This window comes from Anomalospiza imberbis, chromosome Z, assembly GCF_031753505.1.
Source record: "Anomalospiza imberbis isolate Cuckoo-Finch-1a 21T00152 chromosome Z, ASM3175350v1, whole genome shotgun sequence".
Taxonomy (NCBI): domain Eukaryota; kingdom Metazoa; phylum Chordata; class Aves; order Passeriformes; family Viduidae; genus Anomalospiza; species Anomalospiza imberbis.
In genome coordinates, this window is record NC_089721.1 from 24,608,541 (window position 1) to 24,669,488 (window position 60,948).

The window sequence follows — 60,948 nt, forward strand, 5'->3', positions numbered from 1 at the left end:
ACCCCATGCTGCTCTGCTCCCCTGAATCCCTTTCTTTGTCCCCCTGAGGAAGCTGCAGCCACATGGCTAGGGCCTCTATCTTCCGAAGATGGAGGACGGCCATGTGGAAGGGCTTCTTCTTCCCATAATCCCTTTACCTCCTTTGTTCCCTGTATCCCCACCTTTGACCTAACCCCCACCTGCCTCCCTGTGGGCATGGGCGCCGCCCCCTTGGGAGATCAGGTCACTTCCTCACCCATTGTTCCCCCTCATGTGGGCGTTCCCTCCAATCCTTTACATGTTATCCCAGTTGAGTCATCGACCCTGCCCTCTACCTCCGGGGAGAGCTCTGCCGTCTTCGTCCCGCTCCCTCAGGAAGGCGGCAGCGCCTGTCCTGTTCCCCGAACCCTGTCCCCATCTTCCCATGGGCCCTGGAAATCCGGGCGAGGGAGAAGAGGGGGGAGGGAGGAGTGGGGACCCCTATCCCCATCTTCCCATGGGCCTTGGAAATCCAGGCAGGAGGGAAGAGGGGGGAGGGAGGAGCAGGAACCTCTACCTTCATCTTCCCATGGGTCCTGGGGATCCAGGTGGGGGGGAAGAGGAGCGAGGGGGGAGCAAGAGCCCCCATTTCTGCATTCCCATGGTTCCCAGAGAGCCGAGAGGGAGGGAAGCAGTGGGAAAGGGGGGCAGGAGCTGGTTTCTGAGCATTTTGCAGATTCCACAGATCGGGTCAAAAGGATAATTGAGAGACATGTAGAGGGATCAGAGGTCCAGGACAATTTCGTACCAGAAACAACATCCATGAACGCTGACACACAGCTTGAGATGCCTGAAAAGCCCAGAAACCACGTGGTTGCTGTGAAAGCCGTGCCTCCCAAGAACGCTGTTCCGAGGCAACCTCCATCAAAACGACAATGCTTCCACTGTGATCAGAAAGGACATTTTGTAATCCAGTGTCTATTTTTGGGGAGGGCACCCCCAGGGACAGTGGGAGGGGGGAGGGGGAGGGACACCCCACTTTCCCAAAAAACTGAAACAGGAACGCGTATCTGCCTCACGTGAGGACAGAAATAAGGCAGGTCACAGCACCTCAAGGGGGGCTGTGATTTATCAAGTTGTGTAGGTGGTGAGTTACAACATCGAGGTGCCTGTGGGAGCAGCAGATGATCCCACCAATCGAGGGGTGGCATCAAACTGCAGGCGATGCAAGGAGAAGAGGGAAAAAGCTGCATCCCTCTAAAAAGAAAAATTTCTTCCCCCAAAGCTGCAGAAAAACCCTTCCAATTACCCCAGTCCGTGTGTGTCCCCAGTCCATGTTTTGTAATAAATTCTTCCCAGTTCCCCTACACCCAAACACCCAGAGAAAAACCACGCCCAGCATCATCGCCTCTGGCCCTCTCCATCTGCAAAAGGCAGCTGTTGCTGCAGCAGGAACTGAGTGAAGAAGAAGCAAGCATACGAGCAGAGAAGACCAAGCCACCGTTCTTTATATATTGAAAAAGAGTGATATGTTGCATTGCGGTTTGGGGTTTAGGTTAGGGGTTCTGATCTGTTAGCTAGCCGTGTTCTGTGTACCCCCACGCACCCCCTGTGTTTGTTCCCTTCCACCCCCGCCCCCTGCAGCTGTTCACTCCGGGTCCCTGGCTGTTAGAGCTTCCGCTGTGACCACTCCCCATCCTGCCCAGAGGGTTCGGTGCCCCTCACTCTGAATTCCCATCACCCGTTCGCCCCAGCGCCCGGGGTCCCCCCTGGTCGCGTCCCCGTTGGGTGCCATGGTCCACGTCATCGCCACGGCGCCTGCCCCCATTGGGCGGGAGGGCCCCTGCTCTCCTTGCTCTCTCCCCGATATAATCCCGCGCCTTGTAGTGCCCGAGGCCATGTTTCCTCACACACAAACTGGGAGCGGGTAGCGGCGCCTCTGCACAGCTCCCCGCGGCAAAAAAGGACTTTCAGTCTTGCATGCGTGGCAAATACAGACATTCCTTCACTCTTTACTGGTGTCTCTCACGCGCAGTGGCGAGAATCCGCTGGCACCCCCGCCCGGACTGTGGCACAGAGCCGAGTCCAGAAACGCGGCGATCCCGGGTCACGGATGGAGGCAGCACTACTCTAGGTGCTGGAGCTGCCCGGGGGCCAGGAAAACACAGAGTGATGCCACAATTACTGTCCTTGCTGGACAGTAAACGGAATAAAAATATTTTAAATGCCTCTTAGTTGCCCCATCTCTGACTCAGGAAAAGGGTATTGCCCTTGCTGATCGGAAGAATCACTCCATGATGCTATTCAAGCGTACCTCCAGGATATTGTGATATATAGGGAACAATGAAAGGCAGATGTAAAGGTAGAAGCCTCTTATAACAGAATCACAAAATAGTTTGAGTTGGAAGACACTTTTAAGATCATCCAGTTCGGCCCCCTGCCATTGGTAGGGAACCTTCTTCTGCACGAGGCTATTCCAAGCTCCATTCAGCCTGACTTTGAACACTATCAGGGACAGGGAGTTCACAACTTCTCTGGGGTACTTCTCTCACCATCCTTATAGAGACAAATCAGTCTTATCTACAAGACAGTACATATTTTTACTCCTTTGTAATTGCAACAACAGTTTAAAAACAACTGATTCTTAGCTGGTGTTTGGCATGATGTTTTTCCCTGGAATTGTAAACACTAATTTATTTTTACTGATAAGTAATAACCTTGTTTTCTCTAGATAAACAATATTAGATTAACAAGAACAAATATCCTTGTGTTAAATAAACAGTACATCGTGTAGTAAATTGATAATAACATGTTGCTTTACAAATAAACGGTAAATGTACTTTAGGCAGTGCATTTATTGTATTGATACAGGCCACATCTCTCTTGTCAAATATTTTGTGCAGCTGCAGTATACAAAGGAATTAAGGTTGCATAATTACAGCGTGTATTTTGTGTCACTAGTCAATACAGAACAAACAAATTAACCACCATCTTCGTGTAATTATTATTTTCCCTCTTGAAATGGTAGGAATTTGAATTTTTTATCCACAGTACTAAGTAACCCAACTCTTGATAAATTAAATATTTGCTAAGTTTCTCTCTACAACTGTAAATTGCACTTCAATGAAAACAGTGACTTGCATCCTGAATCAAAATTTATAATGTAAATGCACTGCTTGATTCTCCTTAGGACAATGAAAAATACATCACTGAAAAATGTGTTTTTTTAAGTTATCCACATTTTATATTTGTGAGAAAATAGGGGAAGGGAAAGAAAAGGAAATTTCCCTATTCATAGCACACAATGAAGAACTATATGGTTTTAGTAGACTGCACACTTAGGCTTTTAGTACTGTCCAGCAGATATGGATTCTTTCTTCCCATCTAAGTAAAACTTACTTTTGTTAAGCATGTATTAATGAAAGGTTTTAAGCTTCAGCTTTCAAAACATGACTGCTAATTTTGAGTGTTTCCTCTTTCAGAGAACATGTTAGAGTACATCTGCCTTCGCTTCTGTTCTTGCTCTATAAAAGTGGGGGTGATGACAGCAATTTGTATTTGTATTCTCACAACACTTAAGATTCTCTACCAGAAGTTAGAAACATACTGCTTGAGGGGCTTTAGAGAATGCTTTGGCAAATACACTCAGAAGAAAGTTGCTGTTCCTCACTTGTATACTGTTGAAACCAGTTGTTAAGGATGTGCTTCTTCAGCTAGTTTAAGAAGGCCAAATTACATAAAGCAAAGTCTGCAGGCAGTCTTCATTGGCCTAGTAGGAATGATTACCACCTCTCCCAGACAGGCAGAGTGCCTCTCTTGGGCTCCTCAGAAGATTTCATTTCAAATCAAGAAAGAGCAAGCCTTCTGAGTGTACAAGGTCAGCTATGTGCAGACTGACCTGGGGAAGTGTCCTCTGAGCTTGTCACACCACAATGCCCAATTCTCTTCATCAGCAGTCTCATCCTGATGTGTGCTCCCTCTCAGAGGCTGAGGCAGGAGATCCTCAACAGTGATATGACTGCCTCTTCTGATTTCCATCTGCAGTGGCAAAGGCCCTGGTTTAAGCTCTACTGGTGATCAAGTCCTGAGCTGTGCCCCAGAGTCCTGCCCACCACTTACCAGTTTTACTGCAGGCATAACACAACAAGATTATGGCCTATCCACTTCAGCTTCAAGATGAAGACCAAAGCTTGTCAAAAACTGTCAGTTCTCCACCTTGCTATGTCCTGCAGTAGTCAAGGGTAGGCAGCACATTATCATCAGTACTGCTGAGAGAGCTGCAAGGGTGCTGCGCACAGTGCACAGTTTGGTTTATGAACTGCCAGTGGAAGAAATGTGTTGCATCCCGGGTGGGTTCAGTTAGGGAATTTAATAAATGTTAGTTAGATCAGTTCTATGTACCCCTATTTCCCCCTCATAATGGTTCGCTCCTAGCTGTCTTGCCACAGGAGCTTTCACCTGTCAATCTTGTAACCACTCCCTTCTTCCCCTCGGTAAGTTCTGTGTCAATCACCCCACCTCTGTAATCCCATTTGTCCCAGAACTCTTTACACACCCCTACTATGTTCCCATAGGTTGCCATGTTCCGCGTCACTCCCCTGTCATCCGTCCCCATTGGGCGAGGGGGTCTTCCGCCCCTGTCGGCTCGCCCCCTATTTAATCCCTCATTCCCTCTGCCCCGGCACCATTTTGCCCAGGCATTCTTGAGAATAGCTGCATTGTCCACCGCTGCAGCCACATGGGGAATAAAGAGTTCTCAGCCACGTGGGTGAACTGCGCCTTCTCTCACCCTTTGTCTCTCCTCAGCGTCTGGCTAAGGCGCGGCACACCCACATGGAGGCTCAGCCCTACAGCTCCACACACACATGGTGACCCCGGTCTTGCCGAGAAGCAGCGCGCTAGCCGGACACCCCTGCTGCCCGGGACTGGGGCAAAGAAAAACCGAACGCCGCAGCCATGACCTGAGCTGCTGTCCTCCGTGTGGAAAAGAGCACCTGACGCTGGAATGAAAACTGGAGCAGGTGGTGCTCCACGAAGTAGGTCAGTGAAATCTCCACCACCCTTGAAGAAGCACACAGACTTTTGTCCTGCCGTGTCCACAAGGGATGGAAGAGTAACTCATTACGGTCACGGACGACACCGAGGAGCCATTTCCGAGACCGAGAACCGCAGCTGCAGTTTTGTTTGCAAAGACGCCAGTTTGGTAAGTGTTTTTAGCAGCAGGGACAGACCAGGCTAAAAACCAGCATCGCTGGGGTGGGTTGTTCACGATCCCAGGGTCAGGGGATGCGCGGTGCACAGCGCGAGTGAAGGCTGCCGGTGGACTCCCCTTGTTTTCTTTTTTTCCCGCTTTTTCTGCAGCTGAGGGTGGGTTCAAGTGGGTTGTTAATATGGGAGCTGTGTTGACCACCCACCAGAGAGAATTTTATTCCCAAGTTCAGCAAATCCTAAAGGTGAAGGGTAGCTTCCCCAAAAGTTTGGTTAAAAATTTTGTTCGATAGCTGTTTTTCACTTTCACGGGTGTCTCCGCGGAAGACGTTAGGAAAAAGGATTTTTGGGAGCATGTGGAGGTGAAATTGACCGAGGGAATTGAGCGCAAGGATTCCTCTGTCAAAAATAGCTTTATTAGGCAGTTTTTGTTAATTCGGGAAGTGATTAGAATGGAAGGTGCGTGAGACACAGACCGGGAAGGAGAAAAGAGGCTGCCGAACAAAAACCCAGTTAGCCCTGAAGCCCTTCTCCTACCCACCTTTCCTTCTCCCTTTTCCCCGAGTCTGGGTGGGCAAGGGGGAGTACTCCGCCACTCAGAGGCACAGGACAGCTCCTGCAGCGCGGACCGTGTCCCAGGCTTCCCCGAATCTCCCCGGCACCCCCATCTTAGCGGAACTGATCACACTGCTGAGATTCTGACCCCAAAACCTCATTTCAATCCCCTTTTCCCTGTTGAAAATCCCAGTTTTGGCACAACTACATGCAGTTTTGTCTCCCCAAGCCCTTTCCTTTGTTCCCCTGAGGAAGCCCTGCCGGCCACATGGCGGGGAACAGCATCTTTGTTCTCACAAAATGGTGGACAAATGCCTGTGGGGGGTTCTCCTTCCCACAACCCCTTTCTTCCCTTTGTTCCCCCAAACCCCTCCTACTTCCCTCTGGGCGTGGGTGCCGCCCCTCCAAGTGACTGGGTTGCCCCCCTCCCCCTGTTCCACCCCATGTGGGCGTTCCCTCCAGTCCTTTACATGTTCTCACGGCTGTCATCGGCATTGCCCTCTCCCACCAGGGAGGGCTCTGTTGTCTCCGCCCCACTGTCTCAGGAGTGGGACAGCCCCTGTCCTGTCCCCCGCGCCCTGCCTCCGTGTTCCCACGGTCCCCGGGGATCCAGGGTGGTGGGGGGGGGAGTGAGGTGGGGGGGAGCGGGAACTGGTTTTTGAGCCTTTTGCAGATTTCACAGATCGGGTCAGGGCAACAGTGGAGAGGCATGCGGAGGGATCAGAACTCCAGGACAAGTTTGTCCCAGAAGCAGCATCCATGAAAGCTAAAACACAGCTTGAGACAGAGGAAGTCCCAGAAAAACCTGGGGACAACGTGGGTGTCTCAGCTGTGCCTCCAAAGAACGCTGTTCCAAGGCAGCCTCCATCTAAGTGCCACTGTTTCCACTGCGATCAAAAAGGACATTTTCTAATTTGATGTCCATTTTTGGGGAGGGCACCGCCAGGGGCAGCGGGAGGATGGGGGGTGGAGAGAAAACCCTATACACCAGGGGCAGCGGGAGGAGGGGGGAAGGAAGAAAAGCCCTCTGCACCAGGGGCAGCAGGAGGAGGAGAGGAGGGGGGAAGCCCTATACACCAGGGGCAGTAGGAGGAGGGGAGAGGAAGGGGGACACCACCTCTCAAAAAAACTGAGAGAAGAGTGCAAATCTGCCTCGCGTGGGGATAAAAATAAGGCAGATACCAGCACTTCAAGGGGGGCCGAGATTCATCACCTAGTGCAAGCAGTGAATCAAAATAATCAAGTGCCCAGAGATGCAGCAAGTGACCCCACTAACCAGGGAGTTGCCTCCAATTGCCGACACCACAAAGAAGGAAGGGATTCTACATCTCTTTAAAATTTTTTTTCCCAGAGCCAGAGAAAAAATCCAATCAGTTACGTCAGTCTGTTTGTGTTCCCCATTTGGTTGTTTACAATAAAGTTGTTTTCCCAGTCCCCATACACCCAAACACTCAGGAAAGGATCAGCCCTGGCACCATGTCAAAGCCATCTCCATCAGCAGCAGAAGCAGTCGCAGCAGGAGAGACTGAGTGGGGAAGCGACCGCACAAAAAGTAAAGAAGTTCAAACAGCTGCTTTTTTTTTTCTTTTTTATTTAATCAAAAACAGCATGATATTGCATCCCGGGTGGGTTCAGTTAGGGAATTTAATAAATGTTAGTTAGATCAGTTCTATGTACCCCTATTTCCCCCTCATAATGGTTCGCTCCTAGCTGTCTTGCCACAGGAGCTTTCACCTGTCAATCTTGTAACCACTCCCTTCTTCCCCTCGGTAAGTTCTGTGTCAATCACCCCACCTCTGTAATCCCATTTGTCCCAGAACTCTTTACACACCCCTACTATGTTCCCATAGGTTGCCATGTTCCGCGTCACTCCCCTGTCATCCGTCCCCATTGGGCGAGGGGGTCTTCCGCCCCTGTCGGCTCGCCCCCTATTTAATCCCTCATTCCCTCTGCCCCGGCACCATTTTGCCCAGGCATTCTTGAGAATAGCTGCATTGTCCACCGCTGCAGCCACATGGGGAATAAAGAGTTCTCAGCCACGTGGGTGAACTGCGCCTTCTCTCACCCTTTGTCTCTCCTCAGCGTCTGGCTATGGCGCGGCAGACCCACGCAGAGGCTCAGCCCTACAGCTCCACACACACATGGCGACCCTGGTCTTGCTGAGAAGCAGCGCGCTAGCCGGACACCCCTGCTGCCCGGGTCCAGGGCAAAGGAAAACCGAACGCCGCAGAAATATGTTGGACAGCATACTGATAACTGAACACGGAAACCTGACAAAAACAACTGCTCATATTCTATCAGAATCATAGAATCATTCATGTTGGAAAATACCTTTAAAATCATTGGGTCCAACTGCATCGAGGAGAATTATATATTTCACAATTTTCTGAAGTTCTTTCCTAATTTTAATTCATCGCCTTTTAAATCAAAGTCCTTATGAGGACATATTGAAATGCAAGATTTAACCTGTTCTATGTGCTCAGTCCTGGTAATATAAAAGCAGTGGCTTAACCCAAAGCACAGGGGATGGAAGTTTGAATCACATTAAGAATCACATTAACATGTAGACTCTGGGAGTGTCTGCCAAGAGAAACTTTGGAATGAATATAATCAGACAGTTTCACACAGCATAATAAATTCTGGAGATCTCCTCAGTCCTATTCTCTCTGATATTTCTTTTTCCTCTGCCTGATAAGAAAAGTACCCTCATTCTCGTTGGCTTTCAGCTTAAACAACAATCTAAAAGACTACAATACTCTTCAACCACCTAGTGTTCTTATTATAAGAACTGTTCACTCACTTCTTCGTGCACTTGAGCATCTTCTGCTATTCAGCTGTCAAGACACGGTGAAGCTCTGCTTTTGCATGAACAGGGACGCCGGGTTTGGTATGGTTTTTGTCTAATACAGCAGCTCGACTGCGACGTTGACACTCGACAGCTCCTGAGGAACAGTTCTCTGTCTCGCTTACGGCCCTCTGCAGGGCTGCGGCCTCCCGCAAAAAGCACGCCGACCTCGAGGGCCGTACGACCCCGTCACTGCTCCTGCTTGCACACCATTCCTGGGAAGCTGCGGGTGACTCTCCTGTGTTTCCCGGGCACAAACTGCACCCCGGCTCTGGCTGACGGACGCGCAGCGGTTTTGGCCGCAGGTTGCTCGCTCTCTCCATCCGAAACCCCTAGCTCCTCCCGGGCCACAGCGCGGCTGCCCGAGGTCTCTCCCACGGCAGGGAACGAACCGCTCCGCTCCATCCCGGCCCCGTCGCTTCCTCGCCGTCGCACAACGCCCCGCGCCTTTCCGCCCCAGCTCCGCCTTTCCGCGCTGCCATGGCCGGGCCGCCGGCGCCCCCGGTCACGCAGCAGGTCAGGCGGGCGCGGGGCTGCGGCCGGTGGCCGGAGCAGGAGCAGCTGCAGGAGGCTGCCCGCTGCCTGGTGCTGGACGCGGACGGGAGAAGCGTCCCCTTCCAGGCCCTGTACGCAGAGCAGAAAGCGATCGTGCTGTTCGTGCGGGTGAGGAGGGGCCGTCGCGGGGCCCAACCCGGCTCCCGGTGGGGCTGTGGGAAGGCGGGGTTGCGGGGGCTTAGCACGGGCTGGGCTGGAGCGGAGGGGAAGAAACACAGAGGAGAGCAGTGCTGCTCCTGCGACCCCCTGTTCTTTGGTAAAGTGAAACACGATTTACCAGAAAGGAAATACTTCTTCAGCCGGATGTTTAGGGAAACAAGTATCGTGTTCCTTGATTTCCCAGTTGTCGAGCCAGCTATCACATTCCTAAAATATGCAGAGATAAAAATATCTTCAAGGCTGCAGGCCCAGTGTCCTTGTTCAGGCTTGAGTTAAACCAGGATTTTGGCTAATCCAAATTTGGTGCCTGGAATCTTTACCATTCCTTGTTCCTGTTCACCTCCAAAGTGGTGTGTGCCCAAAGTCTGCTGCTTCATATCTATGCAGTTGTATCTGTTTCTGACACATTCAATTGGGTACGTTGCAGAACTTTTTGTGTTACACCTGTAAGGAGTATGTTGAAGATCTGGCAAAGGTCCCCAGGGCATTTTTACAAGTAAGTACTCTGCTCTTAATGTGTTTGTGGCCGCAATCAAGCAGATCTGTTATGTCCAGCTACACGCTTATGTAAGGCTTCGAGGAATAAAACAAAAAAAACAAAAAAACAAACAAACAAAAAAAAAAGTCTCAGAAGAAACACTTTCATTGTTTGCTACAATAGCAATAATGAATCTGTCTAGGAGACACAGGAAAGGATTTATGGCACTCTGTTGCAACAGCATTATTTCTTCCAGCCCTATTACCTTGGTGCTCTTTTTACTGTTGTGCTCAGAACAGTTAGAAAGCATCTGACAGGCATTTCTTTCAGTATTAGTAGTGCCCTGGACAGCTATCTTCTGACTGGTAACTACTGCCCTTTCCATTATGCTAGTAGGGCCGACTGAGTGCACGGAACAAGATCAGAAAATTGGTCTGGATTAAAAATAGTATCTTTTTCTATGGTGATTTGTAAACTGCATTAGTAGTGTGTCACGCTCTCCAGGGCATCTGCACAAACAGGAATGACAGTGACAGGGGCAATTTCTTTGTCAGCTTCCCTTTTCAGGACAGATACTTCTAAACAGTTTGATCAGTGTTACTCAAAAGGACATTTTCTTAATTTGGCTCCTCAAATAAATGTATCTAGAGAGTCAAAAATGTCCACACTTTTCTTAGTGCAAGTATTTTGGTTTTAGGAGGGCTTCTTGTCATAAAAAGCAAAATGATATTATGTGGGAAATTATTCGATATGGGAAAGGTGAATATATAATAAACCAACCTTATATTTATGAAATGTTTTTAGTGATATCTAAATGAACTTCAGTTTTGGGCTTTGTTTTACAGGCCTAAGGCTGCACCTGCAAAAAACACCAGTGCATATAAATGCAAGTTATATCTATCAATGCGTCCATATATGTAAATCCCAAATGTTTGGGCACCATCATTTGTGTGCTTCTTCTTTAGATGTAGGTGCACCTGAGTGGAAATTTTCAGTTTCCAAAATCATAGCATGTTGCAATTAATTGAAAAGACAATCCTACCAATGCTACAGGAAACTCAAAGTTTACACAACTGAAATTTAAAAGTTATCTTTAAAAATATTTTTTCACTTAAAGAATTAATGTAGCTGCTAACTGCAGGTGATATACAAAAGTACAGTCCCCAAACATGGAAGTTATGTTAACATCAAGTAATTTTAAGTCACTGCACTGTGATCACTAACTTGGGACACCAGATTCTGTTAATGTTTTTAAGTTATATAGGAACACCCAGTACCTCTTTACAGCTTCAATACCCATGTTCTGTTCTAGGAATCAAATGTGAGGCTTATAGTTATTGGACAGTCATCATACCATCACATCAAGGTAAATAAAGTAGTCAATAAATACAGCGTGTCCTCTGTTACGTCTTAATGGTCTGTATTGAGGGATTTGGTTTGCATGAAAAGGTGGTCTTTTGCAACAGCAATAAAAAAGGATAGTATTCATGAGGCAATCTAATAGTAATACGTGACTAAAGCAAATAATTAAAACTTGCAGTTTAAAAACCACCAGGGGTTGCTAAGGAAACATCTTTTCTTGATTTCACTGGAAGCTTTGTTTTAATAGAAGCTTTGAGGCCAAAAATTTTCCACTTTAATATAACTAACAAATATACAGTTTTCAAATAAGAGGGAGGAGCATGGAGCTGGCAGGTTGTCAGTATTTTTGCTGTTGTCAGTAGACCCTAACTAGTTACTGCCTTGACCTTACAAATATTACTTTATTTTTCTGTGTCTGTCTGTGTCTATGCCTATATTTTACAGTCCTTTTGCAGTTTAACTGGGTATACACATGAAATGTATGTAGATCCACTAAGGGAAATTTATAAAATACTTGGGATGAAAAGAGGTGAAGGTAATAAAGCATCAGGTAAGAAAATTTTCTTACCTTATTTAGACTTTCACAAACAAAACAAAAATGCTACTATAAAATAGCATGATCGCAATGTAAAGAGAAAGTGACTGTCTCTCGTAGGCTATATTTTGTGAAAACACTGGTAATCAGGAATCTCAAAATTATTCATAGCAGCTGTTAAATGTTGTTGTTCTTATATTCTTTCATATTTCTAGATAACAAGTGTTTTGTGGTTTTGTTTAGTTTGGAGCCCTCATGTGAAATCAAACACTCTTCTGGGAAGTATTAGGAGTATATGGAGAGCAATGACTGGCCCAGCTTTTGATTTTCAAGGAGACCCTGCTCAGCAGGGAGGAGCTTTGATTATAGGCCCAGGTGAGCTGCTTTGTTTTGTGTGAAAGTTACGACTGTCTCCTTCAGCTATTTGCTGCCATTTTGTCTGCTGTCCCTGTGGGTCCCAAGGAGACAGTCTGGTGTTGAACTATGTGATTTCTGTCACATGAAGTAATCCGCAGAGTGTCATTGTGTAGTCTCATCTCCCACAGAGGTGGCGTAAACCTGATCACAGTCCTGCAGAAATTGGTTGGATTGCTGATGGAACGACTGCCTCAAAGTTTGGAGGGTTTTCTTGATAACGTGGTATTTACCTACATTCTGCTTTTACATTTGATTTGAGGCATTTAATGTGGTTTTATTACAGGGGTAGAGCATGAACAGGGAATTGCAACATGACAGTATTAACATTATTAGGAAACATCATGCTACAGCAGATTTAAACTAGTTAAATGCCTCAATGTTCCTTGCTTCTTTAATATAATTAAAAATATTTTGTCATTGTTAAAAATACAGAATATTGTGCAGTCTACAGAACTAGTACACATTTGTACAATAACTGGTAGGTAGTCAGAATGCTGCTTCAATTCACTTACATCTTTGAATAAATAAATACGGTATTCAATAATTTACATGTTATTTTCATTCCAGGCAACGAAGTTCATTTTTTGCATCTTGATAAAAACAGGCTGGATCACGTTCCCATTAATACAGTCTTGCAGCTGGCAGGAGTTAAAACAGTGAATTTCTCAAACAAACCTCAGATTATTGACATATGACACTGATGTAATATATACTTTTTTTTTTAAATGTGTGCTCTACAAGAACAGTTCTCCAGTGAATTACAACAAGCATTGGTTCTGTTGCTTCTTTGTGGGACATCTGAAACCTTATGTAGAAAATCAGAGCACTAGTTTAAACTACCTGACTAGAGATGGATACAAAATTGCTATTTCCATTGAGTACAAGATAATAAAAACTAAAACACAACTGAGACTGCAACAAAATCCTGGAGCTTGTTATTGTCTCATCAGACAAACTTGCTAATGTTTTCTAAGCATCATTGTTTAAGGTGCACTAAAGTAAGAAATCAGATTTTGCTCAGGAAGAACTTGGGATTCTTGCCTTCAGCAGATCAACACTGGCTTTCAATCCAAGACTTTTCAGCACTGTTTTAAAGCTTCCAGCACTGTATGACAATTTTATATTGAAATGCACCTTGAAAAGTCACAATTTTGAACAGCTGGACTTCATTTGCCTCTGGCAGTGGCAGAAGTTATGAAACACATTTCACAAATTCAAATAAATATTTTAAATACATCATCATGTATTTTCTGCAGTTCTTTTGTGTGATATAAAATCATGGGTCTGTAAGACCAGAGAGAGGTGTGTCTTAAATTTGTATCTGATCAGATTATTGGTTTTGGAGTTAGCCATATTATTTGTGTTCCTATGAAGATCTGCAGCAGAATGTTCTTCCTTTGTGTGTGTGTGTATTTTCTCTCAGAGCAGGAGGTCTCAAAATAAATTTTTATTAGTTATTTCTGTCTTAGACAACTGAAGCATAACATAAGCATAACAGCATTCTTTCTGGTTTGCAGTTCTGGCATATTTCATATTATTAATTTATCCACAGATGTTTATGTTCAACATCTATTGGTTTCATTAAAGTAGACATGACCTCTTTCATCTAGGATATAGCTCTTTTTAGCAATTTGAAAAAAAAATTGTCCAAGATTTATGTAGGAGCGTATCCTTCTCTGCAGTCTTTGACCTTCACTGTAAAATGCTACCATACATACATGTCTCAGCTGCAGATTTTCTCCCCTTTTAAGCTTTAACGCAATTGTGAAATGGCATTTTGTGAAGATGTTTGTTCCTGCATCCATTAAGGTCACTGGCAGGCCCAGAGCAAGGCCTAGAAAGCTTTACATCATTAAGAGCATGTGAAATTAAGTGCACTGTTCCCTGATGAAAAATAAAAGGCTTGTGTAAGAAACACAACAATACTGAACAAAGTAATTCTATTAAAGATACTATGCCTTAGCAACTTATTCATTACACCCCTATTTTGATATTATATGTTTAGCAGAAGGGTTTTATTAATGGAAAAATACAATTGTCAGTTCCCTGATTTGACTAAACAGCACTTGGCACAGGGCTAAAGGTAGTCACATGCAGACTCTGAATCCCTGTGATTTCAGGGCTGGCCAGAGGATTCCTCAGACTTGGCATAACAGACTGGGACAAGCAGCTCAGTCTCACAGGGGAGTGAAGTTTGCTTTTCATGAACCACTGTTCCTACAGTCTCAAATAAGGAGCTGCCTCCTCCCTCCAGCACTCCCCCAGGTCAATGTTATTTTTCAGCATGCCAGGAACTCTGGAATGTATCTGCCTCTCTGCCTTATGTTACTTAAATAGCAGACAAGAGCAGGCTGGAAAACTGGTCATATGTTTGTAAAACAAAGACAATAAACAAATAAAAATTATTTTCAAAGACAATGAATGATGAATACTCAGTTTATTTGTGGTGCTTCCACTCTGCTTCATTCACCTGATAATCACAGCTAATGACACTGATTTTCATTCCACTTCTATTTTGCAGTTGTTCTTGGTGCTTTTGATTTTAAAGGAAATATTCTAGCTGCCTTCCTGATTCTTTTGCTTGCAGCAGAATTAAAACAATATACAATGGTATTAGTTCTCTTGGTCCTAATAAGCACATTTAAAAAAAATAACTACAACTAAAAGAACTATGGACTATTAAAATATATTGGAATTAATTAAACTGTAGTTTTACACCTCTTTAGGCTGAAGTCATCCACCTTCACTATTTTAATACTGACAGGAACCATACCACAACCTCTGTGTTATCCCAGCAAAATCACTTCTTAAGAAAGACTCACAAACTGCAGACAAACAAAAGGAGACAGGAAGAGAGAGGAGGATTCAGCAGAAGAGCCGAGGTGTCCTAATCAGGGCATTGGCCCTGCCTTTTGCATCTGGCCACAGCGAGACGACTCCCACATTCATAATGAATTGGAACAACTATGGCCACAGTCATGCTTGGGAGAAATTGGTTCCGAAGCATCAGAAGAATTTTAGGTCTCTGGTGTTATTTAGAAAGGATATTTTTTAAAAAGGCACGCAGTGAAAAGTGGCAACGAGTATGTTTCCAACAAACCTGTTGGTTTCCTCCACAAATATGCACATTCAGCAGATGGTAGAATACTTCCTCAGGGGCTTTCATCATGGCCTTTAGACGGAGGTGGGAAGGGAGTGGTTCTTAGAAGCTGTTTTACCTACTACCTATGTTTAGTGCTAGGGCTATTTAAAATAACTGTGTGTTTTAAGGGATCACTGTGTCTAAGAGGCAGATTCAAACACAGTTATTTAAACTTTTCGGCTAAGTCCATTTAACGTTCAGACCAGAAGCCTGCACGTACTGGCCTGTTTTAAGTTGGCCTTACGAAGTACCAAGTCCTCGGGCTCCTCTTTCGGTACGTGTCAGGAGGGGCACCTGGAGGGCTGCGAGGCCCCAGGAGAAGGCGAGCCGAGCGCGGAGTGCCCGGGGCGGCGGCAGCGCAGCCCCCGCGGCCCGGGCCGCGCGCCCCACCCCGGGGGCCGCCGGCGCTACGTCAGCACCGCGGGCCGGGCGCGCGCCCAGACAGGCGGCGCCCCAGGGGCGTGGAGGGGGGGGCCCGTGCCCCGGCCCACCTGTTACCGCGGCCGCCATGACGTCACCCCCCCGCCGCTCCGCGCCGGTGACGCCACACCGCGCGCCCCAATCAGGGGCGGCCGTTGGGGGTGCGGCGGGCGCTCCGCCGGGACGGGGCGGTGTCCGCGGGGACGCGTCAGCTGCCGCCGCCCTCGCCACCGCGGGGGCCCTCCCCTCCCTCCGGCCGCCCGGTCCCCGCGGGATGAGGGGATCGTAGCGCCGCGGCCGCCTCCGCCATGAAGCGGAAGAGCTGGGCCGAGGCGCGGCGCCGAGCAGCCCCGCCGCCGCCCGCGCTGAAGAGGACGCGGGGCGCGGCGCCGCGGGCGGCGGGGGGCGAGGCGGAGCGGCGGCGGCAGCCGCCCCCCGCCGTTCTGGAGACCTGCCTGAGGATCGCGGGTGAGGGGGGTGTGCCGGGGGCGCGGGGGGCGGGGGTGTCCCGGTGTCCCGTCCCGCTGGCGGTAGGCGCCGCGCCGGCTCCGGGTGGGCAGGAAAACTTCCTGTCGGCGCGATTCCCGGCGGGACCTCGAGGCGCTCGGCAGCCGCTGCTGTCCGGGCGGTGGGCCGGTCAGTCCCCGTGCCCGGAGCTCTGGCGTGTCGCCCAGCCAAGTATTGTAGAGAACTGCGCCGCTCGTGCAGCGGGATAACTCATCCTGCCGGTGTCCCGGTAGCCCGAGCCGTAACCAGCACCGATTGCCTCTTGCTGGCATTTTCTGCCTGCCAGAGAGAGTGAACGGAAAACAACGTTAAACTCGTTTCTGTCCGTTCAACACGTTGTGGGGTGGAAAAAAAGTAGCATATTTCTCCATGTATTGGGGGCATATGTATGTACACACACGCACGCACAAATACATCTATATCTAATCTATCTGTATCTATATGGATAGATAGATGTATAGCTAGATGTAGATATTTGATTCTCCTGATGCCATAATATCGTGCTTGCTGGCTAATGAGTAAAATAATGGGCAAACGTCGCACCTCTCCTTGACATGCAAGTGCCAACAGCTTGTGCAGGCAGGATTGCTTAGTGTCGTCCCTCCTTTTCGTGACTCCAGGCTCCGAGCCGCGCTTTGTTTTGGCACGAGTCTGCCTCTTTTAAGAAGTCTGTTGGGTCACAGCCAGAAAATTCTGTGTTTAGGTTTCAGCTCCCCAGCTAAAAGATGGCTTTGAGTTTAGTTTGCCTAAAGGCAAAAACAACAACAAAAATTACTTTTTAAGTCATATGTCATAATCTCAGAATTTTAGTGTATTTACAACTTCTCATAAAAAGCAAGAAATATACTTCCCATCGCATCTCTGTGAAGGGCATGGAAAATATCTGTAGACAGAGCAACCAGAAATATAAAGAGCAAACACACAGAAAAGGCCCCGATGTACCTTTTATTTCTGTATGAAAAGCATGGTTCATTATATTAACTAGTGTGTTTCCTACATAACAGTATGTTTAGAAAATGGTAAGATTTTGTTTTGAGAATTTGGCATAGAAACGTGGAAAGAATGAAAACTCCCAAAGCTTTCCAGATTCGTCTTTTTAAAAAGCTTTAATACTGTCAGAGAGTAAAATCTTAAATATTCCAGCCAAAAATTCAGAATTTTAGGCCTAATCTACACTGAGAAACATAATGGTGTACTTATCTACAGAACTCTAAGGCTCCAGTTACTCCATATGTGTTTTGTTTCTATAGCAGCAACTGTTCATATAGGACATTATGTTAGTATGATTTTAAGGTCAGTTGTGGAAACCCCTCATGTAACAGATAATGACTTTTTACTATCAAAGTGATTTTACTACCAGTATTACCATGCATCCCTGTCCAGCTCACATCTCCAGCAAACAGATCTGTCTAACCATTCTCATGAAGCAGTTGCTTTGACCTGGTACTGTGTGTCTGGCATCAACAAGCCCATTAAATTACTGCATTTTCTCCTTCAAGAAAGTGTTCACGCATTTAAATTCAGTAAAGCACCTAGTCTTTGACCTGTGTTTTTTCAGTGGGATTTCACCATATGCAGCAGTACCTAGTGTATTAAATTTTATTAAAGTGCACTTTAATTAACTTTACTTAGATTAAAGTAACTTTGATTATTATATTTAGCAATATTTCATTTTGTCTTGATCTTGCTGTGCACAGTGGCTGCTGTTTATTGTCCAATTTTTAGTTCTGATTCAAATTATAGTCTAATGTTTAGTTTGCTGCTATGTCATACTTGTTTTTTTAAAGACAAATCTTAAAAGAATAAGCTAACAGGTTTACCTTTTTGTTCAGCTGTTTTAAAGTTCTTTCAAGGTTTGAATTGTCAGTTCTGCCTTCTCATAATGCAGTTTTGAGAAGTTAATTAATAGTTGGGTACTGGAGACAAAGCATAAGTCTTATTCCAAAAAAATGGACGTACTGGTAAATATTTGAACCACTGTAAAGACTGAGAGGTGTGTGTTAGCTTATCTGCTTACAAAAACAGTGCCAAACTTATTAAGAACATTGCAGGCTACCCTTATTTTCATCTTTGCAAATGACAGAAGCAGAACAAAAACTGAAATTGCTGTAAAGATTTATGGATCGTTTGTTGTGTGATGTTACATTCATAAACAGCAAAGTTTCAAATCCATTCTAGGAATTTTATACCCACAATACTTATAGTAATCATTGTATTTCTTTATTCTGTAATTAATTGTATGCATCAGCTATATGTCAAAATAACTATTAATTAGAACTGTCTAAGTATTCTTGGTTACTAGTAAGACTAGTTCAGGAAAGCTGTCCTTTTAAAAAGTTGTTCATTTTGGTCTGTTAAGCTGCATGGTAAGCTTTATCATTTTCTCTTTGTCAACTAGTGCATGAGGCTTGCTGGTAGGAATCCAAATTGCTGGAACTGAATGCATTTTGTCTGTTTATTAGAAGCATATTCCCATATCCTTCTGATCTCTGAGAGAAGTAATTTATATGATCTAAATAAAATGTAGCAATGCTCTGTGAGATGCTTGGAAGCTGTTCATTTCCTTTCCTTGGCTGCTTTTCTTTCTCATTGCTCTTATTTTATAAAAACATTTTAAAGAGGAGGTGGAATTATAATGCATAAACTTCAGGCAAAAGGTGTGGGTTTCTCTCACACCTTTTCTGTGTGGTTAATTAATTCTAAAATGAAATAACTACAATAACTATACAGGGAATTAAATTTTATGTGATACAGTGTCATGGGTAATTTCTTGATGTTTGTTCTTCCTGCTGAATGTATATCCAGTTTGTTTCCAGAATTGAACTAACATCTTAAAGGATGCTGTAAGCTACAGTGTACATACCTATTTTGTTTTTCTTCATTGAGCATAATTTTGCTTATATTGTCAGTTGGAGTTGATAATTTATTTCAATGTATTCATTGATATGTGGGTTGTTTTTTTGTTTTATATTGCAGTTTGTTGTTTTTTTTCAAACCATTAAGTTGTCATTTTCCAGGAGTGCTGGTTTGTCATTATTAACTTTGTGTACCCAATAGAAAACTATTTTTCTAGAATGCTAAGGACACTTCTAATAAGTATCATTAAGCTTCCAAAATTTTGACTCTCAACATTTTCAATTAGTTTTTATTATGCAGCGGTCTCAGTTCAAGAACTGTGTTTACTCGTTTATCAATATGACCTCACTTACTTGTGAGTCTTCTCCAAAGTTAAGATTTTAAATACGTGTTTCAGGCTTTTAGTGTCTAATCCAGCACTGAAAGTGCATGAACATATGCAGTCTCATGTATCAGTCGAGCAGCAGAGTGGAAGCACTCTATGTAAGTGAAGTAACAGTGTTGATCAGTCATGACATAGCACTGAAAAGAAGGCTTCCATAGTTTTTTGTTTAAAAAAAAAGTTCCTCTATCTTTTTAGTGTACTTTTATTTTCCTTTTCAGAGTCCAGGCTGTTATTCCAATTGGCAACGCTATCATTAGCTGAATTTGAAATATCATAGTGATGATGCCTGAATGATTTTTTTTTAAGTATAGGGAGATTAAAAAGAAAATCTTCAACAAATATGTTCAAGTTTTTAAGTTGAACACAACAAAATTCTGTATACTAACTCTGAATTCAGAAATACACTCCTCTTAAAATAGTAAAAACTCTTTGGCTACATTCCTGGTGATTCAAAACAGACTAACACTGAGTTTTGTTGTACTGTCAATCACTGAATTTCTCATCTAGGTCGTCTATTTAACAATAGAACTGTAGAATTTCTGTTTTTATTAAATAATGTTTACTGATTATATGCAAACTTGTCCTGCCACTAATGCCTATTTAAAATTTAGTTGTCACTTAAAGTCATAGAATCACTTAGGTTGGAAGAAGCCTCTAAGATCATCAAATCCAACTGTAATTCTTGAATTAATGAAATTTCTTTCCTGAAGGCCTGTACAGCACAACCTGAGAAGCATCAGGCTTGTTGAGAGTAAAGGAAGAAGATTCTTTTTTCATCTCTAAATTCACATTAGTGTGATTTTGAAGTGGTAGCTCTCAATTTTCTACACATCTATTTCCACAGAACACTATGGCTCTGATAAACAAGCAGAATGGTTTTCCTTCTGTAACACTCTGCAATCAGCTTGGATAGTCATGCTTGTGCTAGCTTTAGTCTCACTAGCTGAGGTACCAGCAGTAACACAGCTATGGTAAGCTATGCCTCAGTTAGGGGTACGTAGGCTCATTTTGGTTGTACTTTGGATACTTACTCAAATGCCTGAAGTGACATCCATGCTTATGTATTTTAACTGTTCTGTTATATAAGGCTGACAAAATTAAGTGTATTTTAAGTATATCTAAAATGCTGCAGCTATATCTCCTAATTGCAGAGCAGAGGCAGCCTGTAAGGCAGTGAGCCCTACTCTGTCATTCTTCTGAGAGATGATTAGAAAGGTCTGCTCTAGTTTGATAGTTTTCGGATGATTTTTTATCAGAAATTTGCAGGAATTAGGAAGTGCTCAAGTGCACTATATATAAATGAAATACTAAAGAGCTAAAATTAGCTAAGGCAACATGAAGATAATGAAAGGGAAGCCTTGCTCCTGACAGTCCAAACCTTTGTGGAATCCTGGTGAAATCAAATCATCAGTGCTTGAGTGCATTTTATGTATAAACTCTCAATCCTGCAATCAGATCCTTAATGAAGGAATTCTCCTTTCTCTTAATTTCTGTTTAAAAAACCAACACACCAATCCTTGATTAAATAGAACTTGGAATATGTTTGTAAAAAACAGGTAAAAACAGACATGGTGAGTAATACAGCATTTGTCAGATGCTGGACTGGTAAATCAGTAGAAGGGTAAATACACTTACAGGAAATTTCTTCATTCTAAAATCTTCCCATAGGAAACATGTTAAAAAGATGGAGCCTGTTGTTTACATAATAGGGAGTAATTGTTAGCAGTGCACAGGAATGGACAGCTTGTCAGGATATTGGCATTTGACACAGTCTGCTCTTATTGTGAGGTACTTCTGGAAGCTCATTAAACTCAAGTTTCTTTCAGGTGTTTTAAGAATAGCAACAATGAACACAGTTCAGAGATACCATTGCCAATAGCAATTCTGAAGGCCATGTACACACTGCTTGCTCAAGATAGAAATTTTTTTTTTTGCTGGATATTTTTGCAAGCTGCAGAAGCATTTTAGTAACAGTATGAGCACTGAGGATGCCAGTGATTCTTTTATTTTAAGTCATGTTTTGGGGGAAAAAGCTAAATTATTTTAGGTCTTTGACCTGTGCAAATTATATTTTTTTTCATTTTTGTCCTCCTTTTGTATTTGAAGATTTTAGATTGCTCTTTGCAAAGTACTTTTATATTTTCAGAAGTATTATAAAGTTTCTCTGAAGAAGCTGAAGTGCAAAAAGGTAGCATTTGAGTACCCAAGGAACTCACTTTGAGTACTTCTGCCATTCTTTGCAGATTTTGATGTGGTTATTGTTTGTGTAAAATGAAGAGGGAGAGCTCAGTCTAGTTTATAATTAGACTGGCACTTAAAGACATGCCATGGAGGGAAAAATTTTGACTGCATATTTCTGCTCTTAACCCCCAGCAGGCTGGTTCAGTGAGCTAACTCAGAAGATTTTTCCTTCTAAGGAACCTGGTGGCAGCTAGCCATTAAATCAGTTTAGAAGTGGTGTGAAATTATAGCTTGGGGTTGCAGTGACATGTGTTTAATGTAGCAATGCCAGTTTAAATACAATCCCTAGATATCATGTCCTCTCAGTTCTCCTTTCTACTTCCTCCCTTGCCCTCGGTTCTCCTGCACACATTAGTTCTCATTCTCAGAGCAGAGGGAAGTAAGTCAACAAAGCAGCTTTTTACCTTCTTTTCCACTTTTCTTTTTTTCCTTTCCTTTTTCTTTTTTGTTCTTGCCTTCTTTTTCCTTTTTTCTCCCTTTATTTTTTCCCTGTTTTTTTTTCTTCATTTTTTTTAGTATTGCCCAAGGATACCTGTTACAGTTTCTAATTCAGTCAAATCACCTTGACAGAGCTCAGTGATTAACACAGTGGTGGGGAACTACCCCCAAAAGTCCACCCCCAGGACTGCCTCTCTATGAAGCAGTTTTCACCATAGCATGTTTTGCACCCAGCTGAAGTATCAGTGCACTTGCTTCTCCACACTTTGTGGGCCAGTTTAGTCACTTCTTAAAAATGCACACATTACTTTAAATTTTATCCTTTGTCTTGTTTATAGGGAATGATTTGGTAAGTGCTGGGAAGTACAGAAGCAGGTAATGCACTTCATATCTAGTACTTGAAGCTGCTTTGCTTACAGAATGAGACTATTAGAAATTAAATAAGCAAGTTGAGTGCCTTGCTTCTGCTAGAGAGTTAGGAGGTAGATGCCTGAGTAGCTTAGGAGGTAATGTACATCCCACTGTTGCTCTTGGCCTGTACACGTTTAAGCCAAACCATTCACATCAGGCTGCTGTTCTACTGAAAAAAGCATTAAGAAAATGTACTCTTTTTGGTGGACTTTTCTGCCTTCACCCTTGAGATACTAGTGTATGTAGGTGAGCACTGAGCATGTGACTGTTGAAATATAGATATGGTAACTCCTTTCAGGGTATACCTGGATATGTATTTTCAAGATACAGATGATGATTTCTAAGTGGTGGTCATGGATGATGATGTTTTGAAGCTTGAAATTATATTTTCCCCCCCTGCTGTCTAAAAACTGACATTCAGTTTTTCCTCATTGCAGATCATGTTTTGAAATAATACATACACGTGATCTGTTTTGATACTTACATAATGTTTGTTCTAGGGAATTAATTTGCAAAGAAAAAAAAAGCTTTCCTTTTAGGTCTGAATTTTAATTCAAATACTTTATGATGATATTTTCTCAGCAGGAGGAAGACAAGTATTGCAGTGGTGCTGCAAGCCTCAATTTTTATTGACCAATTACCCCAAGCACAGCAATTTATAGCAGGAGCACAGTCAGTGTTTAAAGTTCACTGGGGCTTCAGCTTCCCTGGCCATAAAAGTAATTTATATCTATGTGAATACCACTGGTATTTTTCCCCCCTCAGCTTAATGAAGGAAACCAGGACAAGTACAAGATACCTCCTGCCTGCAGGCACACAGGCTTTGAATGGGCAGCTGGGGTGGGGATGAGAATTCAGTTGAAGATGTCCAGGTGGGGCTTAGCTGGTGCTCCCATGGGCAGCATAGGCTACCTGGCTGGATACCTTCCGAGTCTGTTACCTGCAGGCTTTAATTGCATGGCACTACTGTCAAAATCATGGCTTTACTGAAAGGAGTGCCTGTGTTTGGTGTGAGTGTGCTTCATCATTTAGTTTAACGTAGAGAGAGAGAAGTGCAGAGGGATTTGTACTTTAGTTTGCAGGGGTGGTGTGTGTGCACTGGTATTTGGAGTGCAACCGAACCTGCCAAAGGAGGTGTCTGCTGTGTGTGTGGGTGCAAGTCAGGCTCCTGCTATTTTGCAAAGTCATCAAACTGAACACTTTGGGAAACAACACTAAAGAGCTGTGGATTATGGGAATGCTGCTGAGAAAAAAGCCTCAATCTTTGTGTGCCTTGTTTGTTTAACACTGGAGAAATAATAATACCTAATTTAATACTTAAAAGAAGATTTTCTTCATTCTAAACCATTTTATGTTGTCCCATTGAAAAGTAATACTTCAGAGTTTCAGCAGAAAATCATGATGTTTATAAAAGCTTCCAATTTTCTTGCATTTCAGATCGCCTTTATTTTGCAATTCTCTACCAAAAACCAAAGAGTGGAGCTGCAAATACCCATTATTTCTGCATAGATGATGAACTTGTGTATGAGAAGTAAGTACCAAGTTAGTTTTTTAGGTTTTTTTTTCCCTTTTTTACAGAAATAAATTAATCAGAACAACAGCAGTGAGGAAGTAGTCTCATTTGAGAATTAATTACATGAGTTTGGTCTTCTAAGACTTACATGCCATGATGATTTATAGGCTTTTGAAGAATTTTCTGCTTTCCCATCAGGATTTCTTAAAAACATTTCCAAAGCAGAAGCTTTCATTGTACCAATTCTTGTTAGAAGACACAGAAATGTGATACAGCCATATAAATTTAGAAGTGCACATTTTACTGCCAGACTAAAAGGGGCGTCTTTGGTGCCTCATGTATTAAGTGGAATGTCTGAACTTCCTAGAATCAGAGAAGAAAATGGCAAAGTCAATTCAAGCCTTTATGAGCTGACAATGGATATATTATTTCCACTGTAGTGAGCAGTGTCTGTCTTTTACATGATGTGGAATGTTGCTAATTCTTTAAATAGTTTTGATCAAGAGCCTGCTTGTTGTTTTTTAATATACTAATAAATCTTTATTCTCTCTGTTCCCTTTTCTCTAGCACAAGTTGCCTTCTTTTAAAGTAAAGCTTATGAGTTCTTCTTAAAATAGCGTTTAAAAATTTTTGTCACAAAGCGATACAGTAGAGAGAAATAGTTCTTAAAGTCTGGGGTATTGGTTTTGAATGATGCTATGTGGAAAACAAAATAATTTTAGTCCATGTTTAAGATGACAAAACATTTCCTGCAACAAAACAGTATGTATTTCTGTAAGAAAGCATGCTTGTTTTTAGAATGAGGTACGTATATTACATGTATATTATTACTCCTTGCTTTGTGCATCTTGTTAAAAAAAAAGCATTTACAGAGGTCATGTACAATTTTTCTCCTTTCTTCTTACAGTTTCTATGCAGACTTTGGACCACTCAATCTGGCAATGGTCTACAGATACTGCAGCAAGCTAAATAGGAAATTAAAGGTAATGCTTGGGTTTTTGATTCGAAAGCCAATATTACTGGCCTTTTAAAAAACAAAAACAAGTGGGCCAACATTTCTTTTGTTGTTATTGTTCAGGTGCTTTCCTGTTTTCCTAATCCAGCTGAATTCTGAATATGAATGCTCTATTTTAGTGACGTGAATTTAGGGAGGAGGAGGATCAGGGTGGAAAACTCACTCACTCACTGGAGATACACAACTGTGGCAATAACTATCATTAAGCTTCTAGAAGATCAGTTGCTGAATGAATAAAGCCTCTGATATGGGAAAAGCTTTTTTCCTGGAATTCTGTCCTATTGGCAACGTGCCAATATTGTGTGAGCTCGAAGATGTAGTGCTAGGTTTTATTTGAAATTATTTTTGTTTGACTTGGTCTTCTCTTCTGATGCTGACATTCTTCAATAATGAACAACATTGGATCTTTAATAGCATTGATAGCATTAGCCTGAAGGAGGCTGCTCTGCTTGTACTGCAGATTTTTCCTCTTACAGGAGCTGAGTGATTTTTGGGATTGGGCTCTTGATAAAGTATAGTGTGTTTAAAATGGATTTCTTAAATTAATTAACACAACTTACTACAAGTTATTTGACCTTTAGAAGATGTTGGAGTATAAAACCTGTTTGGCAGATAAAAAAATGCTCATTTTTGTTAATGTCAGTCGTGGTTTGCCTCTTAAAATCTACTTAGATTTTTAAACTGCCACTGAACTGTGAAAAGTGCAAAATATACAGCACATTATAGAATAAGAGGATATTTTTTTCGTTCCTTGATGTCTGTCACAGATAATAGTTTGCAGAATTCAGACTTGTTTTATTATTCTTTAGGTTGTAGAAGCAATTGGCACCTATGGGTGTGATGTTGCTGCTCAGTTCTTACTAGAGCACTTGCAGAATTGTCTCTGACTAAGCCAGAGATAAGCCTGTTTAGTGGTCCCGGCTGGGAGGTGATAATCTCCCACTTGGGTAACTGTGTTGGTCAGAGTTGAGATTCTCTGATTTTTGTATATTGGATGCTCTGAAGCAACACAATTCTATGTTACAGTTTCTCTCCATGTCTCGTGTCTGATATATTAGGATTTCTGAGAACATATTTCTGCTACTAATCTGCTGATCCGGGTTTTTTTTTTCTTGAATGCATTGAATCTGGTATCTTGAACAAGTATCATTGCTATTTAAATGAATAAAATGACATGATAGCTTAGCAGTTGATCAAATTGCACAATTTCAAGCACATCAGAATTTATTTCAAAGGCCAGTTAGGGGATAACTGCCACCACACGTGTGTGTCCTTTCTATTGAAAATGCCATTCCACCCACATTCTAAGATAAATGGAGAAACTGTATGCCAAGCCAAGATGACACTTATTAGTTATGATAAAGTTTAGAAATAATTTCAAAATATTTTAATCTAAGCATGGTTCTGATCCTTGGAAACAAATACTAGTGGATTTATCTACATTTGAGTTCGAAAAATGAATGAAAAGGTGTAAACTCTGTTTTTAAAATTTTTGCAACTTTAATATACCTGTGATGCTTTTGAGAATGCCACTTTCTATTCTCATAAATGGCTGTTACATAAGGCTTGAAGTAAAAAATGCCAACTAAAAATACAAATGCATTTAAGAAGAAAAAGAAAGTATTTCAGTAATTTCTATCTAAAATTATTTGGGCTGGATACTGGGAAAAATACTGGGAAAATCTAGGTAGGGATGCAATACAGTTTTCCAAAGCTTCTGAGGGACTACTCCACAGTATTTTTGGTTTTCTTACTACAGCTGGATGAAAGGAGGTAAACAAACTCTTGCATTCCTCTGGTTTTATAAAAGAAGGTATAAAAGGTCTAAAATGCAAAATCATAATCTTGTTCATTTCTTGATACAGTCATTTTCATTGATAAGGAAGAAAATAATTCATTATACTGGCTTTGATCAGAAAAAGCAAGCAAATGCTGCATTCCTCATAGGCTCCTACGCAGTAAGTATTTAAATTTTTACATCAGCTGCTGACTGTGTTCATTTTTTATACTCAGTTTTTAGAACAGCAAGATAAAACCAATTCTTTTCTTTTGAATAGTCATCCTACTAATGTAATTATAGTAATGAACCACATAATACGAGAGTTTCTAAGGTCCAGAAGGTATGTGAGTGAAGTTGTATGATTTCAGGTTTTTTACTTCCTACTGCCACTTCTGTTCTTAAGAAATAAGAGTATCACTGAAAAAAAAAATCAGTGTTAATATTTTCATTTAGAAAAAAAATCATTACTCCTTGAAGTTTTGCCTTTCCCCAACCACACAACCTCTTTTTTGTAATAGAAACATAGTATCTTGCATGAAGTATAATGTATCATTTGCCAGTGTGTGTTTGAATAAACCTTTCCTTCCCCAGCTGCTTCGTTTATATCACAAGGTAATCTCTTCAATTAAAATGGGAAAAGCAGTGAGAATGTGTGATGAGTTTAGAGCCTGTTTAAAACCTGGGAAGATAGAATGTGGCTGGAAAGGTACTAAGCCAAGTCTGTGGCTGCAGAGGGGAAAAGGACTGCAATCACAACTGTATTTGGTACACAAAAATGTAGTCAAGAAATAAAATACTTCAGGATGAAAGCTGTGATGCACCATGTTCAGTTTCTGTTTTGACTTGTAACACACCTTGGTTGTAACCATTTCTCTTGTTTACTGAGTAATAAAATGAAATAAGAAGCTATGCACTTTTTGATGTTGGAGATTTGAGAGGCTGAAGTTCATGTAGACTTAGGATATTCCTATTTATTGGCTGCAGAGGCTACACAGTACTGTCTATGATTCAGGCAGTCTCCTTGCTGCCTCTCCACATCATGCAGGATGTCCATGTTCTGTTCCCTGGGCTTTCTGCCTTGTCTATATTCTATAGCACTTTTTACAAATTGAGAACTAAATTTCAAAATGTATCACTCTTGGTATTTGAATGAGGAATGTTGTTGTAGTCCTGTGCAATCTTAAACCACGTGGAGACTGGAAATATGAGTAACTAAGCTTGTTTGCCATTAAGGGATTATGTTGACAAAACAGCTGCAGCTTTTAGGAAAACTGCTTCTTCCTAATTACTTGATCATAATGGAGGTCCAGAGAGTGAGAGGGGCCTAGCTTCAGTTATCAGCCATTATTTGGAAAAAAGTGGGTTTTGTTTTTTCCTACACTCTTCTAAATATGTGTAGTAGTAGCATTGTGTGGCACAGCAGCTGACATTCTGAGCAGAAGATTAATTAATGTCAAAACAATCCAATAGGAAAATACTGTGGTTGGCTATGCAAAAGTATGCAGAAAACCGGAAATAAATCTTATTTTTGATCATGTGGTAGCCCTGCCATGTTGCAATAATAACATGCAAGTGAAGGTGAGTGCTTCAGCAGTCTTGAAGAAAGCTGTAAGATTAATATGCATGGCTTATGACAATCCAAAGCACAGTAATTAGAAATGGAGGCTGTTGTACAGATGAGTAGACAGTTTTTGCTTTAGAGAGCTGCAGTGAAGGAAGTAGGAGTTGCAGAGTAAAGAAAGGATGCTCAAGGCCTAGGGGAAAGTGAAGCACAGTACGAGTATCAGTCATCTCCTTGCATGTAGGCATGTCTATCTTGCAAATTTGCAAGTCTAAGATAGTGAGCTAGCTCTAGCTAGATGCTGATTCTCTTTCCAGTGCAATACACTTAGGCTTTGGTACTGCTTTTTCTTTACAGTTGTGTAGAGTTTCTTCCCAGCTTTGTGTAGGAGGGATTCCACTGAAGAAAGATCACAGAAGAAAAACTAGGCCCCTGAGGCATTTTTTTTTCCTATGGCATGCTTTGATGATCTTTCATGAAGAGGCAAGCTTAATTACAGAGCTCATTGCTCAAGTGTGCACACATATTTGTCCCATATTTCTGCTTTCTGCAGGAAGAATTGGATTGTTGTCTGTGGAGCAAGCAATGATACAGGATCTGTTCAGAATGCCTGATAAACATGTTTATAAGCACATTTCCTGACTGAAAGGAAATATTGATGACTTCTTTATTTAAAACATATGTAGGCTTAAGTTACCTACCTTACCTTCTTTAGTTGCAGAATGCTTTGCCTTTTGTTGAAGAAAGATCCATCCAGATACTGGTCAAATATTTTAAGGAGTTTTTCTATAATTTTAGTTAATCAGACTGTGTCATGTTAGTAATACTCTTTGTTACTTGAGCTGATTGTCATAATTTATTTTCTGATCTTACAGTGTAAGTTGAAGGTTGATACTATATTTTACTTTCTCTGGATTGAATGTGTTTTCTTACTTGATTCTATTTTTTTAGCTTCATGATAGGTTTCCATTTCAACAGTTTAACTTAGGGTTGAGGAGCTCTGTGAGTAAGCAGTGCCTTACTTTGGGGGTGTTCTGGTGTGTTCAAGGAAGAGCAAAGAAATAGAAAGGGAATGTGGCATTTGCAGATTTAGTCACAAAAATAGTGCTTGTCTACTTGGGTTGAAAGTTGTTTGATAACTTAAGCACTGTTTTGGGGTGCAAGTTGCTCTGTAGGTGTGGGTGCTACAAGTTACTTGTTTGGAGTAACAAGGAATAACAACAAGGTTTTCAAGAATAGCAAGGCACATTGAGTCTGTGTAATTTCTGGTTTTGTTATTTTCTGATTTTTTAAAACACGGTTACATTTAAGCTACAAAACTGTAGTTAACTTCATATGACTAGTTCTCCTCTGGGACTTCTGTGTCCTCATAAACGTTCAACTTCTGAGTATGTCTTTTCAAAGGCTTGTTGACCTCAAATTTGTATTCTTAAACAGAATATTATAACTTCTGCTTAAAGGAATTATATTAGCATGATTTATCATTTGTCATCTTTCGTTCAAATGTATATGTGTGTGTACATATCATGTGGGGATATGCTCTGACTAGTAAGGCAATTATGAAAGTCTTCATTAACTGTGGTGTGGTAAGGGCAGCTGTTAGTGTTCTTGTTTTCAAGTCTGTTCTCAGTCTTTTCTTCACAGCCGATGTGTTTTAATGTGTCTCCCATTCCCATTCATCTAACTTGTCTTTCTTTCCTCTTCAGTGGAGGTAGTTTATGAACTCTCCAGACTACATACTTCTTTCTCCCCACTCCTGCATCTCCTGCTTCCTTCCAGGTGTAATTTGATGTGACAGCACAGCCTTTCTCAAGCTCTTCAGTATAACACGGCCTTAAGAGTGAAGAACTAAGTTTACAAATACATTGTTGTATATGTAGTTTTAGAATAAAATATTAATTTTTTAGAGTAAATCTTAACAATTTAGACCTTAATCCCTTTACTGTTCATCTTTCATCTATTTTAATTCTGTATTTATTATTTTCTACATTTTTGCAGACATAATGGGAATAATATTCTTCTGTGCACATTAACAAAAATTTGGCACATTCAGCCACACAAAGGGTAGCCAGAATTCAGTGTGTTTGGGTTGAATGTTTACACTTCATTTGGGTGGAGGGGGAAAAGGGAAAGAAGTGGGGTTGGGGGGGGAAGCTTTGTTCTTCACCTTTTAAAGAAAAATATTTTCCTTGAAAGCTATCTGCACTGTTCAGGCCTTACCACACTACCAAAGCAGCAGTGGTCTTCTGAGTTGATATCTACAGTGGCTTCTCTTGATTTTCACCAGGACTTGGCTGTGGGTGAGGAAAGTCTGCTTCTTCCATCATTGCTCCTTCTATGTTACGAAAGAAAATGTACCCTCTGTGCCCTGTCCACCCAATTCCCAAGCTCCCCCCTCTCCCCTTGGCTACATTAACTTAGTAACAGTGTTTTTTTTCTCAGGCCTGGCACTAATTATGTACTTGGAGGGTGACCCTTCCAGGGTACCGCCCCATGAACTGCTGTAATTCAGGTCACCTTCTCCAGGACTCATCTCTGTACTTTGTCTATTTTCTCATCTTCTTTCTTCAGGGTAAGCAGCGTTTCCTTCATCCATTCTAATCCATAGTATTGGTTTTTTGCCTTTTCAATTTGTTAGTATCCTTCCTAGTTGTGGGCCTAATGCTGGGTAGAAGCTGGAGGTTGGAGAATCAATTTGCACCCACTGGTGTGATGTTGAACTGCTCTGTTCTTAGTGTGACATTTGCAGAATTATCTCTGGCTAAGCCTGAGATAAACCTATTGAGTGATCCAGGCTGGGTGGTGGTGAATGGGTAACTGTGGCAGCGCTCAAATTTAGAGTGGGTAAACCATGTTTACCCTCAGCTATGTTTTGGTGAGAGGTGCTTGATGAGCAAGTGGCAGAGACAAGATGGACAAAGTACTGACCTTTCATTTAAGAAGAAGTTACCTGGAGTCTTGGCTGTCTCTGAGTTTGTGTCCTCTAAAACGCTACCTTCTCTGAGTTGTATTTGGGAAATTATTAATCTTCACAGCGGCAGCTTTTCCTGCTTTTGCTACTAGGTTCTATTCCAGCATGTTTCTACAAAACTGCTTGTCTCTATAGGAGAAGAAGGGTTGTTCCTTTGGAGATCCCTCACTCTATAGCCTTAGGTTGCTTTCTTATCTGGCATAAAATAGTGATGCACTCAGTCCAGGGTTTTTTATACTTTCCCTCTACTGTTTAAAAGGTAATTGGAGGTTTCTTGCTTTTGTTTATGATGGATAAAGAGAGTTGCCAGAAACAGGCAGTTATTCACTCTCTTGTCGCTTTTATCCACTTAATGACTGTGTTTCTGCCAGTGATGAAGTGGTTGGCCACATGCATTTCTTCACTGCAACACAAATCCATACATGTAGCTTTTTGTTCTAATAAACTTCTATTTTAATTTTGCAACATCTAACATTATCTCCTGAGGAAATTGCTAGAAATTTAATCTACTAACTGAGTAGTATATCCAATTGAGGTTTTAATGAAATAAAATATTTAACACTTTAAAGTTATAACAACTGTATGAGCTTGTGTTTGAGTCTGGTCACACACAGCAGTTACTTTCATTTGTTCAGAGTGGGTGGGTTTAATTATTTGCTGGTTTTGAGCAGTTTTCAGGCTGTCTTGGATGAGTGACATTTTTGGAACTTAGTTGTATCACATAGAATTTGCTTGTTAGCAGTTTAAAAATAATTATCTCATTATTTTCTGGCTTCTAAGTGAGCATAGTTGGTAAAATGTACCATTTAGGTAGCAGCCTTAAGCAGATTTTTCAGTTGAGGGTGAACAGGTTTGTATTGAGCAGATAATAGATATGAATTTAAAGTGCTGTTTACAGACTTGAGTTGATAAAGTTTCTAACAGTAAAGCTTATTTCAATAGCCTATTTAATTTTCCTGAAAAAGCAACAAGTTATGTCATAGATTATTATTACTACACATGTTTTGTCTTATATGCAGCATTACTATTTTACTTGGCAGTGCCATGCATTGAAAGTTAAGATGCCTTTTTTAACCAGAGACTCACTTCCTTTTCCACCAGGGATACTTTGCATCCTATTGTGAATATCATTGCAATGATTATAACTCCAATCTAGGAAATGGTTGCTTGAAAAATAAGGATGGATTGAAAACACTAATAAATCAGATGAAAACATGGCTTGCTAAAAGCTCTCATTCTCTGGTTGATTTTAAATGCTCATAAATAAAGACTAGGTCACCTAATCCTGCAAACCCTTGTATTTCATTGAGTGAACTTGAAAACAGCTGTTTGACTGCACATCACTGTTGTCAGGAGGAGTGCTTAAGTACACCTTTCCCAGTGTTCAGTGCTTGGATGGTTCTTGACCATTCACAGAGGTGCCTGTAGTTCCTTAATTAGAAACAGATGTCCTAAATGAAAAGGATGATTAGAGCTTTGTTAGTGGTTCAACTGCTAATATTGAAGTTCAGTAGGATATTTTTGTATGCATAAAAAAAAGCAAATTTCTAAATTGTCTGTATACAAATGATTGCAGATTGTGATAAAATTATATATTTTACTTGAAAGATATCAATTCCTTATAGTGACAATTTTCCTGAAAGGTACTTAAGTAGAAGATTTCTAAAATATCTTAAGAGTTTTTCTGTTTGTGTAGATATGTGTGTATACTCCTATCTGCACTTGAATATGACTGTAGGAAAATTCTAAAAGCTCAACTTGTAGATGCATGCTGCATTGACTAAGTTTTTTTGAAAGAAGACCTTTTTTCTAATATTTCCCTAACCACAGGAAGGGATCCTCTTGGGAAATAATTTTAAAATTCTAATTATCTTTTCTTCATTTGTGTATACCCAGAAGGATAAAAATTATCCCAGAGAGTGAATGCTTCTGTTAACTAACAGCTAATATCATTGCTTTAAACTTATTTTAATATTTTTAGTAGTCATTTTTGTTGGTTGCTTTATTGGCACTAACCTAAGAAAACAACTTTATTTCTGAAAGTTTTCATCCTCTTAGAAAGCACAGTAGAAACATAAATTGTAATCAGCATCTGGAAAATGAGTTTCAGGTGTTGTATATTTTGTTTTCTAGAGTTTGTCTTCTCATTTCCTCTCCTTCTCCCAGTACATAACTCATTAATTTGCAAATATATCTTTGTTTTGTTATTCATCAGATCAACATTTCCATTCTCTTCTTTTCTAAAACTTCAGTTCTGCTTGAAAGTCCTTCTTTCTTTCAACACTTCTGTCTGCTACAGGTATTTGATCACTTCTACTTTCTCTTTCCCATTTATTTCCTTTCTTTAGTCGTTTGTTTACTCACATCATTCCAATGAAATTGTTCATCTTTAAGGCTTCCCTGGCCTTCTCCAGGTCAGAAACAGTATTATATTCAGTTTTATATAGATATAGATATAGATATAGATGTGTCAGAAATATTTTTTTAATTGAATCTTTCCTTAAACGCTAACTACTGCATTCTGGTTCACGTCATGGAGCAGTGTCGGAGCAGTCCCAACAGATAATGGACATTCAGTCCACAGGACCAGACTAAACCCAGCTATTAAGCTTAAAAGCTGCTGGAAGTATATAGTAAAGATGTCAGATCTTCAATGCTGGCTCTGTCTATTGATGGAATTCTTTTGGTGCAATTCCTAATGTAGATGTGTGGCCTCTGCTGCCGTGACATCTGTTGCTTCTCTGAGCTTTGCTGCTTCAGTCTTACCTGTTACCATACATGGAATTTGGTTCACCCCAACCTAAAAGCGGGCCCCAGCCATGTTCAGCCTTCATCCAGCCTTGGTTGCATCCAGTATTTCTAGCTGTGTACTCCCTTAACCTGTGAGATAAACTGCTCATGTCTCCACTTTGACTATCACAGCTTCTTGTGTTGTATTACTGCCAAGATACTTTCCTTGTGAAGTAATTATCTGTTTATGGTCTTTCCCATTATGTGCAAGTGTCATTCTTCCCTTTTGAAGCACTCTATACCATTGCACTCATCCAGCTATTCTCATACTAACCTAATTTTTTTGCAAGCACTTTTCACTGAGTACACCATTTGACCATTTCATCAACTGCTGTCTCTGCAGCTGCTCACTTGTTGTGTCTTCTGTGTGTGTGGTAGTGTCACAGCTGAGTGTAGCAGGATTTCTCTTTGTATCAGAATAAGTTTTCTTCTTCAGTAAATATGCTGTATTTTGCTTCAGTTGAACAATACAAGTTGTATTTTTGCTTTGCAAAATCAGATTGCATTTTTTAAATGTCCTTGTATGGAGGAAGTGTTCTTATGTAGCTGTGTTAAGAAAAGTCCATACACATGTGCGTTTTTTGTTAGAAAGGTGTTTCTAGCAGTTTCACTGGTAATATAATTTCAGAAGCAGGATCTGTGCTTGAGAACTAACATAATAGGACTAACTAACTTATTTTAATACAACACAGTGAAATGGGAAAAAATTCTCTCTTGCAGCTGTTACACTTGTAAACAAATGCTTCTGCATTCAGTCTTGTTTCTTTTAATAAGCTGGTAGCTCAGAATGGCTAAGGATTTCTCTCATACCTCAGCTGAGCTTTTATATGTGCTTACAAAATCACATAGTATTAGTTGCATTTCTATTTGCCTGTGGTACAATTAGTACTCTGTATATTACACAGTGTGATAGCACTTAAGTCCAGTTGGACATTAGGAAGAATTTCTTCACATGAAGGGTGAAGTATTGATTTAACATTGTAATGGGCTGCCCAGGGAGATGGTGGATGAGATGTTTAAGGAAAGACTGAACGTGGCACACAGTGCCATGGTCTAGTTGACATGGTCATGTTTGGGCAAAGGTTGGACCAGAATGATCTCAGAGATCTTTTCCAGCCTAATTGATTCTGTAATCCTATTTTTTCCAGGTGACTCATTTCTGGCTACAAACCCTGTCTAATTACTATGTGTTTTATAATTCCATTTCTTGTCTCAGGTTTGTAAGTTTTTCAGGGACAGGGCTCTCTTCCTGATAAACAAGAAGTGCTTGATGTGTATGGTTGCTAGCAATATGTGTTCACCGTCCTGCAAGATGCAAATTAGGACTGTAGCAAAACACACAATTTGAAATTTCTTGGAAGATAACCTTTACATCAAAATCAGGCAATGAATGCCTGCAGAATATAAAGTGAATTTTGCCATCAGAGGCGAAGCTATTCAATGATACTTGGGGAGGCTTTTGAAGTATCTTTTCTATTTGGATTGTATAGTTGCAAATATAAATGCAGAAGTCGCTTATCTCTCCCCAGTGAAAGCACACACACACACAAAACATGCAGTTTTTGTTACTTATTTATGTCTCAAGAAAGATTTATTTTTCTGTTTTCTTCTGCCAATTTCAAGGGAAGAATGCTCTGAAAATACTTAACACACTAATTGAATCAGGAAAATCAAAAGGGTCACCTGTTGGTCATGTCTGTTTTAGCTGTCTGTTTAGGTTGTGTTTCAAGCTGGGTTTGTTTGTTGGGTTTTTTGTTAGCAACATCTATTCTAACTCTTGTTTTCTGTGTATGTGTGTGTGGAGGAAGGATGTTTAAGGTCTGTTAAACCATTTGTTTAAACTGGCTTTGCAGCAGCATCAAAGAAATTTGAAAGGCAATGCCAACTTTTTAAAAAAAAAATGTCTAAAGCAACAGAAAGTAAATACTCCATGCCTTGATTTTTGGAAAATGTTTAATTAATACTCATGAGGATTTTTACTTTCAAATATCTCTAAGGGAAAATGTCACTAGGATAAAAGAAATAAAGACTTTTACTGAACATTAAAGAAAAAACCCACAATTTTCTGTAGAGTGTTAAAGCAATTCCGAAGAAAAAGTATTAACTTGATATTACTGAATATTGACCTGTTAATGACAGCTTGTTATTAACAGTTGTTACCTCCTGGCCATGCTGGGGATGGTGTTTAATGGTATTTGAAGAAGAGATATGCAAAAAAGAGCAGTTTTAGTTATTCTTTAAGGAGACCTTAGTGTTAAAGGCTGTCCAAGAGGGATCAGACATATTGTGATGGAAGACCATATGGATATTTCTCGTAAGTTGGTCCTTTGTGAATTCTTTTCCGAGTGTTTTTCACAGTAGAAAGTTCAATTCATTCTCTTCTTAGTATTTTGCTTCTGAAGGCACAGATTTCCTTTTTTTTTTCCTCTTTAATTTTTGTTTTCTCTTAGTTTATGGCATCTGGATTTAGTTACTGGATATTGTCCCAGCAGTGCAAAAGAGGAAGTACAGAATTTGGATTAATGCAAATGTTCTGATGTAGGAAGATCAAAACATACATAAATAACTGGTTTAGTTTTGTCTGCTGTGTGTACCGACAGTTTGTGTACCAGATGATTCATAGCTTTACTGATATCTCTGCAGATTTTAATGTTTTGATTTACATCTTAAAAGCTTAATTAAAAAAATCTACAAACTGGTCAAGCAGAGTTGTAGTAGAAATGTAAGAATCCAGATGAACAGGAGCCTTTTCACTGTAGTCTATAGCTGAACAACTCCTGCACAAATCTATAAAGATTGTTTTAAAATATATATTTCTTTAGATTGACAAGATTTTTTATATTGTTTATGTTAGTTTTATTGTTGCACACTTGCAAAAATTTGTTCTTGATGCCACTCTTTTCCAGCACTTCTGCACTCTATGATAATTAATTATGTTTTCTGTAGTAAACAAATTACTTGACATTATTGAAGTCTGTCTTAAAATAATCCTTTTCCTTTTCTGTCTTTTTTTCAAAAATAGATAATATACCTGAAAGAATCCCCAGAAGATGTATACAGGCTTATATTGTCAGGAAGTGTTTCATATCTTCCTTTCAGGTAAATAACAAGTTGATTGAACTTTCTGTGCCTTGATATTTTGTAGAAGAATGTAACATTTTTCAGTTCTAATTTCTGCTGTGTTGGTTTTCTGGGGTTTTATTCTATTTTGTTTTGTTTTGTGTTTTGGGGGGGGGGGTTTATTTGTTTGGAGTTTTTTATTTGTTTTTTGTGGATTGTTTTTGATTGGTTGGGGTTTTTTTTGCTGTTAAAGTTTTTACCTGGGACACACTCACTGTCCTAACTTTATTACCAGCTGGTACTGAAGTGTCTCAGCAGAAGGTGAAGGAGCCCCACTGTATCCACTCATTGAGCTTTTTTATCTACATTGCTTCTCACTCGGCAGTCTGATTTTGTACCAGTAGCTGCTAGTTAAACATGTTTATCAAAATACCTGTCATTCACCACAGAGGGCTTGCAATACTTAATAGCATTCTTTATGCACAAGGCAGTATTTGCAGATTGCTGCACATATTTGACAAGTGGGAAGTTGTCATCAGCACATTCCAGGAAGTTTCTGCATTGCCTGTGCCCTACTCTGCTATCCCTCCAACACATATCAGAGTGGTTGCAGTTCCCTGTGCGGACCATGGCCTAAGAATGTAAGGCTGCTTCTATCTGACTGTAGAATGCTTTATCCATTTGTTCTGTCTCATCAGGTGGTCTAAGAGACACGTGCTACTACAATGTCACCTTTATGTCTCCTTTCCTTTACTTGAGTAACATTCTATTATTTCTGTCTCCTCCTAATTTCTGCCCCTTTTCACACTGATTCATAAGGAAGTGTCACGGCGTGTTTTGGGAGGGGCCCCCAGGGTGTCCCTGTGGGGGCTGCCTAGGCTGTGAGTTCGCTGGTGGCAGCAGGCAGGCAAGGAGACTCCACACGGCTTCTGAGGGCGCTCATTAGATGAGGGGTTATTGGGGGTCCTACCCCCGGGAGGCAGCATGGTTTCTGAGGGAGAGGGGGGGGAAAGGGGAGGGGGAGAGAGGGGCTGAGAGAGCACCAGCCAGGAGAGCTGACAAAGAGCGAGAGCGAACCGTCCCCCCAGCACACTTAACAGGGAGATTCAAAGTGGGCGCGGAACAGATTGGGCCAATGGGATTACAGACACAGGATACTGCAGGGGAGGATCACGGGATTGGAATAAACCATACATTTTTCAGGGGTGAGACAGAGCATACCATTTAACTAAAATATAACACCACAATTCACCCTTTTTTGTTAGAAAAAAACCATGAAGACAATTATGATAATTAACAATTTAAAAATGAAGCAGTAATTACACAGTTTCACAGCATAAAATAAGTACAATTGCAGTGAGGATAAATTGAATACACTATAAACAGTCTATTTGACTTGTTGTTTGCCGTTGGTGGGAGGTATTGTTCAGTTCTGAAAGGGTGTTAACATAGTACAAAGATAAAATGAGTATTTAATTGTAATTAACTGCTTATGTGGGTCCATACTGCAGATTTTTAAGCGAATTTAAAGCATGAGCAAGTGCTTAAAGGGCTTCAACCTTTGGCACTAAGCTCATATGAGAGTTTCGGCATTGGCCTTTTCAGCATGACTGGCCCAATGGTGTCTTACCTTTTCCAACTGGCTTTTCGGACCACCACAGCCCCAAGTTTTAGGCTATGGCGTTGACTTCTGTTCCCCCTCTCAGGGAGAGGAAAACACCTGGAGCCACCTGGACTCCACACAGGTTTGTGGCCTCAGATTCTCACCCTTGGATCTTAGCTTTACCTCTGCTTTCACCTTCCAACCGGTTTAACCTAGAAGACCCCTGGTTTTAGGTTGTTAAAAGAAAAACAAAAAGAAAAAAGAAATTTGGCTTCAGCTACTGCCTACACTCTAGGAGCATTCACCACAAAAAAACACAAAATACTTTCCCAGACACCAGTTTAGGTTATCAGTCACGCTCAGAACGTACTGAGGACAGCATAAACCCAAAAGCGATTCTGGTCCAGCAGTCTAATACTATCTGAACACTCACTATTCAAGAAACAATTGAAAACTGCTTCTCATTTGATCTACCCTTGTGACTTGACCGGCCCCTGCTTTCTAAAACTGAAAACAGGACAGACAATCTGCAATATGAACACACACTTAAACTAGAAAAGCATAATTGTAAAAACTACTTCATGGGGATGGGAGGGAAATGGAGAGAAGAGAGGTATGGGATAAGAATGGTAAAAAGTTTAGAGAGTCTTGGGATAAAAGTTCTAGCTGATGAGCTCTTTTCAGCTCGAACAAGTGGATAGGGATTGGGAACTGGGGAGGTTACGGGGAGCCAGGGACTCTGCAAAAGAAAAATATTTTTGGGGTACCCTGTGTCTTCGAGTGGTTTGCTCCCAGTGAACTACCCAAAATAAGGAAAAAGGGGTATGGATTGCAGAGAAGGATATCATCCTGCTCTTGGAACACAGGAAAAGGAGATCATGAAGTACAATTTACAATTCAACTAAATATACAAGGCTGTTAAAACTGGTATTACAAAATTATTTTAGCTGTGGGTTTTGGTTTCTCAGCTTCTTCCCCAATTCCAGCTCCCACCCTGTGGGATTTGGAAGGCAGAAGGTGGAAATTAGGAGCTGAAGGGGGGGTTGGTTCATGAGAGACAGGGAAGGGGGGGAGCATGGGGGAGAAAAAGCAGGAAGAAAGGGATTTAGGGAAAGAGAAAGCAGAAGATGGTGCCGTGCCATGTGGCTGAAGCCATCTTGGCTGACACGTGGTCGTGGCTATGTTAGATACTCTTGGGGTTTTGTTTAGGGGAAGGCGGGTTAGGGATGAAGTTAGGGAGAAGGGGCAGCAAGGGAGGGAGAGAGTAAGACTGAGGAAGGAGGTCACAGAACTGACGAAAGCAATTTTGGGGGGTGCGGTGCCCGGGTCATCTGGTAGCTCCCTCATGGAGACTGGTGGGCTTTCGCCACTGCTGTGGTCCAGGGCATCGGCTGCTTGGGCTCGGCGCTCCGCACGGTCTGCCCGCTCTCAAGGGTTCCCCCCCGCTGCCGCCAAGCAGGGGGCTGGGTGCACTCCGCGCGGCTTCTCTGGGTGCCAGGTCGCGCACGTGCTGTGGCAGGGTTGCGGCAGGCCAGGGCCGCGCCGGGGCCTTCACCCGCGCCATGGTCGTGCCGCACTGGGGTCCCGCCATGCCGGGGCCCGGGGCCACGCCATGCCAGGGCCACACCACCTGGTGGTGGTGGGATCACGGGGCATCTGTGCGGTGGTGACAGGGCTGCACGGGACTGCAGCTGTGGCCCAGCATGGCCACTCCGCAGTGCTGGAGGCGGTGCTGAAGCGGTATTCCGTGGGGTTCTGCTCTGTTCTGATGGGGCGATGGCAGTCTCAGAGTCATCGATCCTTGAGCCCGGTGTTGGGTGCCATTTGTCACGGCGTATTTAGGGAGGACACTCTGGGGTGACCCCGGGCTGCCGCCTAGGCTGTGAGTTCGCTGGTGGCAGCAGGCAGGCAAGGAGATTCCACATGGCTTCTGAGGGTGCTCATTAGATGGGGGCTTATTGGGGGTCCTACCCCCGGAGGCAGCATGGTTTCTGAGGGAGAGGGGGGGAAAGGGGAGTGAGGGGGGAAAGGGGAGGGGGAGAGAGGGGCTGAGAAAGCACCAGCCAGGAGAGCCGGCGAAGAGCGAGAGCGAACCGTCCCCCCAGCACACTGAACAGGGAGATTCAAAGTGGGCGCGGAACAGATTGGGCCAATGGAATTACAGACACAGGATACTGCAGGGGAGGATCACGGGATTGGAATAAACCATACATTTTCCAGGGGTGAGAAAAAATTACTAGAGACAGCTATCCAGGTTCTTCAAAAGTTCTTCTTCCTCTCAGTTGAAATTTGAGTATGAAATGTTTTCTAATTATTAGAAACATTAGCTGATAAGGGTTATGTGGTCTCAAGGTGTTCTTTCAAGACATAATGTTCTCTGGTGTAGATTCAGTTTAATTTATTTATTTACTTCACTATAGTATTCCTGTAGAATTCTTAATCTGTGTTGCTTATGAAATTTGATGGTGGTCCTGTACTAAGAACATGCAATTCCTGGATGAACAGAATTTAAAAAACTTGTAGTTGAAAGAAGCTGTTTTAATGAAACTAGTTTCTCCTCTTGTATAAGCATGAACTATCTATGCTTCTAAGGAAAATATTTTATTATAGTTACTAAAATGTTTATCCTAACAGTCCATGTCAGAAATTGAACATTTCAGCTTTACAAAAACTGTAGCTGGAGTGATCTTACTGTTGTATCTGTTAATATAACTTATGTTGTTATTCTTGTAAGATTCAATGTATGGGAAATGAAGTAAGCATTTGACATAATTATTTCAGTTTAATAATCATTACCTGGAAGTAATTTTTAGAAGGTGTTTTAGAGAAGTATCTTCAATTGTATTCACTTGGATTAAAATACAATAATTATGTTTTGGTCATCGTATCTTATAGGGATGCTTCCTTTGGTACTTGCAGTTTTCATTTGACATTACTGGACTGTTTTCATGCAATAAACAAGGTCAGTAAACTAATATTTTTTACATTTCAAAAAAGTAGCTAACAGTTGCCCATCAGAAGAAGGCGGCTTAGGAAACTAGGATCCAATTAGAGCTGTGAAGTAGCAGATCTGCTGATTGTTGTCTAGTTTACTGTGCATTATGCATTGTCACAAAAGTAGATACAGCATTCATAGAAGTCTACCCATACTTTATATAATCAACAATTGAAGATACTGTACAGGGAATTCTGAGTTTTACTTGTGTAATCTATCAGGACAGTAACTCACTTCTAATCCGAAGAGCTATGTGTTAAGTTTATTATATGCCCCCTGGTCTTATGTATTAGGCTGAACATAGCCTTTGAAAGGGTTTTGAATGGGTTTGCTATACATTTCTGGCATTTGCAGCACATGTTAATGATTTCAGATTTTGCTTTAGTAATAGGAATAGAACAATTGTTAGGAGGAAGGTGTTTCTTTTTTTAACTATAAAATTATAAAATCTAGGTTTTACAGCGATATAGCAGTGAAGTAATGCAGCATTAAAGGATAGAGGAATCAAAACACATTCCTTTTAGTCTGTATGAGTAGTGAAATAGAATTCTGCAGCTCTCCACCTTACTATTGTCTTTTGTATTATGAGTTTCTCTACCAAACAGTGATGTTTTTACTGGTTAAGTCATCTTCTTGAAGACTGGTAATTTTTCAGCTTTTTTGGGTATTTTGAAATTGGTTATTTGTATGCCAAAACTGGCGCATTGCTGTTATTGCTGGTGAACAAGGAAAGTTACAAAAGATTAGGTAGTAAAAGAGAAAATTAGAATGTCGTATTTTTTAATATCTGGAGATACGGGATTTATCTCTGTTTGTCTTCCTGTTTTAACAAGTGGCTAAACTATTAGTTACCCAAATTATTACATTTTTTATATAGTATTAAGTATTATGGTTGTGGGTAATTGTGGGACATCATGGATTCACAGAATATCTACTTAGGACTTTGTGACTGCAAACAATTTGAAATCAGTGAAGATACTAGCAAATAGAATTTATGCACAAAACATATCTCCAGTCCTTGAATGCAGTCTTTAGCTTCAATAGATATTTTTGCTGGTTCTTTTTCTTTTTTATTTTGTGCAGCTAGCAATAATGAAAAGACTAAATGCTTCAGTAATCTGGGATTTTTATAGTGATTCGGTGAAAACAAAAAACATTGATTTACTCATCTAACTTCACTTATATTGAAATTTACAAACCAGGTTTGAAGCAAGACTGAGTTTATCAGTATTCTTAAATATTGTGAAGAAAGTGTGTATTAAAGAACTTTATGTAACCAAAAAGAGTAATAAACTGTCCTCACTGAAGAGGCATCTTTGTTAAGAGCTGTGTTCTGAATTTTAGGCTTTGCAGTATGGTTTCCTGGATTTTAGTACATTTGATGTAGATGAATATGAGCATTATGAAGTAAGTGTTCAGTATCAATCTTTTGATTTGTTTGCTGTTACTAATGCTAAAGCAATTGCTTATAATTTCTGCTATTCTTTTGTAGTATTAAGTTCCATTTCTGTTTTGTCTCTTTAAGTTATAATAGTTAAATAAAGGTTCACAGTCAGAGAGAGAATATGTAAATTCAGATTTAAGCATAATTATGCTCAAACATGGGGAAAAGCAGAAACCAAAATGGAAATAATTGGGAGTCTCCATTATTAGTAAAACCCTGGATATTCCTGAGCAGTCTTGATGAAAAACTAAAGGGCATACAAGCCCAAGTCTAACTGAATGCTAGAGAACAATCAAAGTATGTATTTAAGAACACACAGCAAAAATGTAATAACACTTTTTGAGGTAAAGAAGGAAACAGGGCTGGGAAACTCAAAGTGCATAGAATTCATTTTGGGTCATAGGAAATTATTGTCACAATGAAGGACTGCAACTCTTGACTATATGCAGTCTCAGAAATGCACAGCTGCCAGATATCTGTAAAGAGAAAATTAAATGCTCCTAGAGCTTAAAAAAAATCATTATTTAATTTGTGAACAGAGGTAAGACCAATTCAGAATCCTATAAAAAATAAAAAATTGAAAGTTGCTCTTCAACTCTTCATCAGTTGCATTGTTCTAAAACTGATTTAGAAAGACAGGCACACAGGGGAGAAACATGAGGTTGAGAGCATCTGTCATCCTCATGATGAAAACGAAAGCAGCCAACTAACATACCTTCCTTTGACAAAAATTATACATAAATTCTATCTAGCATGTATTTTGAAACAATAAGGAAAAGCCTGAAAATACAGGGATAATGATAAACCAAGCATTTTCTCTTGACAGAGAGCAGAAAATGGAGATTTTAACTGGATAATACCAAACAAATTCATTGCCTTCAGTGGACCTCATTCAAGAAGTAAAATTGAAAATGGTATGCTTAAAAAGGGAGGTGGGGAACACAAGCCCACTGCTTTCTTAGTTGATTTTTATCAGTAAGAACAAGCTTTAAGAATTGTTCCTCAAACAGTGTGTTTTTTCCTTGGCTCTTTTCCTTTTATAAGAACTCTGGCAGTAAAATTTTAATGCTTGGTTTAATTGTATCTGACCTAGGTGATTGTATTAAAATTCAGTTTTTAGTTAGTCTATTTTTATCTTGTCTCTATTTTGGAAGTGTTTTCATATCTTATATTTTAGTCTTTTTTATTTCTTCAGTTTAAGCCTTACTCTTTTTTTTAATCTTCTGTTCTCAAATAGGCTATCCCCACCATGCGCCAGAGGCTTATTTCCCATACTTCAAGCAAAACAAGGTCACCACTATAATACGCCTCAACAAAAAACTGTATGATGCCAAACGATTTACAGATGCTGGATTTGAGCATTTTGATCTCTTCTTTGCTGATGGAAGCACACCTAGTGATACTATAGTTAAAACATTTCTAAATATTTGTGAAAATGCTGAAGGTGTAATAGCTGTTCATTGCAAAGGTATGATGCAAAAACCAGTTTATGATGCAAAAACTAGTTTATATTACTAGTTATGCTTATAATTACAGCTCCTGAGGTATTTTGCAGTATAATTCTACTATATCTTATTATTAACATCACTGCCAAACTGCAGCTGTTCCATTCAAATTATTTCTATGGTTCTGTTCAGCACTTTATCTTCCAATTTTTTTAAGTACCAGAAAAATCTTCTAGGCCATTCCCAAAATGAGACTGGGGAAAGTGAGACTTTTGGTATTAATAGCTCTTTCTGCTAGAAAGTGTTAGTATTTTCAAAGGACACTTTGAACAGGCATTTGAAGTCCTGTAAAGTTCTCTCTGAAAATACATGTTTAAATATACCAAGTCAAACTTTTGGAAACAGTGCAGCATTTTGGGGAGATTCCTCAAAATATTTGAGTGTTCTTCTACAACCACCAAAATCTTCATCCCTCAGAAACTCTTTGCAGTAGTTTGGGCATGCTCTGAATATCCATTCCTCCAGAGTCAGACTGCGAAGATTTTAAGAGCCTGGCCAATGCAACTAGTATAGTTATTCTGTTTTCGGTGGTTCTAGAGGCAGTATGTTTCCCTTCCCACACCATCTTTAGTAGTCTATCAGACATTTCTTCTCCACAGCTTTGCATCATTAGTGTATCCGATAATGCTGTGATTGAAGGAGAAGGGTCATTTCTTAACCTGTTTGCTTTGGACCTGCAAAGACTGCAGTTTCGTTCCTGTATCTGCCATCCATTTGCTGCATTTAACAGAATTATACTGGAAAGTGAAAGAATTGTTGAAACCAGCATCTTGACTTTGGGAAAAAAAGTCCATACTCGTATTCTTCACTGAGGTTGATAAATTCAGGCATATCACTTAATTGGTTATGCCAGAATATAGAGTATCAGTGATACAAGTGCTTTGTTTTCATTCAAATTAAGGTGTTCTTTGGTAGATGTCAGACTGATGGTGTCTAGCCTGCGCTTACTCTTGAGGAAGTGTAGAATGCTGTAGCCTGTTCCTAAAGCTGTCATGGAAGTAATGGAAAGCTAAAGTCCCTAAAGCAAGTCATGGAAGCTGCTGTGTGGTTGTCTTGGGTGTTGTGTTATACAGAAGATTTTACAGTGCTGTTGGTCAGTCAATTGTTAAATGAGAGAAGCTGGTATGTGATTTGCAAGTGCAGCAAGTGATTGAGGAGAGATGCCACTTAGCTGGAGCAGTCCTCTCTTGCTTCTCATGTTTCCCAAGGTAAATAGAACTGTTTTGAGGGCCATTTCAAATAAGGTTTCTCACTCTGGAGTACTTCTTGCCTGTGCTAGCTAGTGCCCAGACTTGCTTATTGCAAAATTTGTCTTTTTCTTGGGAGTTAAAGAGATTAATTAGAGGAGGGACTGGGAGAACATCTGATTTCAGTGCAATGTATGATTAGTTTGCAAGAAGGTGCTGGGAGAATTTTGGAAAGAAAAAAAAGGCCACCTGTTTTATCCCATGCTTAAAAACATTCTCATAACTTCATACATATTCATGGATAGATAGGTAAATAAAGGTAGCTAAACTTACAGATATTGGTAAAGTTGCTGGCTTTTTTTGAGTTACCTCACTCAAAAAATATGGACAGTGAGTTAGTAACCTTGTATATGATGAAAAAGATCAAAGAGTAAGTTTCCCTTACCACATTTGATAAGTAGAGGTTTGTTTTGATAAATTAGGCAGGTAACTACTTGTGCAAGTAACAGTGTCTATAGTTACAATAGATTCCAAATGAAGATGGATATATAAAAGAAGCCATTCTTTTATATTACACAGCTGGTCTTGGACGAACTGGCACACTTATTGCTTGTTACATCATGAAGCATTATCGGATGACAGCTGCTGAATCTATTGCCTGGATCAGAATAAATAGACCTGGTTCTGTGATTGGACCACAACAGCATTTCCTGATGGAGTAAGTAGATTGAGTGTAAATTATTGCCAAAAATAAACCTAGATGTCTTTTTCTTCTTCTTCTGTTGTACAGTTAATAATCTTCAGTGTTAATTTGTTGTGTTTTGGGCCTTTTTTTCCATGTTATGATAGCAAACAGGCAGAACTTTGGACAGAAGGGGATATTTTCCGTGCAAAGTTGAAACGAAACCATAAAATTGCTGTAACAAGAATTCTGTCAGGAGTAGATGATATTTCAATTAATAACACAAGAAACAGGAGAACCATCCAAAAGGACATTGAACTGGTAACCATCCAAATATTGTGCTCTTGTAAAAGTTGGAACTGTTGAGAATCTCTCAGGTTTTGAAAAAACCTGTGGGTTCACTAAAGCATTGTTAATAAAATTTTTTTTCTGTTCACCCTTTTTGTATAAAAGGATATGGTGGGGGGAAACTAGAGATGGCAATTATAAAAAATGGAGTTTAGAACACAGGTGAAGTAGGAGCATTATCATGCTTTAGTCTTTTGTAATTAGGTCAACAGTAGAAAAAACGTATTCACATTCTGCAATCAAAAACACTGATTTCATTTTGGATTGTCTGTTACTTCACTGTGTGTATTTAAAGGGAGGGAATGAAAGGGTGGGTTTTTTTACTCATTTTAGTTTCTAAATAATTGCAACATCTGTAATACCTTTTGATGGTGCTTTTTGAAAAAGACAGTACTGCTGTTTTAAAAAGGCAAGTGAAGGAGGGAAATGTTGTATTTAGTGAAGATCATACTGTACCTAAGCAAAGATTTTATAATATATTGCTTCCAATGCTTTAAAAGGAGACAATATTCCGATGCATGTAAGTCATGACACCCCTTAATGGTTTACAGCTTCTAAAGCAGCAAACAGGAAACTGGAAGGAACAGAACTATATTTATGCAAATGAATTTCCTTTGACTTTATCCTGTTGAGATAATTCTAATTTTAAGCTTTAAGATAAAGTTAATTCTTAAAAATCAAAATGTCTATATTTAATCTTGATTTATCCCTTTCCCCTCCTCCACTTATCCAGTACAGTGATGATGATGAAACAAACTGTTTAACACAAGGGGATAAGCTTCGTGCTCTGAAAAGCAAAAGGCAAGCAAAAACTCCAACTGCATCTCCACTAGCGTAAGTCAGTTTCTGAATATATAAAATGCCAGAAGCACTTTTATCCTCTTCTTTATGCATACTTCACAGTGTCCACAAATGTTTGTTATCAATGCTGGTTTTACTCCCTTAAAACAAACATGAGATTCACCATTTCTCTGAAGGCTTTATAAATGCTTAGGAGGCAGGACAACTTGGTTAACAAACTTCATGACTGAATTTCTAGTTTTCTGCATAGTTTTTGATACTAGTATTCTGCACGATACAAGCTCCTATAGCACTTCTGAATCCTTTACTTTTAGTTTAATCACCAACATTCCCTTATCTGTCCTGTGGTAGTATAAAAAGGAAAGAATATGACTCTGTGTGGTTTTGTTTGATTGGCTCAAATAAGATACGAGCTGGTATTTTGAAGTAAAGTCAGAAAAGTCAGAGTTGAAAGAAGGGCTTTTAGCTTCCTTTTATTTTCTCTTCCTTGGAAGAGAACTTTCCCTAAATCCTGTGGGCTTTGTGATAATGTCTGGTGGATCTGAAAGGCAGAGTAGCCACTGTTTCAGTAAATAAATTCAAAGAAGTGCATTTCTGTCAGTGAAGCTGGTAGTCTCTTTATTTTAGGCAAGTCCTGAAACACCACCTGTAAAAATAAGTTTGTATCTGTTGTAGCTTGTTGCAACTGTAGTTACAAAATCTATCTGCCTGCCCTTAAATAAATGGCGAGAGAATACAACACTTGGAAAACTTTGTGGGATCGCATTTGATTGCTAGGAAAGCAATGGTGAACGCTAGCTGTCAGACTTTTGCGAATCACATATGACCAAAGGCACAGGCCACAGTCAACATGACTTTTGTTGTGTTGTCCTTCTGTAAAGCATGATGCTGCTACCTTGCTGGCATTTTTATCTTCTTTTTCTTCTTTTTCAAGATCACCGCAGTCAGGAGACTTTTAGAAAAAGTGAGACGTATGTAGTAAAAATGTGCTGAAGGTAAAGGAATATATCTCTGGAAACCTTCACACATTGTTATGTCTGATTTCTGCTTTTGTTTTAAATTACTGTCTTCTGTTCATGCTTATCATTTACACAGACAGCCATATAAGAACAAAGACAGCATACTCAGAACAAAGACTGTGCCCAGCTTACTTTTAAAAATGCCGAAACACATCACCTCAGTTACCTCAAATAACACAGTAAAAAACAACTACCTTGCATTTTAGTTTCCAAGGCACAGAAGTGCCTTAGTTGTCAGGTACTTGTCACACACTTACCGTATGTTCCATATGATGAATGTAGATTGTGTAATAACCTATTCAGAGCCATTGCCCTATCTTAATACAAGACCTATTTACTATTAAAATATTATTTGGCTCATGAAACGTTCTGCAACGTCTGCTCTAATTAGCTTGTACTTGTGTAGAATTAAAATAATTGACCTGGAGCTTATAGCTTGTTTTTTACATTGTGCATTGTCACTCAAGGAGTTCAAATTACCTCTTTCTGTTCCCCTGAGTTACTTTTATGGTTTGCAATTTGTATTGAAATAATTCAGTGAAAAATGAATGTGTAAACTCATACATTCTTTTGTGTTACTATTGTTTTATTGCAAGGAATATTTAGCTGCCTTACATGAGTCAGAAGTTTTTTCTATGCAAGAGGTGACTGTCTCTTTCCTTTTTAATTTAGTCTGTTAAAATAATTATTCTTGCAGTGAAATTGATTACTTTTATCTAAGCAAACAAACAGAAGCTTCTAAATCTTCCAAGTAGTTTTATTTCAGAGGAAAAAAGAAGGGGAGTGGGGGGGCAGAGTAAGAGCACCAGAAGCTTGGACAGTTAGTCTTTGAAAACTAGAGGCATTATTTACTTTTAAGTCACAAGGGATTTCTAAAGAGTGTTTATTGAAGTTGGCTGTATTAATTCTTTATGCATTGATGACTGGACATTTTATGTATGTTCTAATAAGCAATATTCTGCACCTGTGGTAAAGGATTGTGAATTGGCTTTTGCTTCTTACACAGAAAGGTAATAGTAACACACCCCATCACCTCGTTGTTTATGTAAGTTGTTTGTTTCTGCAAACTTACCTGTCTGTGATGTAATGTTATAGTATCAGAAAGTGTGATTGTGAAGTAGGATGTGTGAATACAGGCTGATCTAACTGCATAAGAGATGGCAGCAAGTGGTCAGAGATGTATTGCTCCTGCACACACTTCTTTCCAAGAGTGATACAGACTGTTTGAAATAGATTACTTTGGTGATGATTTCAGAAGATTTGATTTGATTCCAGCAGCACATGGGTACTACACTGGCAGTTTATGGCTGTATAGATTGTTAGTCATAGAAAGTAAGAAATGCTTGGCAAAGTTTATAGAGCAGTATCCTTTTGAAGAACTTGAAACAAGCTAAAATGCACCAATAGCTTTTCCTTTTGATTTTTTTTTTCATTTCTACCTCCCCCTCCAATCCCTTTTTAGATGGCTCCTAGCTATGCTGGTGTCTACACTGTGTAGCATTGTCATCTGGTGGATTGTATGTGGCTCCCTTCTGCCCAGCCTGCTTTTCTGTCTAGATGGTTTAAGAACATAGTAACCATCAGGACCTGAGAGAGAGCCACTGTGTAAGTGTCCCATTCCATTTCTCTACAATAGCTCACACTTTCTGTCTAGTATGTCTCATAAATGCATGTTTTCACATCATGTTTCTTACTGGCTTTGTTGCAAGAGTGAATTTCACTGCTCTAGGTTTGTTATATTCTTGTGTATATTATTTGGAATAATTGAGTGATTTTTATGGCTGGCTTACAATATACAAAGGCAAAGAGCTCTTATAATTAGAGTAATTTTTAGCCTTGAAGTGTTTCTTCTCTGCAGATAAGAAAACTACATAAGCAAAATTATCTGTAAGAAATAAAAAAGTACTGCTTTAAAATTTGATCGTATCCTTTGCATATTGCAGATGCAGATGTTAGCTTCAGTTTTACTTCGAAGTTCATGAACTTGCAAAGTAGGCTAGATTCCCAACACATGATTTTATTCCCATGAAATGCCAAGAATTAGAATTAGAATTAGAAATGTCAGTAGGTCTTTGTTTCTACTAAGAGATCAAATATTATATGCCATGTCATAAAACATTACTTCTTTTACCTTTTTGACATAAAAGAAGATGGGGCAGGTTGCAGTGTTAGGTCCAGGCTCACTTGTTTACCCAGCCAGTCTGGTTTCATCATCTTTTGCTCACAATTGTATTTTCTAGAGCTTTAGGAGACTACTTACATTCCTTTATTCTGTTACTTGGATTCAGCAGCTGAGAGAACATTAATAGCATATTAGTTCCTTGAGTATAGTTTTCACTCTTTCTTCACTTTCATCAGAGTAGCTGCAGTGATTTCTGTGCCTTGCTTCTACTTAAAAGGTGCAATGTTTTCATCAAATGACAACTTACATCTTTTGGTCAAAGAAAATTCCAACAGCACACAGAACTGCCAGGAAGTAGAAATGCAAAAGTGTTTCTGAGCCTCCCTGGAGCTCCTCTGTCATCATCACCCTCAAAGTAGAATGGTTACTTTGAGTGAATGCTTGAAATCTTGGTGCTCTCAGATTAAAAAAATGGTCAGAAAGTATTTTACTAATTAAAAATAGGCATTCTCTCCTGACAGGCGTGAAAATCGAGATTTTCTGTCATCCATACCTTTGGCCTTGCAACTTTTTGTCTGTACTTTTTAAAAAGCATGAAACTCTTTCTTTCATCTAAGTGACTGAATATCTATAGAATGAGAACTGGAAGACTTTGGACAGGTTAGTTATTCAGTTAGCCTTCACTGAGGTCATCTTAATCTGTTCTTTTTGAGAAAGAAATGATAAAGAAATAAAAATCACTTCAGTTTCATTTTTTCCCTAACTTTGTCAAATAACTTACTTGAGAGGCATTATTCCAAATAACATGAGAGGCATGTTTTCAAAGTTTTACAGTGAATGGAGCACTCTTTCTTTTCTCAGTGGTCTCTGTAAGTCAGACCTCAGATTTCTGAACACATACTAAAAAGCTAGACTTAAAACAGAGATTAAAGAGGTGAAACAATCTGTGTTTTGTTTTGCTGTACTGTGCTATAAGATCAATTTCAGTCAACTATCATCCTTTCTTTCTCTTACTATGTCTGTGTTCTGTCTAAAAACTAGAAACACTTTTTCCTTGCTAGATGAAAAAAACAGTTTGATGTTGGTAGATGTGATGCAAGCAATTTCATTATTCCTATTTGCTGTGACTTTCCAATTACTGGTGCTGCTGCTTAATTTTCAAGATTAATAATTATACAATGTTGGTTCAAGGGAGTAAAAACACTTAGGCTTTTCTTAAAAGCTTGCCTAACTTTCTCTCCATTCTGCAGCTAATATCTCATGTTTTAAGAGATGAAATTATCAGTAAGGATCATGGATCAATCTGGGCTAGCCTGGCAGTTGTGTTGGCTAGAGCTCTGTGTGCTGAAGAGTTATCAGTCAGTTGTTGCCTGTCAATGACGTGGAAGAGTAGTAGAGGTCTCAGGTCTATTTTCTTAAAAATCATGAGGTGATGAAGGAGAAAGCAGTATTGTACTTGACAGACTTTGTAAGACAGATTGCCCAGATTGGTTGGCAAGACTAAATTGCCTTTTGCAGACAGCGAAGGCATGCACATGTATAAACCTCTCTTTTCTTCATCCCTGCTTAGGATACTGCAATCACATATTTTAAAAAAGTTTGTTTTGTGAATTGATTTCTGTCCAATGTGTATTACACTGCTTGCAATTCAAGTTTTGTGGATTTTTTCTTGGGTTGTAGAGTTTGGGTTTTTGTGTCCTGGTGGTTGTGTGTATGTTCCACCATTGCACTGAGTGAAATGGTGAATAAAAGTTGTGAGTTATTTAAAAGTTGCTGCTCCTTACCCAAGCACTGTTCCATTTAAACAGGTCTTTCTTTGTTTAAAGACCAAGGTATTAGCTTGTCTAAGAAAGCGGTGTATAAACTAGTCTGCTATTAGTGGTGTGTATTTAGGATCAGAACTACCAAGTGATGTTTCCTTTAGAGATGAATTGGAGATGAAAAATTTTTACGATGTAAACGTTTAATAGTGTGCCTATTACAATATCCTATAGCCTGCAGGGTTTTGAGGGATTTTTAGTTGGTTTTGGTTTTTTGTTTGTTTGTTTTTTGTGGGGTTTTGGTGGTGGTGGTGGTGGTTGGTTGTTTTTTTTTCATTTTTTTATCATATCCCATTGAGTTAGAAAACCTTTGTGTACATGAGATGGGTTTGCTGGTGTTTCTGGAAGTTGTATGACATACTATGAACAGCTACAAAGCAGTAAGGTAGGTGTGCTGAGATCTTATACTTCTCTAATATAGTTTGGGGTATTTTTTCATGCTGACATTTTGGCATGATTTCCTCTACCATGGTTTCATCTCATATCCATTATAAAACCTCTATTTTTGAACCTGCTATCAAATGAAGCTGTTAGTCTAATTGTGCTAAACCAAAATTCCATACATTAGTTTCTTCTCTCACCTTTAACATATATGCAGTAGCATTCTAATAAAAGCTGTGATAGCACTGTTGCTGCTCCTCAGCTGACAGCTGTGAGGCTCAAAGACAACTCTGGGTGTTTATTTGCAACAACATGTCAGACAGTGGTGTAAATGGAACCTTGTCACTTTTCCTTGAGGTGCTATCAGCCTTGGAAGTCTAGAATTCTAGTCTGATTTAAAAATGTGTGTGTGATAATTTAGCAAATGTTTTTTTTAACAGCGATTTCAATTATTCTTTACTGTAGAGTAGCCCAGTGAAGTTGTACATATCTGAAATGTAAAAATGACATATCATCTGAAGAGCAGTTGATGTTAAAGTTTCTACTCTGCTCACAGGTGGCTCTGAGCTGATCCCATAAGGCATCTTGTTCTCTCCCTTTGGCAAATGCAGCAAACTTACAAGGATGCTTTTGTGGTTGTTTTGTTTTTGTAGTGGCTATTTTTATTATAAGTCACATTTCCATTTAGAACTTCTTTTATTTACTTTCTTTGTTTTGAATAGATAAGATGATATTCTCTGGGAAGTAAGGGCTACCTTATGATATGTTGAAAAGATGAATATTTAAATGTTTGTGCAAAATGCTATCTTTAGAATTCATAGTGCTTCACAGAATCACATTATGGATAAATGTTGAAATAGACCACAGTGGGTCATCTGGTCCAACCTCCCTGCCCATGCAGAGTCATCCCAGAGCACATGGCACAGGATTGTGTCCAAATGGTTCTTGAATCTCCAGTGAGGGAGACTTGACAACCTCTCTGGACAATCTGTTCCAGTGCTCAGTCACCTGCGCAGTAAAGAAGTTCAGGTGTTATGTTCAGAAGTTCTTCACATTCAGGTGGAACTTCCTGTGCACCACTTTGTGCCCAATGTCTCCTATTGCTCAGCACCACCAAGCACAGCCTGGCTCTTGACACCCTCCCTTCAGATACTGACAGACATTGATCAAGTCCCCTCTGTCATCTCTTCTGGAGGCTGAACAAACTCAGCTCCCTCAGCCTTTCCACATAAGAGAGATATCCAGTCCCTTAATCATCTTCATATGCTTCCACTGGACTCTCTCCAGGACCTCAATGTCTGTCTTGTCCTGAGGAGCCCAGAACTGGACACAGCACTCCAGATGTGCCTCACCTGGGTTGAGTAAAGGGGCAGGATCACTTCTTCTGACCTGCTGGCAGTGCTTTTCCTGATGGTCCCCAGAATACTAGTGGCCTTCTTGGCCACAAGGGCACACTGCTGTCTCATATTTCTGTTCATGTTAGATACTTATATGGGTTTAAGCCATGTACATTGACCAGTTTTATGAACTTCTGGTGTCTAGAAGTAATGGGTGTTTACGAGAGAAAGATTACAAAAATTACATTCCAATAACTTTTGCTTTCTTTTATATGTACATTGCATGCATTTTATGCAGAGAGACACCAAATGTATGTATTTAAGGAGAAAACATGATTTTTCCATATTTCTGACTGCATGAGCACTAGTAAACCAGTATGTGCCATGATTTGTTCATGTTTATATTTCAGTGACTGAATGTTATGAGGTTAAGCAGACATTGTGCTTTTCTGTTCATTCCTAGAAGTTTCTATCAGCACAGAAGAATGGTATAATGCAAGTCTCATTTCACCACTGCTATAATTTTTAGTGCTTAGATGAAAGTGCGGTAGACTGAATTTGTTCATTCTGTATGACAACTACAGCACTGAAAAAAAAATTCAATATTAGAACTTGTTAAAACTGTTTTACAATCACAGTAGAAACTATAACATAAGCTTTCACGTTTAAATGTTTTCACCTTGGGCATGCAAGGAAAACATTTTCATTAGAAGAATTTGTTCTGTCTAAAGAAGTATGATATGAGGTCAAAGGTATCGGGGGGTGTTTTTTTCTGCCTCCTTCAGAGGCAGAAAAAAGCCTCTGAAGCAATTCCTTCAACTTTAAATGTCCTGTGTTTACAGTAGAATTTGCATTGAAACCTTGCATCTTACCAGAGCAACTGGCTGTTTTGTTTGAACATTTGCAAAGCAAGTAATAATATTTTGCAAGGCTGAACTATTAAGAGACATTTTTTTCAAGTAGAAGTTTAAAATACTTGAAATTTGTGGTTATGTAGACATTTGCTAATCAAGAAGTGTAGATCAAAAATAATGTTGCTGATCAGTTTTACTGCATAAAGAATATATTTTAGATGAAATTGTGTTATCTCAAATACATGTTCTAATTCTGAAGCCCATATAAAACAATGAAAACATCGGAGGTATTTTCCATTTCTGTTTTTGGTGAGTATGTTACATGAACAAAGAAATGTATATTTTCTCCCCTTATATTCCTGTTCACTTTTGCTCCAAAAGTTAGCATTCAGTATTCATATATCAGAAACTGTGAAAATGGTTTCTTCAGAGTATTAACCAACCAGACTGTAACTTGCACTGTTTAATGAAGGTTTTGATTTCCAGTCTAATGTAATCTGCTTGTACAACTGGACTCAGTGAAGCCACTGAAAATTAGAGTCTAATAATAGCAGGAGAATAAAGAGTAATAGCTAAGTTACTCTTAGGTCAGAATCTCTAAAATGGTGCATACTTTCAAAGCTAGAACCTTGCACAGATGGAATAGAAAACAGATAGAAAGCTGATATTTGTTAGCTCTATTGCAACTGTAATACCCTCTTTTCAGTGTTTTTAGGAACTTTCCAATTATATAATCTTTTTTTTTCCTACTCTTTACAGAGTAACTCTGCAGTCCAGTGTTCAGAAAAATAAAACCTCTGAACCTAGCATTTCTGACAGTACAGACATTACTAAAAGAACTACCAGGTCTGCTGCAAGAAAAAACAGTTTAAAAAGGTGAGAGTTACCCTCTTTACAGATCCTGTAACCATTTTCTGCACAAATACTTTGAGCTGTTGTATCTACTGCTGGCAGGAACTTTGCCATAGTTCAGCTCCTTCTCCTAGCAATGGAAAGTGAGAAACAATTAAATGGATTGTGTCATGTACTGACACATGTACTGAACATCTGGGACATCTTATATCTTAAGTAATTTATTTATGTTGCTCAGTCTTCCAAGTTCAAGAATTTTAAATAGTAATTCTTAATGTGCGTGAGAATTACTGAAGACAAGGGATTTTGGTAACATGAAAACCCCTTTGCCTGAAGTAAGAGATGAAAAAATTCCTTACAGCATTAAGTCAAATACTAGTCAGTGCATGAAGTCAAAACTAGGAAGAATTCAATAGACAACTGAAATGCAGTGGTTGTGGAAAGGTGATGTGTATAAAATGCATGTGCATACTGGTATGAGATTTTTTTTTGCTGAGACCATGGCTGATAATCTGAACTAAACCTGTTTGGTAAAGTTTAATGAAATTCTAAGTTCTAGTGGATTTATGGAAGACTGAAAGTGCCTTTTGGCACAGAAGCATATGGCCACACTACTGCTATTTATCTTTGTATATGCCTGTGATCACACACCTCTGTGGCAACTCTTCAGGTCATTATAAAAGTTGAACCTGTGAGCATAGTTTAAAACAATATCCAAACAATTTCCATTGCTTACAATTTACTGGAATTTGTCTTAAACGCTTAGTGAAAAATGGGTCTGTCAGGTGCTGAAGAGATTTTGACTGGAAAGAGTAAAAGATGGCATATAATTACTTCCTATGTTATGTGGCTTGATTTATAAATATCTCAGAAAATTTAAGTTGTTTTGCAGCTTTTTCCTCACAGAGTTTTTCTTTCTCTTTCTTCATCCTGTTACCTTGAAGGTAATGAAGTTATGAAAAATTTGCTCTGTTAGTGGAAATAGTCAGTAGAGTGCAGTAAATTGTATTCAGAGACATTTTAGTTGTGACTGTATTTTGATTTATTGAACAACATATTAAAAAATACCTTTTTCATTAAACGGGTATTTTACTAAAAATCAGGGGTATTTTCCCAGGTTTTCCTTTTGGTTGGTTGGGTTTTTTCTCTATTTTACCTAATTTTTACCATGTCAGTTTTGGTCCGAATAGAATTGATGGGATTCTGTGTGTTGTTTTTATTCTTCATGCCTCTCTCAGCTTTAACCTAACCTGCTTGCAACATTTTGTATATGCATTCATGCATGTGTGTAATCTGAAGACAGATTTTCAGTTCCTGGAAAGCACTTCTCCAAGCTGACCTCTGTATTGTGTGAGATGTAAATACCTATCCTTAGGAGAAAACAGCATCCCTAAAATAGAGTTCACAGAAGATTTCATTAATTTCATAAGAAGTCCTTCAGGTGTATTGCCAAATGTATGACGCTGAAAACCAAGCACCAGGTTGATCTCAAACTTCATAAATTACTTCCTTCATATTTTAATGGACTTTCTAAAACTTCTACCCCAAATACTTCACCATATGCTCTTTCTTTTCTTCTAACTTTGGAGGTCTAAGAAGTTCAGTTACTTTCGTATTTCCATCCAATAATCAAATTTGTCCTTGTTCTGTCACAGTTACAGAGTTCTTAATTGTTTTATAATCTGAGAGGGTGCTGGTCCCTCTGAAGGGTGTTTTGGTATGACCACATCATTTAATGGATTTAGAATGCAGTACCTTGTTGTTGGTCTTGTAGGTGTCCTTTTATTTTCCTGTAGCAATTGAAAAAGTATCCGCGGCTTCGCGTTACTTTCTCGGCCCCGGTCAGCTCTCGAGCGCCCGGCTTGGGTGTCTCAGCTTTTCGTCGGGGCCGGGGCTCGCCGCAGTTCCCGGGCGCTTTTGCTGCCGCGCTCCGGGGTGGGCTGTTGGCCGCGCTTTGCCATCGGCGCGAGGGAAGAAACAAAGAGGCAGGAAATTTGTCCAAATCCATCCACGTGGCGGCTGGACGATTTATTGGCTGTGAGAGCTGCGGTGGAAAAGCTGCAGCCACTCCCAGCTTCGCACGGACGCAAATGGCCTCGAGCATGCCGAGGAGTGGGGTGAAATAGGGAAGGGACAGGGCGGACGGGGAGTCCTCCAGCCCAATGGGTACAGACATCGTGGTGATGACGTGTACTACAGTGACCAATGGGAACATGGCAGAGGCGGACACGGGGCTTTGGGGTGAGTGGGACTGCGGGAACAGGGAGACTGGCACGGAAAACGCAGGAGTAGGGGAAAACCCGGGGCATGCATGAGGGTACAGAGAACTGGAAAACTAACAAAGAAAAAACCCATAATTTGAACCCAAACCCAGGATGCAACATGTATCAGTCTTTTTTTAAGCATGCCTTTTCATTTAAGTTTTAATCTCTTGAAGTATAAGCAGTTTGCATTACCTCATAGTACTCTGATTCATTGAACTTAATCCAGATCAAGTGGATTGCAGGGTAGAGAATAATTATTTCTACAATATTGAATTCCTGCCCTAACCAGCATCTGTCTTTGTCAAGACTTTGTTTATTTCACTGAACTTCACTGACATTACTGTATATCCTTATTCTTTCACTTTCTTTCTGATCCATTCCAGTGGAAATATCTTGCACCATTTTTACATCAATCTCATTTACTGCTTTATGTCACTTTAGTCAATTCTTTTTGTATGTGGATCACAATTGTGACCCATCCTAATGCAGTATAATCTGCAGAGCTAGGGAATTCATTTGTCATTTCGTCCTTCAGACTGTTGGAGACACTACCATGGATTGTCTCCAGAATGATTTTTCAGCAAAAAAATTTTTCAGCAATTTACAGCTAAAACACTATTCTGGCTTTTTAAGGAGAACATAGGGAATTTCAATCCTATCTATAACACTCACTGCTTCTCCTTTGTGGAACATCTTTAGATGTCAGCTGCCTTCTACAAAAGAAAGTACTGATGGACATAACATATATCTTTTGATTAAAATAATACTGGTTTTGAACTGCAGGAAATCACATTTCTAGCCCATAACCCAGTATTTCTCTATGGATGCCCTTATTTCTCCAGTTAAGACATCTTCCTTGTAAATTTGCCAGTTACTGAGAAGTTCATGTCTGTATTTTAACAAGGTGCATACTTCACACCCAAACCAAGACATAAGACACAAGTTAAATGGTCTTTTCCATGTTACCACACAGAACAGAATTAAAATTAAATTTATAGTAAGTAGTTGATTAGAAATTAAATCCTAAGTGGTAAAGGCATTTTGATGCATAAAGGTGCTTAAGGGAATGCAGGTAAATTTACTACAAAACATTATAATGGGGAGTGTGGGGGAAAAGGTATGAAAACTGTATAGAGGAATATCACAAAAGCTAATGAAGAGAAATATATTTTAAAAATATCATATGCCTTTGCTTTGCCAGGTATTACAAAGCAGTCTTTTATACCCTTGTTCAAATACTAAAAACTACCTGCAGCATTTCAGAACTTTTCTATATGTAATCTAAACCTAGCTCTAAAAAAATATAAATATTTCTCTCCTGCTCTTCCTACATTTCCTGCAGTCTGATACTTCAGAGGGGGAAGAAGAAAAGGAATGCTTCATACAAATGCGCTTAATTAAATTATGGTATTTTGAATCCTCTTTGCATTCCTATATGGAACAGAATTTTTTTCATATTGTCTGTGATCAGACGAGTCTGTGCATTCTTGACAATCAGTATTGCTGTGTTACTAAATGCAGTGACTTTTACTTTTTGTTTCTTTCTTTGAAATACCATTTGCTCATTTTACCTTGCCAGAAATGCTTGCTTGAAATACATACTGAGTAATCTTTAATTTTTCCCTCAAATATGTTTTATTTTAACAGCCAATCCGTCACAAAGACTAGAACAGTATTGCGTTGAATTTCGAATAAGCCTCCAGTGTTGAAGAAGATATTCAGGAGTGAAGGGGATATAGAGGGGACTTGATGCAATTCAAGGAAGATCACTTTGGCTCTATTTTTCAGTAAAAAATGAAATAGAACAATCTCTTTTTTACTTTTAGAATAAAATGAATTGTCAACATGTTTGGTAGACTTTTTTTCTACCATGGTAACACTTTCTCAAAACCTACAAAATCTACGTACATGCAGACTCAGGTGTAAATATTTAAGCTCTCTATTATAAAGAGGGCTTACTAGTATATATGACGCATGTGTACGAATTGTGATGGCAATCACTTAGCTGCTGACCACCAGATGGTGGGAGCTTTTAAGTATATAAATCTGTGTTGTGCATTCAGACTGGGCTGAAGTCTTCACTTGAGTCTGAGAATCAACCACAAAAGCTTTTTTTTTCCTAATAGTATTGGTACTCTCCTGTGTTGACTGGCTGTTCTTTCTTACTTTGTATGAAGTTTTTTATGAAGCTGCAGTATTGAATACATAATGTAACTATTGTCCACCAAAGAGTGCTTTATTGTTAAAGGTCATGTGGTTTATTTAGGAAAAACTAATTGTAAGTGATTAACTTGTTTTTAGTAGTGACAGTTTTTTAGTTGTCCACAACCAATTGCTCTTTGAACTTGTTATAACTGCTTTAAATCTGGCATGATTTTAAAGGGGAGGAAAAACTCTACCATTTAAAGCAGTGCTGTCATATTGAAATGTCATTACTGTTTCATCACTGAAACATTACTGTTTCTTTTCCTATCAAGTCCTTTAGGTGAAACTTTAAATTACCATATATGAAAGGTAAGAATCCCACCCCAGATTTCATTGGTATACTTGATAACATGTGGACAGTGCTTTG

At 40.0% G+C, this 60,948-nt stretch overlaps 2 protein-coding genes across 6 annotated transcripts; both read left to right on the forward strand.

Moving 5' to 3' along the window:
* The first annotated feature begins 8,745 nt into the window (after positions 1 to 8,745).
* Positions 8,746 to 13,308, forward strand: PRXL2C (peroxiredoxin like 2C). Of its 2 annotated transcripts, XM_068175772.1 has the most exons (6): positions 8,753 to 9,229; positions 9,708 to 9,776; positions 11,071 to 11,124; positions 11,565 to 11,670; positions 11,899 to 12,030; positions 12,640 to 13,308. In XM_068175772.1, the coding sequence occupies exons 1-6, from the start codon at positions 9,047 to 9,049 to the stop codon at positions 12,765 to 12,767; spliced, it is 672 nt and encodes a 223-aa protein (XP_068031873.1). In that variant the 5' UTR covers positions 8,753 to 9,046; the 3' UTR covers positions 12,768 to 13,308. The 2 variants fall into 2 exon arrangements, with proteins under 2 accessions (XP_068031874.1, XP_068031873.1); XM_068175773.1 differs by lacking the exon at positions 9,708 to 9,776 and having other exon boundaries at positions 8,746 to 9,229.
* Positions 13,309 to 15,798: 2,490 nt separating this feature from the next.
* Positions 15,799 to 60,222, forward strand: CDC14B (cell division cycle 14B). Of its 4 annotated transcripts, XR_010994232.1 has the most exons (15): positions 15,799 to 16,102; positions 23,910 to 24,003; positions 24,893 to 24,968; positions 26,866 to 26,958; positions 37,125 to 37,201; positions 41,661 to 41,727; positions 43,105 to 43,167; positions 44,031 to 44,118; positions 44,442 to 44,672; positions 46,476 to 46,614; positions 46,746 to 46,899; positions 47,660 to 47,760; positions 50,209 to 50,351; positions 56,020 to 56,136; positions 60,024 to 60,110. XR_010994232.1 is itself a non-coding variant. In XM_068175770.1 (14 exons), the coding sequence occupies exons 1-13, from the start codon at positions 15,943 to 15,945 to the stop codon at positions 50,318 to 50,320; spliced, it is 1,455 nt and encodes a 484-aa protein (XP_068031871.1). In that variant the 5' UTR covers positions 15,799 to 15,942; the 3' UTR covers positions 50,321 to 50,351; positions 60,024 to 60,222. The 4 variants fall into 4 exon arrangements, 3 of the variants coding, with proteins under 3 accessions (XP_068031871.1, XP_068031870.1, XP_068031872.1); XM_068175770.1 differs by lacking the exon at positions 56,020 to 56,136 and having other exon boundaries at positions 60,024 to 60,222; XM_068175769.1 differs by lacking the exon at positions 50,209 to 50,351 and having other exon boundaries at positions 60,024 to 60,222.
* The last annotated feature ends 726 nt before the right edge of the window (positions 60,223 to 60,948 follow it).

What these genes read in the sequence shown, in the direction of transcription:
- PRXL2C (XM_068175772.1), top strand. Translation starts at nt 9,047, where the DNA reads ATGGCCGGGCCGCCGGCGCCCCCGGTCACGCAGCAGGTCAGGCGGGCG. An exon ending in CGATCGTGCTGTTCGTGCGG is followed by an intron (nt 9,230 to 9,707) that starts GTGAGGAGGGGC and finishes GGTACGTTGCAG; the next exon opens with AACTTTTTGTGTTACACCTG. An exon ending in TCCCCAGGGCATTTTTACAA is followed by an intron (nt 9,777 to 11,070) that starts GTAAGTACTCTG and finishes GTTCTGTTCTAG; the next exon opens with GAATCAAATGTGAGGCTTAT.
- CDC14B (XM_068175769.1), top strand. Translation starts at nt 15,943, where the DNA reads ATGAAGCGGAAGAGCTGGGCCGAGGCGCGGCGCCGAGCAGCCCCGCCG. An exon ending in AGCTAAATAGGAAATTAAAG is followed by an intron (nt 24,969 to 26,865) that starts GTAATGCTTGGG and finishes TTCTTGATACAG; the next exon opens with TCATTTTCATTGATAAGGAA. An exon ending in ATGAATATGAGCATTATGAA is followed by an intron (nt 43,168 to 44,030) that starts GTAAGTGTTCAG and finishes TTCTCTTGACAG; the next exon opens with AGAGCAGAAAATGGAGATTT.